Source organism: Protopterus annectens, chromosome 3.part1, assembly GCF_019279795.1.
Source record: "Protopterus annectens isolate FY-2018-M chromosome 3.part1, PAN1.0, whole genome shotgun sequence".
In the NCBI taxonomy this organism is placed as follows: Eukaryota; Metazoa; Chordata; order Ceratodontiformes; family Protopteridae; genus Protopterus; species Protopterus annectens.
The window spans coordinates 902,074,291-902,146,379 of record NC_056732.1 but is presented as its reverse complement, the minus strand read 5'-3'; positions in this window follow the sequence as shown (position 1 = coordinate 902,146,379).

Here is a 72,089-nt window from a genome sequence, read left to right as displayed (position 1 = left end):
CACAGCAACCTCCAAGCAGGATATTGATGATACACACACTTGCCAGTGCTGAGATTCAAACCCCTGCGTAGCTATGTATTGCTACTACAGTGCACTGCATTTATCACACGCGCTACGGAGCTTAGAGGATGGAGGTTGTCCCAAGGTTCTTCTAAGGTGAGGATCAATAATCAAAGTCCCCCTGCACGAGAGCAATTGCAAGGCTCACAATACTAGATTCATACAAAAAAACAAGAGCAAGCAAGAGTGACTAAAATAATTGTATTCAAAGATACATACAGCAAAAAAACAAACCGGTTTCGGCTGGAACAACAACACAGCCTTCCTCAGTGTATAGATTCAATTCAAAAAAACATGCTGTTTAAATAATAAAGAAACATTACCCATTGGTTGAATACTCATAAATATTCATTTAGTCCAGGGGGAAACAAACCCCCAAGCTTTATAATCCACTTTTTCTCTTTGCTATTCAATATATTATGCCACCCAGTTTTATTTGTACGGTTTCCATATACTATATCAATAATGGTGAACATAAATTGAGCAGTTGGATGCATCAACTGATGTTTATATAAGGCATTTGTTAGTTTTTTGTGTTTAATGTTACTCATATGTTCAGAAATACGTGATCTGATGGGATGAGACGTCTGCCCTACATAGAATGCTCCACAGTTGCATGTAGCCAGGTAGACAACCCAATCGTTACTACAATTGGCAAAAAAGCTTATGTCAAAAGCCCGGGAGCAATTTCTACTAGAAAAAACTTTGGATGTGCTAATGTATTTGCAATTAGAACAATGACCACATGGAAAGCATCCCTGTAATGTCTTCCCTGATATGGTCGTCTGTTTTGATACAAAACTTTTATTGTCACTATGTTTATAGTGATTGAAATAAGATTTGAGATTTTTTCCATTTCTGTATGAAAGAGTGCATCTGTCTGGAATAATGTTAGCAACCATTTGGTCAGATTGTAAAATATTCCAGTGTCTACGGACACTATCGAAAAGACAATTAGTATTCCGAGCATAAGTGGTAGTAAATCTTAATGTTTGCGATGTTGTACCTGTATGATCCCTATATTGAAGTAGATCAGATCTCTGCATGCTATTCACCTGATGTTTGGCAACCGATATGTTGCCAACTTTATATCCCCTTTGTTTGAACCTGTTTGTTAAGTCACATTTCTGGATGTCCTTGTACATAAGCTCCCTGACGGCACCTTGGAAACAGAGATGTATAGAAAGTTCCCACAATACAACTCCCTACTACATGCTTCCAGCTACCATCCTCCACACATAACTAGGAACATTCACAAATCTCAGTTTATTAGAGCCAAGCGTATTTGTTCGAAACAGTCTACATTTTGTCTCAATCAATGTGACTTAACAAACAGGTTCAAACAAAGGGGCTATAAAGTTGGCAACATATCGGTGTACTGTATGTATGTCTGGGCCCACATTCATGGCATGTCCATCTTTCAGATGGTGACAGATATTGACATCTGCACAATGAATATGGATGACTGCTGAATTGGGTCTTGCTGGGATGCATTGTGGTTGGCACTACAGTTATCAGAACATGGCTCAGTCATCGACAGTACTGGCCATAGGCCACCAGAACACAACCCTCCATACCTACATGCTGACCACTTCCACACAATATACAACACACAGTGGCCTAAAACACAGAGCCCTGAATATTGTACACATGCAACAATTTATCCTGTAAATTGGGCCAGCTCAGGTAGTCTGTGCTCTACTGTTATTAAACCCACATGTACATGTCACTGCATTTCTACACAGGGTTGTGGGGGAGGGGCACACCTGACAACTGTAAACATTTGCTTTGACTGTACTGATATTTCAAGTACTCTTTTGGCTTCCATTTTGTTTTGTATTCTGAACTATCATGCAGACTAGAAGCATATCAGTAGAGTACAGATCTTAGGTTCTATTGACCTACATTTCAGTTTCAGATATCTTATCCTTCAGAACTAACATACAGCTGCCTGACCTGTTGTAGTCTGTCTGTGTAGGTCTGGAGAGGGGCTGTTCTCCATTGCCATCGATTGGAAGCCTTAGCACAGACTTTCTTTATTATCAGCTACATCTGTCCTGCTGGCTGAGGCTGTTGCTGGGTATGTGAGCCTCACAGACATCCATGTGTGTGTCCTATGGACACACATTTGGGCCAACTCATGTACTGCAGTGGGATTTGTCACCTTGTCTAGTACTGCCTACTTTGCTGACACCAGTATTTGTTATAGATTTCATGCTGCCCATATAAGTGCCCAGTATCTGCTGATATCCCATTCAGCCACCCGATTCCCTTGCATGCTTTCATCCATACCACAGATACAACTAGCAGAACATACTACTCCATTCAGCAATTCATAGGAAGAGTGACTTACCTTGTGGCTGTGCCAGTACTGAGGATGATGCTGAAGGGCTGACTATGTTGGATGCACATAGTACACTCCCTATACATGGTAAAGCACAGGTAGTGTCATGTTTGGCATCCCTTTTACTCTATGTGCGAGCCAGAGGGAGGTGTCATTCCCTGGGTTCCTATCATGTCAATGTATATGCTATGTGTTGCCTCTTTGCCAAAGCCTGGGCATACTGGGCCACACCTCCTTCTGTCTACATGGTCAGGCTCAGGTTGCTTCTCCTCATAGTCACTCTGTGCCTGTGCTGACCTTGGCAATGGTGGGGGGCTGTGTGGCCCTACCCTATGCTGTTCCTGCTGCAGCTGTATCTGCAGGATCATATTGTGTAGCATGGCACATACAATGAAAATGTGTGTACATGTAGCTAAAGAGTACTGCAAGGCTCCACCGGATATATCCAGGCACCAGAACTGTGACTTCAGCATCCCAAACACATGCTCTATTATGATTCTGGTTTGTGCGTGTGCCTCATTATGGAGTTCTTGTATAGCTGTGTCATATGCCAGATGTGCGAGTCATGATAGCTTCCAGGGCTGCCAGCACACAGACCCTACCCCGCTCATTGGGTGGTGCTTTGATGTGTATGTACGTTCAGTCTATAGCACCCACTACCTCAGGGTATTCTGCTATTTGGTGGAAGAGGCGCATATTGCTGGTCAACACCTCATGAGTGTTGAAGAAATATCTGTACTCACTGGCATGTGCTGACATGGCATCTAGGAACTGTTGGAGTACCCTGGATGCTATTACCTGTGAAATTCCCATGACATCCCTGGTTGGTCTTTGGAAGGTACCTATGGTTAGTATTCTTAAGCCTACACATGTCTTGGTATCCACTGGGATGGGTTCCCCGCTGTTGGTTCTCTGTGAGGCGTGGCCAGCACAGCTTAGCAATTTGCTGTAGGATGTCCCTGTCCACCCTATAGCACTCCACTATCTCCAGCTCATGTAGCCCTTGGTAGGTTACCCTGGGTCTGAACACTCTTCTCCTCCTCACTATGGGTTGGTTATCAGCATTCTCATCCTCTCCATCCTCAGCCTCTTCCACATATTGCTGTATGCACACACACACACACACACACACACACACAGTTTCACAGTTGCCATGTCTGGGATTAGAACTCCTACCTAACTAATATGTTACATGATAGCATTACGCAGTTATCACACATGTCATGGAGCTTACAGGGCTAGTCCTTGTTCAAAGGTGTATTTCAAGGTGACTGACATCAGAAGGCTTGCTAAAGTAGGGCAATGGGAGGTATAGTGACTGTGAATGGCCTCAAAATCATTAATCTCTAAACACATACACAGAGTTTTACAGTTGCCATGTCTGGGATTAGAACGCCTACCTAACTAGTATGTTACACTATAGCAAAACACAGTTATCGTATGCATCATGGAGCTTATAGGGCTGGCACTTGTCCAAAAGAGTATTTCAAGGTGACTGACATCAGCAGGCTTGCTAACATAGGGCAATGTGAGGTGTAGTGACTGAACTACCTCAAAATCATTAATCTACACACACACACACACACACACACACACACACACACACACACACACACACACATACACACACACTCAAACACACACACACACACACACACACACACACACACACACACACACACACAAACACTCAAACACACACACACACACACACACACACACACACACACACACACACACACACACACACACACACACACACACACACACACACACACAGAGTTTCACTGTTGCCATGTCTGGGATTAGAACTCATACCAAATTAATGTGTTACATTACAGCATTACACAGTTATTGCACACACCATGGAGATTATAGGACTAGCCTTTGTCCAAAGGGGTATTTCAAGGTGACTGACATCAGCAGGCTTGATAAAGTAGGGCAATGGGAGGTGTAGTGACTGTGAATGGCCTCAAAATCATTAAACTCTACACACACACACACACACACACACACACACACACACACACACACACACACACACACACTCACACACACACACACACACACACACACACACACAGTTTCACAGTTGCCATGTGCTGAGAACTGGCCAGAGGGTTATTTCAAGGTGACTGACATCAGCAGGCTTGCTAACATAGGGCACTGTGAGGTGTAGTGACTGAACTGCCTCAAAATCATTAATCTACACACACACACACACACACACACACACACACACACACACAGTTTCACAGTTGCCATGTGCTGAGAACTGGCCAGAGGGTTATTTCAAGGTGACTGACATCAGCATGACTGCTAGCATGGGCAATGGGAAGTGCAGTATGTGTGAATGGGCCATAAACCATTCCTCTGGAAACACACACACAACACTCAGTCACGCACATCTTTACATTTGACAGGACTGGGTATACAAATGCTAGATGAATACTGATTTGTAATATCATGTTACGCAGGTATCACAAGCACCACAGACACTATAGGGCTGAGGGCTACCAAAAGCAAATGTCTACAGTGATTGACATTGACACTTCATGTGATATTGGTCAATCGGATGTGTGGTGGGTGGGACAGGCATCATGATGACAATCTCTTTGTCACTGTCTGCCTCTCTCTTCCCCCACATCTGTGTGTGTGTATGTTTGACCTATTATAGAGTGTTGGCCTTGGATATGTGTGAGTATTCCTATCCAATATGTGTGCAAAGCATGAATCGTGTGCAATGTGGTGTGTGTGCACAGACATCTGCAACTGACAGGTATGTATAGTTCACTGTTGTTGTCAGACATGAGCTTCATTTCTCTAAGTGTAGAAGCATGCCCAGTATGACCTTCTGTATTGAGTGTGTGAATCCATTCTAGGTAGGTTGTACTCTAGTGCAGGATTTTGTGTTTTACACCTACAGCTAGCAACCTGTTTCTGCAGGATATCTGTAGATAGGTTGACAATATGGAGTCACAATGGGTGAAACATAGTGGGATACTGTAACTATTGTGTTGGTGCTGCTTGTGTTACATGGTTGGTGTTAGCAGAGATATTCAGATATATGTACTGTTTTGCACTGTGATGTATTATGTCATCAACTACTGACAGATATACTTACTCTCTCACAGTTATTTCCTGGGAAATGCAAGATGAATGAAGCTGTGTCCAGTATTGTGGTCTGCAGCCTATGTATTCTTGCACATTCATGCCATTCTGGAGGGGTAACTGCAGACACTTGCTGATGGGTCTGTGTAAATGGTCCAGCAACTAGGTACTGTGGTAGCTGAGGAGCCCCTGCTTGTACATCTATTGGCATAATAGAATGGCCATATCCTGCTGTGGCCATACCTCTCAGCTGTACAGATTCACCCGGGTTACCCAGTGGCAGGGCTCATATATCTGGTCATTTCCCCTTCACATTGTGGTTTACGAGCAGGTTTGTAGCCACCTATTACTGGGTTTGCAGGCAGGGGTAGTATGGGCATACATCAGAATTTCAGACTTCAGACACTCCATGGCATCCATGCTTCTACACCCCCCCCACTCTGTTATTCTATTCTCTTCCTAACATTATGCAAGCGATATCTGAAAACTATCCCTATAGTTGTCCCTTCATCCCAGGGGTATTTAGGGGTTGGTCCACAGTTCATGCAGTAGGACATGATAGGCATTCTACTGGGATTTGTTGACATGGTCTTGCATTTGTATTCTGTGGACTGTATTATGTTGTTAGTTGGGACACCATGAGATAACATACATTGGCAGTATGGGTGAGGCACAGGCCTTTGACAGATGACTGTAGGGCATTTGGAAGTGATGCAGGCCATCTGTAACAAGCCAGTGCATTCTGTCACTCCTACAGTCCCAGGCTGCAAGCCACTGGATTTCCTTGGAGTGACAGGGTAAGTGTGCAAGGTGTTAATGTCAATAGTTCCTGTCTATATTTAATCCATTGTTTTAGATGCTGGCAGGGTGCTGCTTACAGCTAGGGACACTTCAGCATGGGACACCTCTTCAGCATGCTGCATTCTGTTGGTATTCCCATACAGAAGTGGGGGTCATACTGTACTCATTCTCAACAGCAGGGATATGACCTGTGATAAACCTGTGGCTGATGGTGGGGTGAGCTGAGTCTGTGTGTGATATGGAAGCTTCTTGCAGCTGACTCACAGATATACATGGGACATTCCCCTTATGCTGCCTTGTACGGGGACATAAGCAGTCTCTCATTACTTCATAACTGTGCCTTTTGTGGTCTGCTAGTGATTGGCCAGACTACATCAGTATTCCATATTACACATACAACTAATGTGCTGCTAACCTGTATGTACAATTCCAAAGGTGTGTGCAGTTGACAGTTAAATTTTATGTACTGTGTCTGGGGTACTTCCACCTGTGTACTGTATGTATGTCTGGGCCCACATTCATGGCATGTCCATCTTTCAGATGGTGACAGATATTGACATCTGCACAATGAATATGGATGACTGCTGAATAGGGTCTTGCTGGGATGCATTGTGGTTGGCACTACAGTTATCAGAACATGGCTCAGTCATCGACAGTACTGGCCATAGGCTACCAGGACACAACCCTCCATACCTACATGCTGACCACTTCCACACAATATACAACACACAGTGGCCTAAAACACAGAGCCCTGAATATTGTACACATGCAACAATCTATCCTGTAAATTGGGCCAGCTCAGGTAGTCTGTGCTCTACTGTTATTAAACCCACATGTACATGTCTCTGCATTTCTACACAGGATTGTGGGGGAGGGGCACACCTGACAACTGTAAACATTTGCTTTGACTGTACTGATATTTCAAGTACTCTTTTGGCTTCCATTTTGTTTTGTATTCTGAACTATCATGCAGACTAGAAGCATATCAGTAGAGTACAGATCTTAGGTTCTATTGACCTACATTTCAGTTTCAGATATCTTATCCTTCAGAACTAACATACAGCTGCCTGACCTGTTGTAGTCTGTCTGTGTAGGTCTGGAGAGGGGCTATTCTCCATTGCCATCGATTGGAGGCCTTAGCACAGACTTTCTTTATTATCAGCTACATCTGTCCTGCTGGCTGAGGCTGTTGCTGGGTATGTGAGTCTCACAGACATCCATGTGTGTGTCCTATGGACACACATTTGGGCCAACTCATGTACTGCAGTGGGATTTGTCACCTTGTCTAGTACTGCCTACTTTGCTGACACCAGTATTTTTTATAGATTTCATGCTGCCCATATAAGTGTCCAGTATCTGCTGATATCCCATTCAGCCACCCGATTCCCTTGAATGCTTACATCCATACCACAGATACAACTAGCAGAACATACTACTCCATTCAGCAATTCATAGGAAGAGTGACTTACCTTGTGGCTGTGCCAGTACTGAGGATGATGCTGAAGGGCTGACTATGTTGGATGCACATAGTACACTCCCTATACATGGTAAAGCACAGGTAGTGTCATGTTTGGCATCCCTTTTACTCTATGTGCGAGCCAGAGGGAGGTGTCATTCCCTGGGTTCCTATCATGTCAATGTATATGCTATGTGTTGCCTCTTTGCCAAAGCCTGGGCATACTGGGCCACACCTCCTTCTGTCTACATGGTCAGGCTCAGGTTGCTTCTCCTCATAGTCACTCTGTGCCTGTGCTGACCTTGGCAATGGTGGGGGGCTGTGTGGCCCTACCCTATGCTGTTCCTGCTGCAGCTGTATCTGCAGGATCATATTGTGTAGCATGGCACATACAATGAAAATGTGTGTACATGTAGCTAAAGAGTACTGCAAGGCTCCACCGGATATATCCAGGCACCAGAACTGTGACTTCAGCATCCCAAACACATGCTCTATTATGATTCTGGTTTGTGCGTGTGCCTCATTATGGAGTTCTTGTTTGGGTGTGTGTGCATTTCTGATGGGGGTCATCAGCCACAGCTCCTGTGCATAACCAGCATCCCCCACTAGGTGGTCATATGGGATGTCCCCACTGGCAAATATCTGGTATAGCTGTGTCATATGCCAGATGTGTGAGTCATGATAGCTTCCAGGGCTGCCAGCACACAGACCCTACCCCGCTCATTGGGTGGTGCTTTGATGTGTATGTACGTTCAGTCTATAGCACCCACTACCTCAGGGTATTCTGCTATTTGGTGGAAGAGGCGCATATTGCTGGTCAACACCTCATGAGTGTTGAAGAAATATCTGTACTCACTGGCATGTGCTGACATGGCATCTAGGAACTGTTGGAGTACCCTGGATGCTATTACCTGTGAAATTCCCATGACATCCCCGGTTGGTCTTTGGAAGGTACCTATGGTTAGTATTCTTAAGCCTACACATGCCTTGGTATCCACTGGGATGGGTTCCCCGCTGTTGGTTCTCTGTGAGGCATGGCTGGCACAGCTTAGCAATTTGCTGTAGGATGTCCCTGTCCACCCTATAGCACTCCACTATCTCCAGCTCATGTAGCCCTTGGTAGGTTACCCTGGGTCTGAACACTCTTCTCCTCCTCACTGTGGGTTGGTTATCAGCATTCTCATCCTCTCCATCCTCAGCCTCTTCCACATATTGCTGTATGCTAGTGACAGCAGCCCCAATCATTTTGTTAGTTTTGTCAGGTAAAATTTCCCCATTTGTGTAGTGTACACTGGTGGTGTAGAGTTTCTGGGAAAAAACAGAGTAAAAAGGTGTTTGCATAGTTTATAGTAGTGTGCTGGGCTGGGCTGTTCCCTGTGTAATTGGCTGATTCTGATACAGTTCAACTGCCAGCTATGCTAGTTCTGCTTGATTACCTTCCTGCTGGTGTTTTCCCTTCCCATTGCCTTTCTGTTTAAGCCCCGAGGCATGGCATGCATATCCAGATGTGAACAGAGCTGCTATTTCCTGGGGTTTCTTTTTGTTTGTTTAAAACCTGGTGAGCGGTACGCACATCCGTTTAGGCAATGTAAACACTGCTAGGCAGTGTCAGATACACCCCCTTCCTTAGCTGTGCTTAGTTAAGGGCAAACACGGTCCACAGAGCACCAATAAGCTTACAGCATGCAAGACACTCTTCCTTATGAGGTCATCTACCTTTTATGCTTATATCATGGTATTGCTGCACCTACATGGTTGGGTGCAAGCTAACACTGAGGGGAAATCTGTGATTCAGTATCAATCCCCTCATTTGCATAAAACTGACCGCTAATGCATAGTTACAAAACTGACACTCAGTCTTTCCCCTTGGCAACCACTATTCCATAGTATTGTTGTCTTATGCATGCCATTGACTGTAATGGCCGGATGCTGATTTTGGTTTATAGGTTCATAGGTAGGTACTAGGCTATCTGCCTGAAGGTATTTATAAGCCTAGCCAGAATTGTTGGCTTTTGCCACCCCCTTAAATTAGTTCCCTGTGCTTCTGTCCAGCAGAGCCACTGAAGTGATCCCTTGGGTAAACTTTCTGTTTCCCACCCACTTGTCAAGGTTTCTCTTGAAGAGTGTTAGCAAGGAGCTCTGCCTAATGTAGATTGGAATATTGTTCCAAAGCATGGGAAGTCCCTGGGACAGGAATCTATCCCTCCAGCACATCCTATTTATTGTTGTGGTGAGGTTTACATCCCTAGAGCGTGTGGCTTGAGGGGATAAGGTTTTCTTTAGGTGGAGTATGTCCATCAATTCTGGGTTCGACATGGCCTTGTATGTCAGGCAGAGATCACCTCTAAGTAGATGGTATGCAACAAAGTACAGCTGGAGTTTCTTCAGTCGAGCTGCATAGGGCATCTGTTTGAGGCCAGTGATCCTCTTGGTGAGATACTTCTGTAGTCTTTCTAGCTGTTGCAGGTGTCTTGTAAGGTAAATCCCAGATGGGGCGTTGTACTCTATGATGGATATGATGAGTGATGAGTAAAGGGGCACAATGACCTCTTTTGATCTGGATGCGATCCCGTTTGAGATTAGGTGGGCCACATAGAAGGATTTTCTAACTACTTTGACAATGTGATTATCAAAGGAGAGATTACTATCTACTTGGGTCCCCAGTTCCCTTATTATGTCTTCCTTATTTAGGGGACTACCCCCTATGTGGTAGTTTGTGGGCACTTTGTTTTTTCCAAAGGGGATGACTATGCACTTTCTGGCATTTAGCTTGAGGCCATGATTTTGACACCAGGTATCTGTCTCAGTGAGACCCTTTTGGAGGATGTCTGTGTCAGCCGGAGAGTCAATTATAACCCCTAGTTTGCAGTTGTCTACAAACTTGGTCAGCCATAGTCCTCCTGTGCTTGCCTGTACCTCTGAGAAGTATATGCTGAACAGGAGGGGTCTTAGGACTGAGCCCTGGGGAACGCCACTTGTAACCGGTTTAGAGTCAGACTTAGCTCCTGCATCTCTCACCATGTGGGTTCTGTTCATGAGCCAGATGGCAACCCATCTTCTGATGTAGGGGTCTATGTTCAGGATGGCGAGCTTGTCTATAATACCAGAATGGGGAATGGTGTCAAAGGCCTTTGCAAGGTCTAGGTAGGCTGTGTGTACCACCTTTCCCTTGTCTATCACCTTGGTAACTGTCTCAAAGAACTCCACCAGGTTTTGGAGGCATGATCTGCCTTAACAAAGCCGAACTGGACAGGGTCCAGTGTTTGGAGGTTCCCAATGTCTCTGTTATGAGTTCCATAATGATGCGTTCCATAGCCTTGCAGACCAAGCTAGTCAGGCTTATAGGGCAATAGTTCCAGGGGACTGTTGTGGCTCCACCTTTGTGGAGCAGAATAACCGTTGCTGTGCACCACTCTATGGGTACATAGGCTGTGGAGAGGCTAAGTTTGAACAGGGTGTTTAGGTGAGGGATTAGTTTGTCTTTGAGCTCATGTAGGACGCAGCCTGGGACACCATCCAGTCCCATTGATGCTGTGATTTTGGCTTTGGAGAGGGCTGTTTTAACCTGAGTGTCTGTGATTTCAGGGGCTCTATATTCTTCTGGTATGGTTATGGGTCCTTTTGGGGTGAGAGGGGGATGAAGTTTGCACTGAACCTGTCTGCCAGGATGTTGGTGATATCAGTCGGTTCAGTATGTTTTGTGCCATTCTGCACTAACTCTGAGCAGATCTGAGCATTGCCACTTAGATTCTTGACATAGCTAAAGAATGCCTTGTAGTTATCTTTAGAGTCCTTGGCAATTTTTCTTTCGAAGCTTGCCTTGGATGATTTTATGAGGGATCGTAGTTTCTTGCTGATACTGATCAGGGATGCCTTCCCTTCTTATGATTTTACTCTTTTTCTGTACTAGTTTCCTCCTTCTATTGTATAGCTTGTTTATGGCAGGGGTCCACCAGACTGGTTTCCTTTTCTTGGAGGAATGAGTCTTGGTTTTGCTTGAGACAGCATGATCCATGCATTCTTGTAGGTGCCCGTAAATACATTAGTAAAGGATTTTGCAGCTTGGACAGCATTATCCTTTAGCATGGAGGCTTTGAAACTTTTCCACCTTGTTCTTAAGTAATGCAAAGTTTGCTTTTGAAAAGTTTTTCATGGTGGTTTCCTTGTCTGGGGGTGGGGGCAGAATGTGGGTATCCAAAGTGATTTGTTTATGGTTTGATCTAACCAAGGATTGACCTCTGGTGTGGAACACTGGTCACCCATGATGGCGATGACCAGGTCCAATATGTTGTCACCTCTGGTGGGAGTGTTGACCAGTTGATCCAGAGCATTTGAGTTTATAAATTTTAGGAAATGTTGGGCAAGGGAGTTAGTACTTGAGTAGCTCTCCCAGTTAATGTTTGGGTAATTGAAATCACCCAATATTAGGGTGTTTGGTAGGACCTTTATGTTTCCCAGTGTTTCCAGAAACACAGAATGGGGGTCCTGGGACATGGTGGGTGATCTGTAGCAGGCTACAATTTGAATTGCAGTTTTGCCCATTGTTAGTTGCACGTGGATGATCTCTGAAGCATTGTGCTGTGCCACTAACCTGGAGGTGTGGGTATCCTTGATGAATATGGATACACCCCCGCCTTTTGTATTTTGGTCCAGGTTCTGTATCCGAAATCTATGGTATGAGTTGTAGCCTGGTAGTGCTGGTGTGCTCTCTGGAGCCTTAAACCAGGTTTCGGTTACTGCACATATATTGATTTTCTCCATACTGAGGAGTGCCTCGAGTGCGTGCATTTTGAGGTTTAGACTTCTGGCATTGAGTAGCATTAGCCTCAGTTTTTTGTTACTTGTGCTATTTATGGCAGTGGGTTTGTCTTTTGAGCCTTGCCTAAAAAAGGCACTATGGGGGTGGCAAGGGCCTTGGCAAGTATTCGAAAGCCTAAGGGTGACAGATGCAAAACATCTCTAGCGAAGCAGCGTGACTTGTAGAGCTTGTCATCCCAGGCAGATAGACACTGGATCGCCTTTGAATGACACCAGAAACTTAGCCAATTGTTGAAATTGATAATTTTTTCTTTATACCATGGTATCATTCTTGGTGAGGGCAGGATGCTACTCAGGGTCAGGGTCATACCGGCCTGGGCTATGTGATCAGAGAGCTCTTCCATGTTTCTTTTCTTGTAGTCCAGGGAGGTACGGCTCAGGTCATTCACACCAACATGGGCAATGACAGAGTCATATTTGTACTTGTTCTGGAGTGACCTGAGTGCTTGTGTTATGTGGCAGATCCTGGCACCCGACAGGCAGCTAACAGTAACATTCTCCTTATTCAGCCTAGTGAGTGGGACGTTAGTGTGCCTGACTATAATGTCACCTATTACTAGTATGTTGGGTATGTTATTTTGCTTTAAGGGCTGTGATTGTGTGGCACACTGGTTTTGTGAAGTATATGTTTCATGGTTTGTGTTGGGGGGGGGTGGAGGTTGCTTGGATGTCTGCTTTGGAGGTCTCTGTTGCTTTTGCAGATTTTTATTTAGAGCCTCCAAGTATGTTTCCGAGTATTTATGTGTGTTTTTTGCCGGTGCTGGTTTAATGGGTCTATGTGAGGCTTGTGGTGTAATGCAAGTATTTCCCTTCTCCTCTTGACTGTCTGATCCAGTCTTAGGTTGAGAGAACTTAGCCTCCAGTTTGGCTGTATAATTGCATCTCTCTCATGTATTAGTGTTTGGTGGTAGGAAGAGAGGGTTGTCTGTGTACATGAGGCAGTTGTAACATTGCCTCAAAATGCCCAGATTCATCAGTTGGACTGGAGAGTACACCTGAAACTGCCCTTTGAACATGCCTGGATAGGTACAGTGAACTGTTTTACTGAATGGCTGATAAGGTTGAATAGAGAACCTTGTCCTTCTGTAGAGTATAGGGGGTCTAGTGCTAGGGTTTATCAGTGCTTGCTATGAGTTTTGAGCGAGTGCCAGGCTGAGGAAAGAATGGCTTGAGTGCTTAAGTTGAAAGTTTGTCTAGTTCCAAGGGAAAAATGAAGAGGAGACTTTGTGGAGCCGGGAATAGTTACACCATAACTAACCAGTGCTGCCCTGCACGCAAAACCGGGCAAATGCATTTTTTATAGCAGGGAAATGAAAGAGATAGAAATTTGCCCAAAATGGCCAATAAACTACTAATTTCTGGGCTGAAACCATTTCTCCAGGGACAGATAGGCTGCTCAATGCTCCCCTCTCTCACTGGTGAGCAGAGAAACTTCCTTCTATCCAAGTAAGGTATGGGCAAACACAGACATTTGTAACACAGTCCTGAATTCAGCACTAACCTGAAAACTGGACTATACTAGATTAGAAAGGTGGGAAACAAGTATTTTTTTTTTCAGAAAATAAAGCAGATACAATCAAAAGAACACTTTAAATGCACAAAAAAGGATACTTATTGTTATATATCTCAGATCAGAGTTGTAGTCAATGCCCCTTGTAATAAAGTAGGAAGAAACACAAATGCAGTAAAAGAAGATGAATAAAGTGCAGTGTTTTATATATATATGTGTAAAACAATAAAAAATGAACAAACTGATTTAAACAAGTTACCAATTAACCAGAAAAAAGCTCAAAACTGACTCCTGTTCCAGCAGTCTTCAATCAGACGAGTTCTAACTGCACACTCTTGATACCAGGGTGAAGCGGAACCTTCTACAAAAATGGATGGCCTGGATCTGTGCTCAAGTTATACAAACAAAGCTAGATTCAGCAGGCCTGAATCTGGTCTATGCTACAGCAATAAGGCACACCAATTTCAAAAAGAAACAGTTCAAATAAGTGGGCACAATAAGCCTGTGACCATAAATTCCCAGCTCAGAAGGGCAGAATCTGGCCTCTCTTCCCACAAGAGTGCAGACCATAAACCTTCTTAATGTAGAATAACTGGCCTGAAGCCCTTTAAATGCTTATTTCCAACTTTTTTTTATTTTCAGGCCGATCCCATTTGCTCACCGCTGCCCTATGCTTAAACGGCCAAAATCAGCCAAAAAAAAAAAATAAAACTTATTTTTATTATTTTGCAACTATTTCCCATGCCAATGGCCATATATTTGGCCATTGGCATGCCTACTACATTGAATACATGCTTTCTTTGGAGCTGTCATGCCTCCGTTTTGTAATATGCAGAAATGTATTAGTTTAGTAGCCAAATACATTTCTGCAGGTTACACTATTCCTGCACAGAAGCCGGCCTGCTTCCCGGATCGCTAATTCACCTCATGTGCATAGTTTTCACCTGCAAATGGGGTAATTAGTATACAGGAGCTGTATCCATGCAAGAATAGTGCAGGAACACTCGTGCATGTCCCAGGAGCTTGTTCCTGGATTGCTCGTTGGCCATATTGCGTGCAGCAGCTCTTGCACTATTTCTGCACACTGCGCAGAGCTTGCTGAATTCTGGAGACTGTTTCCAACAGGAAATCATTGTTGGTGCAATTTCTGAGTGTGTGCTAACATTGATTCACTTGATTTGGGAGATTTTTCCTTTTTTGGGGTTTCTGTGGCTGAAGTCGGCATATGTAAATTTGGGGTGTGTGGGGGCCTTCATACACATCGGGGTATGGGGGGTATGTAGCTCGCCACTTTGGGGTGCTATTATTAATCTTTCATAAGTCACTTAAATTCTCCTCTCCCTAGCAATTCATGTATCAGATCTTGGTCAATATGTGGTTGTTCTTTGAGTTTTCTATACTTGACACTGCAATTGTGAAATTTCATATTTTTTTTCTTCTGTTCCATTTCCTTATATTCTTTCTTTTGTTTCTTGACACTTTCAGTTGCTGTCTGATTCCCATTTACTTCTGGTTCGATTTCCATCCCTGTGCATTCCTCTTAATCACTTGTTAGCCCCATAGCACTACTATTCCGAAATTCTAGTAAACTAAGCAAAAATGTCATCTTCGACTGCATATCTTCATACTTTAGAGTATTCACTATGTTTGGATCTAATAAGGTCGGCAAATATTATGCAACCCCATGACTGCAGGATGATACATATAGTCCATTGCAAGGATGTCTATTCCTCTTTCAGTGTGAGGGATGTGTACTCTTGCTATGCACTTTTTAATATATCTTTTGATAAGCATGAAGCATTTTCCTTTTTTTCTTGTCCACTGATTCGTTGCTGTACGGGGGCATCCAATCACAACAAATCTTTAAGTTAGAAGAGAAGGATCAATTTTTTTTATCGTTTGGACTTTGTTCTTAGATGTCAAGCTAGTTTTCAATATTAACTGTGTTCTTCTGAAGTATTCTGTTCTAAGGTTTGTTCTCATTTGTTCATGTTTTATTGCTGACTTTTCATCTATTCCCATAAATTTATATACTCCCCACTGATCATGTTCCTTTTTATGACATTTCTGTCCCAGATGGATATATTCTCGGTCCTGTAGCTTTCCTTTGATCAGTGTTGGTTTTGAACATTTATCAAGTCGAAATATCATTCTTATATCATTTGAGAAAGTATTTATCATTTTTAGTTCTGCTTTCAGCTCCTTATCAGATGAGCTAACCATTTTAAATCATCCATAAAAAGTAGATACAATGTCTTTGAAGAAGTTTATTTTCTGGAAATTAAACTGTATTGGCTAAGTTATTAAGTAAACATCTTAATGGGTTAAAGACAAGACAAAACAATAACAATGACAAGGAATCACATGTTCATGTACCCGTGAATTACCACATAGGTGGTAATACACTAAACACCGAAAGTGTGATAAGAGACTTAGGGACACAGGTGGACAGCAGTCTCACCTTCGATAACCACATCACCACAACAGTCAGGAAATCCTTCTATGTGGCACACCTCATCACACCTCATCACTAAGGGCATTTCATCCAGAAAAAAGGAGGTCATTGTCCCACTGTACTCATCCCTCATTAGACCCATTATAAAATACAACACCCCGTTTGGTATGTACCTCTCAAGACATCTGCGACAACTGGAAAGGTCACAGAAATACCTCACTAAAAGACTCACAGGCCTAAAGCAGATGCCCTATGCTGACCATCTAAAAAACTCCAGCTATACTCTGTCGCATATCGTCTACTCAGAGGCGATCTCTGCTTAACATACAAGGCCATGTTAAACCCAGAGCTGTTGGACATGCTACACTTAAAGAAATCCCAGTCCCTTAGAACCACATGCTCCAAGGATCTAAACCTTGCCATCACAATGAACAAAACTTGCTGGAGGGATAGGTTTCTGACCCAGAGACTTCCCAGACTCTGGAATAGACTGCCCATACATGTCAAGCAGAGCACCTCTTTGGCCATCTTCAAAAGGAACCTTGACGATTGGATGGGAGATAGGAAATTCACCCCGGGGATCATGTTAGTTGCCCTGCTAGACAGGGGTCCAGGGAAGTAAATACTGTGGGAAGAAATAGCCAGGGAATTGTTATAGGCTTGTATAGGCCTTAGGGCCGATAGCCTAGTGCGAACCTATGAATACCCCCTCTGAATTGTTATCCCTGGGATAATAAATATCTCTTTCTCATGGACAGTCACTCCAATGTACTTGATCAATGCAGGGTATATAGTATACATCTGTAAGAATTAAATTATCCATGAATTTGGGATTCTGTTGATCCTTTTTTGCAACTATCCATGTCATACTTAGATACTTCCCCTTTTTGCACTTCTCTTTTATGAAATTGTTTAACGATAGATGATCCTTTATTCAATATAACTTTCTGTTATTGAATTTTTGGTCTATTGCCATGATTGAAGTTTTTCTTAGATGATTATAAACTCTCTCTGCATCAATTCCACTATATAATGTATATATTATCAAAAGCAAGTTATTGGTCTTTAGTTCTTAGGAGGGCTTTCAGGTTCATTCTTAAGGAGGGGTTTTGTTTTTCCTCTTATTAACCAGGTTGGTGTCTGTTCTTGATGTGCATATAAACATTTTTTACTCAGGGTAAAATCTTTCTGTAAATATGTTCATACCTTTAGTTAGATGTTAGGTATTGCATGTGACCCCAGGGTTTTGTAGTTAAGAGATTTTTTTAATTTTGTCTCAGTTTCTCTGACTGTTACTTCATCACATTTAATTTCCTCTACATTAATACTTCTTGTTGTTTCTTTTAATTTTTCTGCCATTTGGTATCTTTGTTATGTTCAAAAGAGTCTACATGAATACTTTTCCAAAATGTATCTATTTCTTTATTTTTTTGGTGGTGTTTGTGCTATGTTTGTTTTCTTTCCCAATCCTGTATAGAACTTCTTTGGGTCATCAATAAATTGCTTATTTTTGACTTTTCATTTACATTCATCTGCATACATTCTAGTTTTTTTTTCCTGCTTGTGTTGATAATTTTATTTTATAAATGAAAATAGTATATAATAAATTGACTAAAATACTCATTTTCTTCATTAAAAACATTTTTGGAGCCTGTTTTTTTGTTGCCTGCCTTGACTATTAGTCTTGAATGCGGTGAAAAGAAAGGGTTTTTAGTCATTCTACTTCAGTGTTTGTCTTTTTGAGCTTGAGCATTTTTCAGGATAGCAAACTTGTGTCAGTCACTTCCTGGGGATCTAATACTGCTGTTACAACAGATCTCGAACTATGTCAACGGATCACAGTCGAGCACTTTCTGTTTGATGGCTAAGCAAAGAAAAAGCTCATTAGGAAAGAATTTGGAAGGAACTTCTGTGCATTTTAACATCAATGCTTCACTAACTAACCTTTTTTACATCAGTTGAACGATATACTGAGTGGACCGAAGGAAATAGAACTTTTTCACTTGAGTCCTAGTTAAAATCCTGTGATTTGCAGTTTCATGACGTGACTGCAGAATCATCAGCACCCTTTAAAACCCAGCTTAGTTAACTTGAAAAGAAGCTGGTTTTGTACAGGAGCCTGCAGATAGACAACATATATTTGACTGACAGTATTTACTTCAGAAGGGTTTCTAAGGGTTTAAGGTTTTAGAAATTACCCCATGGGATGGTGCTGAATTCTGTCTTTCAAAATGAAATTTTAGAGCTGTTTGACAATGCAACTTGTGATTTAATAAGGCTAATTATTAAAGAGAATGAGCAGACATTAAGCAGATTTGACTTAGAAATTAAGACACTGAATGCTAATATTGAAAGAGATTTACTTTTTGATGCCTTTCATTCAGATCATGATTATAGCTTTAAGAATGATGATAAGATTACTGTGAGAAATCAAAAACAGAAACAGAAGTCCCTCAGAGACAAAATAACATACCCCTGGTAATTAGAACAGCCAGGACAAATCTCATTGAAACAGCCCCCAAACTCTATCTATCAAAATAATACTGGCAATTACAGACAGAATGATTGTGGCAGTGATAACTCCAATCAGGGTGACTCTGGTCCTTGTGCTAATGAGAATTTTTTGGACCAGGTTAGGCCACACATATCTGAAAGACTGAGGAATGAAACTTTGGGAGCGCAGACCAAGGGGGGATTTCTGAAAAAGAAATCCAAGCAGAAATGAAGGAAGGAAAAAGAATCACAGACCCACCAAGAAATGTCTTTAACTATTGTTAACAATGACTTTGACAAAAATTCATGCAATTTTAGCAGTTTCAAGACTTTTAAGCTGAGTCACTCACAGGTGGATAAACCTTATGAAACTTTGTTCAAAATAAGGTTTTTAATTTGTGCCCGAGTTTAAAACTGATGAGGTGAAAATTATGGTTCATTTAAAACTGTTCACCTGCAAATGAAATTTGAGGATGTGTTTTGGAGAAGACAAAATAGATCATGGGATAAAGGAGAATGTTTTAAAGAACAAAAGTACTTTTATTCCTCCTTCTCATCCCATGGTTTCCAGCTATGAGAATGTGTGTGGTGACCAAATTAGAAACCTCATTATTCATAGAGGCAATGGAGCCTTTTTGGATAATTTGTCAATAGGTGAATGAGTGATGCTGAGAAATATTTTGACAGATAGAAGTATCTGGGTCATGAAATCGGATAAGGGAGGGGGATTAGTACTGACGGATCAACTGGATTACTTTGCTAAAATGTTTAATATTCTTAATGATGAAGAGGTGTATACAAGGATATCTAAAAATGAAGTAAATATTGCTTACAAGAAAATTGATTAGCATCTTATTGACATGTTGGATCAAGGTTTCATTGCGAGTGAGACTTTTGATTTTGTTAAGGTTGATTATCCATTGATACCATCAATATCTGCTAGACCCAAGACCCACAAAACTACTACTAACCGCCATTGAGACCTATTATGGCATCACAGCTATCAAAAACTGAGTGTTTAGTGGCCTTTATCGACATGAAATGTAAACATTATTCCAGGCACGAACACTTATTACATGACTCTTAGCATTTCCTTGAGAAGTTAAACAACCTTCTTTTTGACAATGAAGTATTATTTGTCACTGTTGGCATTGTAAATTTATTTTCTGTTATTCCTCATGGTTTAGGCTTGACAGCATTTACCAGGGTAGCTTACGACACCCACAATTTTGGCAACAATGATAGTTATGCTACCAATGAATTTATTTTGAAAAACAAGGTTGTGTTTTTCAAGGGTGAATATTTCCACCAAAGGACTGGAGTAATTATGGATGCAAAATTTACTCCAGTTTTTGCTAACATCATTCTGGTGGCATGGGAAAGGGAAGCTGTGCTCAACTCACCTTTTTACAACTGCATCCATGCCTATTTTAGATTTCTGGATGGCATCCTTATTTTATGGCGTGTGAGTGAACCACAAATAGATGACTTTGTTACCCATTGTGGGAAATCCTCTGAATTTTTAAGGTTTATGCACAAAAAGGCCTTGGATAAGATAGAATTTTTAGATGTCATCCTTTACAAAGACACTGAAAACATGAAGCAGTGGTCCACCATCATCAGGAAAGAAACATTTTCAAGTGATTATTTATACTTTAGTAATTGTCACCCATATTTTCAGAAAAAAAGCATTGTTAAAGGTCAGTTAGTATGACTTTCAAGGCTGATTATGGATGACACTATATTTGATGGTGAGATGAAGAAGTTAATCAACATGTTCAAAGAAAAGAGGTTATCCACAAACTCTCATCAAAAATTTAAAAGAGTTGATTTTCTCAAGGAAAGAATGAAAAGTATGCACCCATTTTGGGAACTCACCCAAAAGATATATTTAACACTGACACCTCTAGAAAAACAGATATTTTAAAAACTGGAGCAATGGCATTTCCCTACAATATGGATGCTTTTAAGATCCACAGAATTTTGACCTACAAATGAACCTTGATTTTTACCGAAGAAATGAAGAGGAGGTTAGGTGAAACACCTCATTTGGTTTTTAGTAGGAATAAGAATTTGTGGAGGCTGAACCCGCAAAGAACTATAACCGTTATAGGTCTAAGATGGAAAAATGTGGGAGATGTAAAACTTGCAGATTTATTAATGATGGACCTTATATCTGCGTAAATAGTTACCACAGAACTATTAGCTGTCATGGACATGTCATTTGTGACACTCAGGGGTAGTGTATTTAGCCATGTGTGTCTCCTGTACATCATTTTATGTATTTAAGACTAAGAGAAAATTAAAAGACAGACCCCCTGGATTCAGCAAACTCTGCACAGAGTGCCTGAATAGTGCAAGAGCTGCAGTATGCAATATGGCCAATGAGTGATCCAGGAATGAGCCCCTGAAACATGCATGAGTATGCCTACATTATTCCCACATGGACACAGGTCTATATTAGACTCTCAAAAGGACTAAACAGCGAACGCTCATATGAGCAAAAATGGTGGACATCGAAGTGGATCTTTTGGGATTGTGGTACAGTGGATATTGGTATATTTAGCCTTTCCTCACTGTGGTGCAATCTAGGAGTAGGAATATATAGTTAGCTGGGGGTCTGGGGGTTGCAGCCCCCCACAATAAGGAGTTTGATGTTTTCTGTTTTCACTCATATGAGCATTTGCAGTTTAGTCCTTTCAAGATTCTAATATAGACCCCATGGACACCACTGCTATATGCTAATTACCTCATTTGCTGGTGAAAACTATGCACATAAGGTGAATTAGTGATCCAGGAAGTGGAAGGCATCTGTGCAGGGATAGTGCAACCTGCAGAAATGTATTCAGTTACTTACCAAATACATTTCTGCAAATTACAAAATGGAGGCATGACAGCACGAAAGAAAGCATGTATTCAATATAGCAGGCATGCCAATGACCAAATATATGGCCATTGGCATGAAAAATTATTGCAGTTTTATAAAAAACAAATTTATTATTTTTTTTGGCCGAGCTCGGCTGTTTAAGCATGGGGCAGCAGTGCATAAATGGGATTGACCCGAAAATAAGAAAAAAGGGGGGAAATAAGCTTTTATACCCAAATCAGTATTTTGCCATAATAGTCAACGGCATACATTAGACAACAATACCAGGGAATAGTGTTTGCTAAGGGGGAAGGCACAGTGTCAGTGTGGTAACTATGAACTAGCATTCTGGTTTATGCAAATGAGGGGACTGATACCGAATCACAGATTTCCTCTAAGTGTTAGCTTGCACCCAACTGTGTAGGTGAAACAACAAAATTGTATAAGTCTAAAAGGTGGATGACCTCATAAGGGGATGTGTCATGCATGCTGTAAGCTTATTGGAGCTCTGTGGCCCGTGTTTGCCCTTAACTAAGCATAGCTCAGGAAGGGGGGGGTGTCTGAGGCTGCTTGGCGGTGTTTACATTGCCTAAATGGGTCTATGTGCCATGCACTGGGTTTAAAAAAAAAAAAAAAAAAACAGAAAATAGCATCTCTACTCACATCTGAGCACTGAGTATCCACAGTGAGCCTCAGGGCTTAAACAGGAAGGCAGTGGGAAAGGAAAACAGCAGTAGGGTGGCAGTCAAGGAGAACTAGAATAGCTGGCAGGTGAAATGTATCAGAATCAGCCCAGCACATTAGTATAAACTATGCAAACACCTTTCAGTCTGTTTCTTCCCACAAACTCTACACCACTGGTGTACACAGACAGGGAAATTTTACCTGATAAAACTAACAAAATGTTAGGGGCTGCTGTCACTCTCATACATCAACATGTGCAAGAGGCTGAGGGTGGTCAGGATGTGAATACTGACAACCATCCTACAGTGAGGAGGAGGAGAAGAGTGTACAGACCCAGTGTAACCTAACAGGGGCTACATGAGCTGGAGATAGTGGAGCACTATAGGGTGGATAGGGACATTCTACAGCAAATTGTTGAGCTGTGCCGGCCCTGCCTCACACACAGAACCAACAGAGGGGAACCCATCCCAGTGGATACCGAGGTATGTGTAGGCTTAAGAATACTAGCCAGAGGTACCTTCCAAAGGGCAACTGGGGATATCGCTGGGATCTCACAGGCTTTAGCATCCAGGGTACTCCACCAGTTCCTGGATGCCATGTCAGCACATGTCGGTGAGCACATATATTTCCTCAACACCCGTGAGGCATTGACCAGCAATATGCGTGTCTTCCACCAAATAGCAGAATACCCTGAGTTAGTGGGTGCTATAGACTGCATGCACATACACATCAAAGCACCACGCTGTGAGTGGGGTAGGGTCTACATAAACCGCAAGGACTTTGCCTCCATCAACTGCCAGATTGTGTGCGACGCCCAGGGCATTATCTTGAATGTGTGTGCTGGCAGCCCTGGAAGCTATCATGATTCCCACAGCTGGCATATGACACAGGTGTACCAGCCATTTGCCAGTGGGGACATCCCATATGGACACCTAGTGGGGGATGCTGGCTATGCACAGGAGCCATGGCTGATGACACCCATCAGAAATGCACAAACACCTGAATAAGAACTACATAATGAGGCACACCTCAAACCAGAATCATAATAGAGCGTGTGTTTGGGATGCTCAAGTTACGATTCCACTGCCTGGACATATCCAGTGGAGCCTTGCAGTACTCTCTAGCTACATGTAAACAAATGCTCAGAGTATGTGCCATGCTACACAATGCAATCCTGTGGAAACAGCTGCAGCAAGAACAGCACAGGGCATGGCCAAATAGCCCCCCCACTATTGCCAAGGCCAGCACAGGCACAGAGTGACTCAGAGGAGGAACTACCTGAGCTTACCGATGTAGGCAGAAATAGGCATGCCCAGTATGCCCAGGCCTTGGCAAAGAGGCAATGCATAGCACATACACTGACATGGTAGGGACACAGGGAATGACACCTTTCTCTGACTCGCACATACAGTAAAATGGATGCCAAAAATGACACTACCTGTACTTTACCATGTATACGGAGTGTACTATGTGTATCTGACATAGTCAGCCCTTCAGCACCATCCTCAATACTGGCCCAGCTACAAGGTAAGTCACTCTTCCTATCAGTTCCTGAATGGAGTAGTATGTTCTAATAGTTGTATCTATGGTATGGATATGAGCATGCAAGCCGATCGGGTGGCTGAATGGGATGGCAGCAGATAGTGGACACCTATACGAGCAGCATGAAATCCATAACAAATACTGGTTTCAACATACTAGGCAGTACTAGTCTAGGTGACAAATCCCACTGCAGTACATCTGGTGGCCCAAATGTGTGTCCATAGGACACACACATGCATGTTAGTGAGGCTCACATACCTACCACCAGCCTCAGCCAGCAGGACAGGTGTAGATGACCATAAATAAAGACTGGGCTAAGGCCTCCAATTGATGGCAGTATTGAACAGCCTCCCTCTAGACCTACACAGACAGTCTACAACAAGTCTGGCAGTTGTATGTTAGTTCTGAAGGGTAAGAATTCTGAAACTGAAATGTAGGTTAATAAAACCTAAAATCTGTATTCTACAGATATGCCTCCAGTCTGCATGATAGGTCAGAATACAATATGAACTAGAAGCCAACAGAGTACCTGAAATACTAGTACAGTCATAGCAAGTGTTTAAAATTGTCAGGTGTGCCCCCCCTGCAATCCTATGTAGAAATGCAGTAACATGTAAGTGTGAGGAGTAATATCAGTGGAGCACAGATTGCCCGAGCTTGCCCAATCTACAGGATTGATTGTTACATGTGTACAATATGCAGAGGTCTGTGTGTTAGGTTGTGTGTTCAATATTGTCTGGAAGTGGTTAGCATGTAGGCATGGAGGGTTGTGTCTCGGTGGCCTATGGGCAGCACTTTGGTTGACAGGGCCATGTTTCGACAACTGCAGTGCCAACCACAATGCTTAACAGCAATACCCATGTCTGCAGTTGTTTATACTCACTGATACTCACTGTCCAGATGTCAATATCTATCACCGTCTTACAGATGGACATGCCATGAATGTGGGCCAATATATACACACAGCACACAGGTGAAAGTATCCTAGACAGAGTGCATAAAATGTAACTGTCATCTGCACATACCTTTGAAATTGTACATACAGGTTGTCAGCACATTAGTTGTCTGTGTAGTATGGAATACTGTTGCAGTCTGGCCAATCACTGGCAGATCACAAAAGGCACAGTTATGAAGTAATGAGAGACTGCCTATGTCCCTGCACAAGGCAGCATAAGGGGAATGTCTCAGGTATATCTGTGAGTCAGCTGCAAGTAGCTTCCATATCACATATGCACTCAGCTCACCCCATCATCAGCCCCAGGTTTATCACAGGTCATATCCTTGCTGTTGGGAAATAAGTACAGTATGACCCCACTTCAGTATGAGAATACCAACAGAATGTAGCATGCTGAAGAGGTGTCCTATGCAGGTGTGTCCCTAGCTGTAACCAGCACCCTGCCTGCATCCAGACCAATGGATCAATATGGACAGGAACTATTGCCATTAGCACCTTGCATACTTACCCTGTCACCCCAGGGGAATCCACTGGCTTGCAGCCTGGGAATATAGGAGTGACAGAATGCACTTTCCTGCTACAGATGGCCTGCATCACTACCAAATGGCCTACAGTTCTCTGTCAAAGACCTGTGCCTCACCCATAGTGCCAATGTATGGTATCTCATGGGGTCCCAACTAACAACCTAACACAGTGAACAGAACACAAATACAAGGTCATGTTGACAAATCCCAGAACCATGCCCCCATGTCCTACTGCATGAACTGTGGACCAATTCATAAATACCGCTGAGATGAAGGGCCAACTATAGGCATACTTCACAGATATCACTCGCATAATGTTAGGAAGAGGATAGAATAACAGAGTGGGGGGTGTAGAAGCATGGACATTATGGAGTGTGTGAAGTCTGAAACTCTGATGTGTGCCCATTCTACCCCTGTCTGCAAAGCCAGTAATGGATGGCTACATACCTGCTCGTAAACCACAATGTGAAGGGGAACGTACCAGATATATGAGCCCTGCTTCTGGGTTACCTGCGTGAATCTGTACACCTTAGAGGTATGGCCACAGCAGGATATGGCAATTCTGTTTAGTTGATATATGTACAAGAAGGGGATTCTCAGCCACCATAGTACCAAGGTGCTGGACCATTTAAACAGACCCATCAGCAAGTGTCTGCAGCTACCCCTCCAGAATGGCAGGCGTCTTCAAGAATGCATAGGCTGCGGACCACAATACTGGACTCAGCTTCATTCATCTTGTATTTCCCAGGAAACAACCATGAGCAAATAATCATATCTATCAAAGTTGATGACATAATACATCACAGTGTAAAACAGTACATATGTCCAAATATCTCTGCTAACACCAACCATGTAACACAAGCAGCACAGACAGCAATAGTTACAGCATCCCCCTATCTGTCACCCTTTGTGAATCCATATTGTCAACCTATCAACAGATATCCTGCAGAAACAGGATGGTAGCTGCAGGTGTAGAACACCAAACCCTGGACTGGAGTACAACCATACCTGGAGTGGATTCACACACTCAATACAGAAGGTCATACCGGGCATGCAGCTACACTTAAAGAAATGAAACCCATGTCTGACAACACAGTGAACTATAGACATCTGTCATTCACAGATGTCTGTGCACACACACCAAATTGTACACCATTTTTGCTTCACACACACATTGGATAGGAATACTCACACATATCTAAGGCCAACACACTATAATATGTCAAACATACACTCACAGAGATGTGGGGTAGAGAAAGACAGTGAAAGAGAGAATGCCATTATGAGGCCTGTACCACCCACTACACATCCATTTGGCTGATATCACATGATGTTCTGATGTCAATCACTGCAGACATTCCTGTTGGTAGCCCTCAGCCCTATGGTGTCTGTGGTGGTTGTGATAACTGTGTAACATGATAGTACAAATTAGTATTCATGTAGCATTTGTATACTCAGTCCTGTCAAATGTAAAGTTGTGTGTGACTGTGTGTATGTGTGTGTGTTTTTTCAGAAGAATGATTTATGGCCCAGTCACACACACTGCTTTTCCCATTGTCCATGTTAGCACTTCTGATGATGTCAGTCACCTTGAAATAAACCATCGGCCACATTTTAGCCCCACAAGCTCTGCGGCACATGTGATAACTGCGTAATACTATAGAGTAACATGCTAGTTAGGTAGGAGTTCTAATCCCAGACATGGTAAATGTGGCCCTATTTGTGTGAGAGAGTGTGTGTGTTTTTGATAATACCTTACTTTATGGACATTCACACTTACTATTCTCCCCTTACCTCTCTTTCAGCACTGCTGCTGATCTTACTCACATTCAAAGATACCTTTGGACAGCTCTTCAACATATAAGCTGTATGGCGCTTGTGATAACTGCCACTTACTATAGTGCAACATACTACTTAGGTAGTAGTTCTAATCCTAGACATGACAACTGTGAAACTGTGTGTGTCTCTGTGATAGAGTGTGTGTGTCTTTGATGATACCTGATTTTATGGACATTCACACTTACTACTCTCACCTTACCCATCCTTTAGCACTGTGGCTGATGTTGCTCACCTTCAAAGATACCTTTGGACAGCTCTCTAACATATAAGCTCCATGGTGCATGTGATAACTGCATAATATTATAGTGTTCAAAACTAGTTAAGTTGGAGTTCCAATCTTGATCTTGGTAACAGTGTGAGAGAGTGTGTCTATCCTTGTAGAGACCTGACTTTGTGGTCATTCACACTTACAACACTTCTCTTACCCCTCCTTTCCCACTGCTGCTGATGTGAGTCAGCTTCAAAGATACCTTGGCTTAGCTCCCCACCATGTAAGCTCCATGGTGTGTGCGATAAATGTGGAGCTATGTAAGAACAATAACTACATAAGTATGGGTTTGAATCTCATCCCTGGCAAGTGTTTGTATGTGCACTTATTCATGTGCATACCCTAAAGTGTTTGGCCCCATTTTACACCTAGTACATATCTCAGTGTCTGACTTTAGCAGTCCTGCAGATATCATCCACCTTAGAAGCACCTGTTGCCAACCCTAAACCATGTAAGGTCAGTGGTGCATGTGGTAAGTGCGTAGCCATAATGGTTCAAAAAGATTATTAGATAGAGGGTTGAACTTCACCCCTGGCAAATATAAATGTGTGTGTAGGATAAAATATTTTTTGAAATCTCTCATCCACTACATCAAAAAATGCCAGTATTTACACGGACTGGCGATGTTCCTCACCTTAGAAGTACCTTGGGACAACATCCATCCTACAAACTCCGTGGCAAATAAGATAAATTTAGTACACTATAGTAGCAATGCATGCCCAGATAGGAGTTTGAATCTCAATACTGGTAATTGTGTGTGTTTGTGTGTGTGTGTGTGTGTGTGTGTGTGTGTGTGTGTGTGTGTGTGTGTGTGTGTGTGTGTGTGTGTGTGTGTGATCAGTATCCTGTGTGGGGGTTGCTGTGATTGTGTAATAAGAGGATCCATTGTGGGGTGGGTTTTGCTAAATTATTATGTTAAGGTCCTAGTATATGACACAATGTCCACATTACCAGGCCAACAGATGTTAAACACTGGAGAGGTTAGTGTAGACAATCCACAGCCCTATATGTGACAGTATGGACTAGTGAACAATACAGGCAGCCCTTCTATTACACAGAGACTACTCTCCACCCAAGTATCATACACAAACACTCTTGGCTAGTCATCAACCACTATATTGGTAGTTCTCCTGCATATTGCCTCACAAATAGTACCCACAGTGTGATAGCAGTGGACTACATGCCTGTTGACCAGAACAGTGCCATTGACATCAGAAAGTCCTTTGATGTGTTACATATCCTGAGTGTGTGTTATCCAGCAAGTAAAAGGGGTTTCTGTGACTGAAGTCGTCATATGTAAGTTTGGGGTGTGTGGGGGCCTTCATACACATCAGGGTATGTGGGGTATGTAGCTCGCCATTTTGGGGTGCTATTATTAATCTTTCATAAGTCACTTAAATTCTCCTCTCCCTAGCAATTCTTGTATCAGATCTTGGTCAATATGTGGTTGTTGTATGAGTTTTCTATACTTGACACTGCAATTGTGAAATTTCATTTTTTTTTTCTTCTGTTCCATTTCCTTATATTCTTTCTTTTGTTTCTTGACACTTTCAGTTGCTGTCTGATTCCCATTTACTTCTGGTTCGATTTCCATCCCTGTGCATTCCTCTTAATCACTTGTTAGCCCCATAGCACTACTATTCCAAAATTCTAGTAAACTAAGCAAAAATGTCATCTTCGACTGCATATCTTCATACTTTAGAGTATTCACTATGTTTGAATCTAATAAGGTTTGCAAATATTATGCAACCCCATGACTGCAGGATGATACATATAGTCCATTGCAAGGATGTCTATTCCTCTTTCAGTGTGAGGGATGTGTACTCTTGCTATGCACTTTTTAATATATCTTTTGATAAGCATGAAGCATTTTTCTTTTTTTCTTTCCCACTGATTGGTTGCTGTACAGGGGCATCCAATCACAACAAATCTTTAAGTTAGAAGAGAAAGATGATTTTTTTTTATCGTTTGGACGTTGTTCTTAGATGTCAAGCTAGTTTTCAATATTAACTGTGTTCTTCTGAAGTATTCTGTTCTAAGGTTTGTTCTCATTTGTTCATGTTTTATTGCTGACTTTTCATCTATTCCCATAAACTTATATACTCCCCACTGATCTTGTTCCTTTTTATGACATTTCTGTCCCAGATGGATATATTCTCGGTCCTGCAGCTTTCCTTTGATCAGTGTTGGTTTTGAACATTTATCAAGTCGAAATATCATTCTTATATCATCTGAGAAAGTATTTATCATTTTTAGTTCTGCTTTCAGCTCCTTATCAGATGAGCTAACAATTTTAAATCATCCATAAAAAGTAGATACAATGTCTTTGAAGAGGTTTATTTTCTGGGAATTAAACTGTATTGGCTAAGTTATTAAGTAAACATCTTAATGGGTTAAAGACAAGACAAAACAATAACAATGACAAGGAATCACATGTTCATGTACCTGTGAATTACCACATAGGTGGTAATACACTAAACACCGAAAGTGTGATAAGAGACTTAGGGACACAGGTGGACAGTAGTCTCACCTTCGATAACCACATCACCACAACAGTCAGGAAATCCTTCTATGTGGCACACCTCATCACACCTCATCACTAAGGGCATTTCATCCAGAAAAAAGGAGGTCATTGTCCCACTGTACTCATCCCTCATTAGACCCATTATAGAATACAACACCCCGTTTGGTATGTACCTCTCAAGACATCTACAATAATTGGAAAGGCCACAGAAATACCTCACTAAAAGAGTCACAGGCCTAAAGCAGATGCCCTATGCTGACCATCTAAAAATCTCCAGCTATACTCTTCCGCATATCGTCTACTCAGAGGCGATCTCTGCTTAACATATAAGGCCATGTTAAACCCAGAGCTGTTGGACATGCTACACTTTAAGAAATCCCAGTCCCTTAGAACCACATGCTCCAAGGATCTAAACCTTGCCATCACAATGAACAAAACTTGCTGGAGGGATAGGTTTCTGACCCAGAGACTTCCCAGACTCTGGAATAGACTGCCCATACATGTCAAGCAGAGCACCTCTTTGGCCATCTTCAAAAGGAACCTTGACGATTGGATGGGAGATAGGAAATTCACCCCGGGGATCATGTTAGTTGCCCTGCTAGACAGGGGTCCAGGGAAGTAAATACTGTGGGAAGAAATAGCCAAGGAATTGTTATAGGCTTGTATAGGCCTTAGGGCCGATAGCCTAGTGCCAACCTATGAACCTATGAATACCCCCTCTGAATTGTTATCCCTGGGATAATAAATATCTCTTTCTCATGGACAGTCACTGCAATGTACTTGATCAATGCAGGGTATATAGTATACATCTGTAAGAAATAAATTATCCATGAATTTGGGATTCTGTTGATCCTTTTTTGCAACTATCCATGTCATACTTAGAGACTTCCCCTTTTTGCACTTCTCTTTTATGAAATTGTTTAACGATAGATGATCCTTTATTCAATATAACTTTCTGTTATTGAATTTTTGGTCTATTGCCATGACTGAATTTTTTCTTAGATGACTATAAACTCTCTCTGCATCAATTCCACTATATAATGTATATATTAACAAAAGCAAGTTATTGGTCTCTAGTTCTTAGGAGGGCTTGCAGGTTCATTCTTAAGGAGGGGTTTTGTTTTTCTTCTTATTAACCAGGTTGGTGTCTGTTCTTGATGTGCATATAAACATTTTTTACTCAGGGTAAAATCTTTCTGTAAATATGTTCATACCTTTAGTTAGATGTCAGGTATTGCGTGTGACCCCAGGGTTTTGTAGTTAAGAGATTTTTTTTAATTTTGTCTCAGTTTCTCTGACTGTTACTTCATCACATTTAATTTCCTCTACATTAATATTTCTTATTGTTTATTTTAATTTTTCTACCATTTGGTATCTTTGTTATGTTCAAAAGTGTCTACATGAATACTTTTCCAAAATGTATCTATTTCTTTATTTTTTTGGTGGTGTTTGTGCTATGTTTGTTTTCTTTCCCAATCCTGCATAGAACTTCTTTGGGTCATCAATAAATTGCTTATTTTTGACTTTTCATTTATATTCATCTGCATACATTCTAGTTTTTTTTTTCCTGCTTGTGTTGATAATTTTATTTTATAAATGAAAATAGTATATAATAAATTGACTAAAATATTCATTTTCTTCATTAAAACCATTTTTGGAGCCTGTTTTTTTTGTTGCCTGCCTTGACTATTAGTCTTGTTAGAGGTGAAAAGAAGGTGTTTTTAGTCATTCTACTTCAGTGTTTGTCTTTTTGGGCTTGAGCATTTTTCAGGATAGCAAACTTGTGTCAGTCACTTCCTGGGGATCTAATACTGCTGTTACAACAGATCTCGAACTATGTCAACGGATCACAGTCGAACACTTTCTGTTTGATGGCTAAGCAAAGAAAAAGCTCATTACGAAAGAATTTGGAAGGAACTTCTGTGCATTTTAACATCAATGCTTCACTAACTAGCCTTTTTACATCAGTTGAACAATATACTGAGTGGACCAAAGGAAATAGAACTTTTTCAGTTGAGTCCTAGTTAAAATCCTGTGATTTGCAGTTTCATGACGTGACTGCAGAATCATCAGCACCCTTTAAAACCCAGCTTAGTTAACTTGAAAAGAAGCTGGTTTTGTACAGGAGCCTGCAGATAGACAACATATATTTGACTGACAGTATTTACTTCAGAAGGGTTTCTAAGGGTTTAAGGTTTTAGAAATTACCCCATGGGATGGTGCTGAATTCTGTCTTTCAAAATGAAATTTTAGAGCTGTTTGACAATGCAACTTGTGATTTAATAAGGCTAATTATTAAAGAGAATGAGCAGACATTAAGCAGATTTGACTTAGAAATTAAGACACTGAATGCTAATATTGAAAGAGATTTACTTTTTGATGCCTTTCATTCAGATCATGATTATAGCTTTAAGAATGATGATAAGATTACTGTGAGAAATCAAAAACAGAAACAGAAGTCCCTCAGAGACAAAATAACATACCCCTGGTAATTAGAACAGCCAGGACAAATCTCATTGAAACAGCCCCCAAACTCTATCTATCAAAATAATACTGGCAATTACAGACAGAATGATTGTGGCAGTGATAACTCCAATCAGGGTGACTCTGGTCCTTGTGCTAATAAGAATTTTTTGGACCAGGTTAGGCCACACATATCTGAAAGACTGAGGAATGAAACTTTGGGAGCGCAGACCAAGGGGGGATTTCTGAAAAAGAAATCCAAGCAGAAATGAAGGAAGGAAAAAGAATCACAGACCCACCAAGAAATGTCTTTAACTATTGTTAACAATGACTTTGACAAAAATTCATGCAATTTTAGTAGTTTCAAGATTTCTAACGTGAGGCACTTACAGGTGGATATAATCTCATGAAACTTTGTTCAAAAAGGTTTTAAGTTTGTGCCTGAGTTTAAAACTAATGAGGTGAAAATGATGGTTAATTTAAAACTGTTCACCTGCAAATTAAATTTGAGGGTGTATTTTGGAGAAGACCAAATGTGTCATGGAATAAAAGAGAATGCTTTAAAGAAGAAAAGTACATTTATTCTTCCTTCCCATCCTATGGTTTCCACCTATGAGAATGTGTGTGGTGACCAAATTAGAAACCTTATTATTCACAGAGGCAATGGAGCCTTTTTGGATAATTTGTCAATAGGTGAATGAGTGATGCCGAGAAATATTTTGACAGATAGAAGTATCTGGGTCATAAAATCGGATAAGGGAGGGGGATTAGTACTGACGGATCAAGTGGAGTACTTTGCTAAAATGTTTAATATTCTTAATGATGAAGAGGTGTATACAAGGATATCTAAAATGAAGTAAATATTGCTTATAAGAAAATTCATTAGCAGCTTATTGACATGTTGGATCAAGGTTTCATTGTGAGTGAGACTTTTGATTTTGTTAAGGTTGATTATCCATTGATACCATCAATATCTGCTAGACCCAAGACCCACAAAACTACTACTAACCCCCATTGAGACCTATTATGGCATCACAGCTATCAAAAACTGAGGGTTTAGTGGCCTTTATCGACATGAAATGTAAACATTATTCCAGGCACGAACACTTATTACATGACTCTTAGCATTTCCTTGAGAAGTTAAACAACCTTCTTTTTGACAATGAAGTATTATTTGTCACTGTTGTCATTGTAAATTTATTTTCTGTTATTCCTCATGGTTTAGGCTTGACAGCATTTACCAGGGTAGTTTATGACACCCACAATTTTGGCAACAATGATAGTTATGCTACCAATTAATTTATTTTGAAAAACAAGGTTGTGTCTTTCAAGGGTGAATATTTCCACCAAAGGACCGGAGTAATAATGGATGCAAAATTTACTCCAGTTTTTGCTAACATCATTCTGGTGGCATGGGAAAGGGAAGCTGTGCTCAACTCACCTTTTTACAACTGCATCCATGCCTATTTTAGATTTCTGGATGGCATCCTTATTTTATGGCGTGTGAGTGAACCACAACTAGATGACTTTGTTACCCATTGTGGGAAATCCTCTGAATTTTTAAGGTTTATGCACAAAAAGGCCTTCGATAAGATAGAATTTTTAGATGTCATCCTTTACAAAGACACTGAAAACATGAAGCAGTGGTCCACCATCATCAGGAAAGAAACATTTTCAAGTGATTATTTATACTTTAGTAATTGTCACCCATATTTTCAGAAAAAAAGCATTGTTAAAGGTCAGTTAGTATGACTTTCAAGGCTGATTATGGAAGACAGTATATTTGATGGTGAGATGAAGAAGTTAATTAACATGTTCAAAGAAAAGAGGTTATCCACAAACTCTCATCAAAAATTTAAAAGAGTTGATTTTTTCAAGGAAGGAATGAAAAGTATGCACCCATTTTGGGAACTCACCCAAAAGATATATTTAACACTGACACCTCTAGAAAAACAGATATTTTAAAAACTGGAGCAATGGCATTTCCCTACAATATGGATGCTTTTAAGATCCACAGAATTTTGACCTACAAATGAACCTTGAATTTTACTCAAGAAATGAAGAGGAGGTTATGTGAAACACCTCATTTGGGTTTTAGTAGGAATAAGAATTTGTGGAGGCTGAACCCGCAAAGAACTATAACCGTTATAGGTCTAAGATGGAAAAATGTGGGAGATGTAAAACCTGCAGATTTATTAATGATGGACCTTATATCTGTGTAAACAGTTACCACAGAACTATTATCTGTCATGGACATGTCATTTGTGATACTCAGGGGTAGTGTATTTAGCCATGTGTGTCTCCTGTACATCATTTTATGTATTTAAGACTAAGAGAAAATTAAAAGACAGACCCCCTGGATTCAGCAAACTCTGCACAGAGTGCCTGAATAGTGCAAGAGCTGCTGCATGCAATATGGCCAATGAGTGATCCAGGAATGAGCCCCTGAGACATGCATGAGTATGCCTACATTATTCCCACATGGACACAGGTCTATATTAGACTCTCAAAAGGACTAAACAGCGAACGCTCATATGAGCAAAAATGGCGGACATTGAAGTGGATCTTTTGGGATCGTGGTACAGTGGATACTGGTATATTTACCCTTTCCTCACTGTGGTGCAATCTAGGAGTAGGAATATATAGTTATCTGGGGGTCAGGGGGTTGCAACCCCCCACAATAAGGAGTTTGATGTTTTCTGTTTTCACTCATATGAGCATTTGCAGTTTAGTCCTTTCAAGATTCTAATATAGACCCCAAGCACACCACTGCTATATGCTAATTACATCATTTGCTGGTGAAAACTATGCAAATAAGGTGAATTAGTGATCCAGGAAGTGGCAGGCGTCTGTGCAGGGATAGTGCAACCTGCAGAAATGTATTCAGTTACTTACCAAATACATTTCTACAAATTACAAAATGGAGGCATGACAGCTCGAAAGAAAGCATGTATTCAATATAGTAGGCTTGCCAATGGCCAAATATATGGCCATTGGCATGAAAAATTATTGCAATTTTATAAAAAACAAATTTATTATTTTTTTGACTGAGCTCAGCTGTTTAAGCATGGGGCAGCAGTGCATAAATGGGATTGACCCGAAAATAAGAAAAAAAGGGGGAAATAAGCTTTTATACCCAAATCAGCATTTTTCCATAATAGTCAACGGCATACATAAGACAACAATAGCAGGGAATAGTAGTTGCTAACGGGGAAGGCTCAGTGTCAGTGTGGTAACTATGAACTAGCATTCTGGTTTATGCAAATGAGGGGACTGATACTGAATCACAGATTTCCTCTAAGTGTTAGCTTGCACCCAACTGTGTAGGTGAAACAACAAAATTGTATAAGTCTAAAAGGTGGATGACTTCATAAGAGGATGTGTCATGCATGCTGCAAGCTTATTGGAGCTCTGTGGCCTGTGTTTGCCCTTACCTAAGCATAGCTCAGGAAGGGGTGGGGGTGTCTGAGGCTGCCTGGCAGTGTTTACATTGCCTAAACGGGTCTATGTGCCATGCACCGGGTTTAAAAAAAAAAAAACAGAAAATAGCAGCTCTACTCACATCTGAGCACTGAGTTTCCACAGTGAGCCTCAGGGCTTAAACAGGAAGGCAGTGGGAAAGGAAAACAGCAGTAGGAAGGCAGTCAAGGAGAACTAGAATAGCTGGCAGGTGAAATGTATCAGAATCAGCCCAGCACATTAGTATAAACTATGCAAACACCTTTCAGTCTGTTTCTTCCCACAAACTCTACACCACTGTTGTACACAGACAGGGAAATTTTACCTGATAAAACTCACAAAATGTTAGGGGCTGCTGTCACTCTCATACATCAACATGTGCAAGAGGCTGAGGGTGGTCAGGATGTGAATACTGACAACCATCCTACAGTGAGGAGGAGGAGAAGAGTGTACAGACCCAGTGTAACCTAACAGGGGCTACATGAGCTGGAGATAGTGGAGCACTATAGGGTGGATAGGGACATTCTACAGCAAATTGTTGAGTTGTGCCGGCCCTGCCTCACACACAGAACCAACAGAGGGGAACCCATCCCAGTGGATACTGAGGTATGTGTAGGCTTAAGAATACTAGCCAGAGGTACCTTCCAAAGGGCAACTGGGGATATCACTGGGATCTCACAGGCTTTAGCATCCAGGGTACTCCACCAGTTCCTGGATGCCATGTCAGCACATGTCGGTGAGCACATATATTTCCTCAACACCCGTGAGGCATTGACCAGCAATATGCGTGTCTTCCACCAAATAGCAGAATACCCTGAGTTAGTGGGTGCTATAGACTGCATGCACATACACATCAAAGCACCATGCTGTGAGTGGGGTAGGGTCTACATAAACCGCAAGGACTTTGCCTCCATCAACTGCCAGGTTGTGTGCGATGCCCAGAGCATTATCTTGAATGTGTGTGCTGGTAGCCCTGGAAGTTATCATGATTCCCACAGCTGGCATATGACACAGGTGTACCAGCCATTTGCCAGTGGGGACATCCCATATGGACACCTAGTGGGGGATGCTGGCTATGCACTGGAGCCATGGCTGATGACACCCATCAGAAATGCACAAACACCTGAATAAGAACTACATAATGAGGCACACCACAAACCAGAATCATAATAGAGCGTGTGTTTGGGATGCTCAAGTTACGATTCCACTGCCTGAACATATCCAGTGGAGCCTTGCAGTACTCTCTAGCTACATGTAAACAAATGCTCAGAGTATGTGCCATGCTACACAATGCAATCCTGTGGAAACAGCTGCAGCAAGAACAGCACAGGGCATGGCCAAATAGCCCCCCCACCATTGCCAAGGCCAGCACAGGCACAGAGTGACTAAGAGGAGGAACTACCTGAGCTTGCCCATGTAGGCAGAAGTAAGCATGCCCAGTATGCCCAGGCATTGGCAAAGAGGCAACGCATAGCACATACACTGACATGGTAGGGACACAGGGAATGACACCTTTCTCTGACTCGCACATACAGTTAAATGGATGCCAAAAATGACACTACCTGTACTTTACCATGTATACGGAGTGTACTATGTGTATCTGACATAGTCAGCCCTTCAGCACCATCCTCAGTACTGGCCCAGCTACAAGGTAAGTCATTCTTCCTATCAGTTCCTGAATGGAGTAGTATGTTCTAATAGTTGTATCTATGATATGGATATGAGCATGCAAGCCGATCGGGTGGCTGAATGGGATGGCAGCAGATATTGGACACCTATACGGGCAGCATGAAATCCATAACAAATACTGGTTTCAGCATACTAGGCAGTACTAGTCTAGGTGACAAATCCCACTGCAGTACATCTGGTGGCCCAAATGTGTGTCCATAGGACACACACATGCATGTTAGTGAGGCTCACATACCTACCACCAGCCTCAGCCAGCAGGACAGGTGTAGATGACCATAAATAAAGACTGGGCTAAGGCCTCCAATTGATGGCAGTATTGAACAGCCTCCCTCTAGACCTACACAGACAGTCTACAACAAGTCTGACAGTTGTATGTTAGTTCTGAAGGGTAAGAAGTCTGAAACTGAAATGTAGGTTAATAAAACCTAAAATCTGTATTCTACTGATATGCCTCCAGTCTGCATGATAGGTCAGAATACAATATGAACTAGAAGCCAACAGAGTCCCTGAAATACCAGTACAGTCATAGCAAGTGTTTAAAATTGTCAGGTGTGCCCACCCTGCAATCCTATCTCGAAATGCAGTAACATTTAAGTGTGAGGAGTAATATTAGTGGAGCACAGATTGCCCGAGCTGGCCCAATCTACAGGATTGATTGTTACATGTGTACAATATGCAGAGGTCTGTGTGTTAGGTTGTTGTGTGTTCAATATTGTCTGGAAGTGGTTAGCATGTAGGCATGGAGGGTTGTGTCTCGGTGGCCTATGGGCAGCACTTTGGTTGACAGGGCCATGTTCCGACAACTGCAGTGCCAACCACAATGCTTCTCAGCAATACCCATGTCAGCATTTGTTTATACTCACTGATACTCACTGTCCAGATGTCAATATCTATCACCGTCTTACAGATGGACATGCCATGAATGTGGGACAATATATACACACAGCACACAGGTGAAAGTACCCTAGACAGAGTGCATAAAATGTAACTGTCATCTGCACATACCTTTGGAATTGTACATACAGGTTATCAGCACATTAGTTGTCTGTGTAGTATGGAATACTGTTGCAGTCTGGCCAATCACTGGCAGATCACAAAAGGCACAGTTATGAAGTAATGAGAGACTGCCTATGTCCCTGCACAAGGCAGCATAAGGGGAATGTCTCAGGTATCTCTGTGAGTCAGCTGCAAGTAGCTTCCATATCACATATGCACTCAGCTCACCCCATCGTCAGCCCCAGGTTTATCACAGGTCATATCCTTGCTGTTGGGAAATTAGTACAGTATGACCCCACTTCAGTATGAGAATACCCACAGAATGCAGCATGCTGAAGAGGTGTCCTATGCAGGTGTGTCCCTAGCTGTAACCAGCACCCTGCCTGCATCCAGACCAATGGATCAATATGGACAGGAACTATTGCCATTAGCACCTTGCACACTTACCCTGTCACCTCAGGGGAATCCACTGGCTTTCAGCCTGGGAATATAGGAGTGACAGAATGCACTTTTCTGCTACAGATGGCCTGCATCACTACCAAATGGCCTACAGTTCTCTGTCAAAGACCTGTGCCTCACCCGTAGTGCCAATGGATGGTATCTCATGGGGTCCCAACTAACAACCTAACACAGTGAACAGAACACAAATGCAAGGTCATGTTGACAAATCCCAGTACCATGCCCCCATGCCCTACTGCATGAACTGTGGACCAATCCATAAATACCGCTGAGATGAAGGGCCAACTATAGGCATACTTCACAGATATCACTCGCATAATGTTAGGAAGAAGATAGAATAACAGAGTGGGGGGTGTAGAAGCATGGACATTATGGGGTGTGTGAAGTCTGAAACTCTGATGTGTGCCCATTCTACCCCTGTCTGCAAAGCCAGTAATGGGTGGCTACATACCTGCTCGTAAACCACAATGTGAAGGGGAACTTACCAGATATATGAGCCCTGCTTCTGGGTTATCTGCGTGAATCTGTACACCTTAGAGGTATGGCCACAGCAGGATATGGCCATTCTGTTTAGTTGATATATGTACAAGAAGGGGATTCTCAGCCATCATAGTACCAAGGTGCTGGACCATTTACACAGACCCATCAGCAAGTGTCTGCAGCTACCCCTCCAGAATGGCAGGCATCTTCAAGAATGCGTAGGCTGCGGACCACAATACTGGACTCAGCTTCATTCATCTTGTATTTCCCAGGAAACAACCATGAGCAAATAATCATATCTATCAAAGTTAATGACATAATACATCACAGTGTAAAACAGTACATATGTCTAAATATCTCTGCTAACACCAACCATGTAACACAAGCAGCACAGACAGCAATAGTTACAGCATCCCGCTATCTGTCACCCATTGTGAATCCATATTGTCAACCTATCAACAGATATCCTGCAGAAACAGGATGGTAGCTGCAGGTGTAGAACACCAAACCCTGGACTGGAGTACAACCCTACCTGGAGTGGATTCACACACTCAATACAGAAGGTCATACTGGGCATGCAGCTACACTTAAAGAAATGAAACCCATCTCTGACAACACAGTGAACTATAGACATCTGTCATTCACAGATGTCTGTGTGCACACACCAAATTGTACACCATTTGTGCTTCACACACACATTGGATAGGAATACTCACACATATCTAAGGCCAACACACTATAATATGTCAAACATACACTCACAGAGATGTGGGGTAGAGAAAGACAGTGAAAGAGAGAATGCCATTATGAGGCCTGTACCACCCACTACACATCCAATTGGCTGATATCACATGATGTGCTGATGCCAATCACTGCAGACATTCCTGTTGGTAGCCCTCAGCCCTATAGTGTCTGTGGTGGTTGTGATAACTGTGTAACATGATAGTACAAATTAGTATTCATGTAGCATTTGTATACTCAGTCCTGTCAAATGTAAAGTTGTGTGTGACTGTGTGTATGTGTGTGTTTTTTCAGAAGAATGATTTATGGCCCAGTTACACACACTGCTTTTCCCATTGTCCATGTTAGCACTTCTGCTGATGTCAGTCACCTTGAAATAAACCATCGGCTACATTTTAGCCCCATAAGCTCTGCGGCACACGTGATAACTGCGTAATACTGTAGAGTAACATGCTAGTTAAGTAGGAGTTCTAATCCCAGACATGGTAAATGTGGCCCTATTTGTGTGAGAGAGTGTGTGTGTTTTTGATAATACCTTACTTTATGGACATTCACACTTACTATTCTCCCCTTACCTCTCTTTTAGCACTGCTGCTGATCTTACTCACATTCAAAGATACCTTTGGACAGCTCTTTAACATATAAGCTGTATGGCACTTGTGATAACTGCTTCTTACTATAGTGCAGCATACTACTTAGGTAGTAGTTCTAATCCCAGACATGACAACTGTGAAACTGTGTGTGTCTCTGTGATAGAGTGTGTGTGTCTTTGATGATACCTGATTTTATGGACATTCACACTTACTACTCTCACCTTACTCATCCTTTAGCACTGCGGCTGATGTTGCTCACCTTCAAAGATACCTTTGGACAGCTCTCTAACATATAAGCTCCATGGTGCATGTGATAACTGCATAATATTATAGTGTCAAAAACTAGTTAAGTTGGAGTTCCAATCTTGATCTTGGTAACAGTGTGAGAGAATGTGTCTATCCTTGTAGAGACCTGACTTTGTGGTCATTCACACTTACAACACTTCTCTTACCCCTCCTTTCCCACTGCTGCTGATGTGAGTCAGCTTCAAAGATACTTTGGCTTAGCTCCCCACCATGTAAGCTCCATGGTGTGTGCGATAAATGTGGAGCTATGTAAGAACAATAACTACATAAGTATGGGTTTGAATCTCATCCCTGGCAAGTGTTTGTATGTGCATACCCTAAAGAGTTTGGCCCCATTTTACACCTAGTACACATCTCAGTGTCTGACTTTAGCAGTCCTGCAGATATCATCCACCTTAGAAGCACCTGTTGCCAACCCTAAACCATGTAAGGTCAGTGGTGCATGTGGTAAGTGCGTAGCCATAATGGTTCAAAAAGATTATTAGATAGAGGGTTGAACTTCACCCCTGGCAAATATAAATGTGTGTGTAGGATAAAATATTTTTTGAAATCTCTCATTCACTACATCACAAAATGCCAGTATTTACAAGGACTGGTGATGTTCCTCACCTTAGAAGTACCTTGGGACAACATCCATCCTACAAACTCCGTGGCAAATAAGATAAATGTAGTACACTATAGTAGCAATGCATACCTAGATAGGAGTTTGAATCTCAATACTGGTAATTGTGTGTGTGTGTGTGTGTGTGTGTGTGTGTGTGTGTGTGTGTGTGTGTGTGTGTGTGTGTGTGTGTGTGTGTGTGATCAGTATCCTGTGTGGAGGTTGCTGTGATTGTGTAATAAGAGGATCCATTGTGGGGTGGGTTTTGCTAAATTATTATGTTAAGGTCCTAGTATATGTCACAATGTCCACATTACAAGGCCAACAGATGTTAAACACTAGAGAGGTTAGTGTAGACAATCCACAGCCCTATATGTGACAGTATGGACTAGTGAACAATACAGACAGCCCTTCTATTACACAGAGACTACTCTCCACCCAAGTATCATACACAAACACACTTGGCTAGTCATCAACCACTATATTGGTAGTTCTCCTGCATATTGCCTCACAAATAGTACCCACAGTGTGATAGCAGTGGACTACATGCCTGTTGACCACAACAGTGCCACTGACATCAGAAAGTCCTTTGATGTGTTACATATCCTGAGTGTGTGTTATCCAGCAAGTAAAAGGACATGGCACCCTGTTCCATCCCCTCAGTAGCTGAATAAATGTGTACAGTGGCCCTTTTGCCATGCTCCCCACTGGACGCCTGCAACAACTGTAGATTCTGCAAACATACCCCACAAAGGGAATACCATGTCTTATACACATGCCCTGTATGGACAGATGCCACTAACTCCACAGTATACCCGTATCATACTGTCAATGTAGGTGCAATCACAACCTTAGTTACATAGCCAGGTCTCACCAAATGAGGTCAGGAATGCTACATCAGAAGATACCAATCTGTCCACACGACAAGCCCCAGAGACCTCAAGTACATTTCCACACATCAAAGAACATGCATGTGGGACATGTGCACAACCCAGACACTGCCCATGTTATGGAATATAGACCACATACATAGGAAGCAGTGCGCATCACTGGCCACCCACAATAGAAACCCGGATAAGTGGATGGTGAATACAATACCCACCCCTGGGAACCACTCCAGGGACTACACCCCTGATCCACACTGGGGACTGTTGTCATGTGGCCTGATGACAAGGTATTCCCTTGGCCTAGCCTTGTAGAGCCTTCAGGCCCACTCACCTACTACACACCTATGAAGCTATGAACCTATGTATCTCAGTACTGGCAAGTGGGTGTGTGTGTGTGTGTGTGTGTGTGTGTGTGTGTGTGTGTGTGTGTGTGTGTGTGTGTGTGTGGAGATGAATGATTTTGAGGCCATTCACACTCACTACACCTCCCATTGCCCTACTTTAGCATGCCTTCTGATGTCAGTCACCTTGAAATAACCCTTTTGCCAAGTCTCAGCCCTATAAGCTCCATGGTGCTCGTGATAACTGCATAATACTGTAATGTAGCAAACTAGTTGGGTAGAAATTCTAATCCTGGTCCTGGCTCCAGTGATAATGTGTGTGTTTGTGTGAGAGAGTGTGCTTGATTTTGTGGACATTCACACTTACTACATTTCCCTTACCCCTCCTTTAGCACTGCTGATGTCACTCACCTTCAAAGATATCTTTGGAGAGTTCTCCAACATATAAGGTCCATGGCACTTGCAATAACTGCGTAATACCTTAGTTTAGCAAACTAGTTAGACAGGAGCTCTGGTCCTGGTCCTAGCAATTGTGATAATGTCTGTGTTTGTGTGGGAGAGTATATGAGTATTTGTTGACACCAGATGTTGTGGGCATTCACACTTACTGCACTTCTCTTACCCCTGCTTTAGCACTGCTGCTGATGTCACTCACCTTCAAAAATACCTTAGGATAGCGCTCCAACAGGTAAGCTCCATGGCACATGTGATAAATGCTTAACACTGTAATAGCAATACATAGCCAGGTAGGGGTTTGTAACTTAGTCCTGGCAGGGGCGTGTGTTTATGTCTGTGTCATCAGTATCCTGTTGGGATGATTGTGTAATAACAGGATCCATTGCAGTGTGGGTTTTGATACATTATTATATTGAAGACCTATATGTCCCAATGTCCTCATTACAAGGCCAACAGTTGTCAAACACTGTAGAGGTTGTAGACAATCCAAAGCCATAAATGTCTACTCCCATGTGCAATGAGTATGTGACAGTATGGATTAGTGAACAATACAGGCAACCATTATAATACCCAGAGACCACTCACCACCCACGGATCATACACAAATATGCTTGGCTCTTTCTTTCTTCCTTTCTTACTTTCTCTCTGTCTCTCTCCCTCTCTGGTATATGTGGAAAACTACATCTGTTCTGTATAGGCAGCAGCTTGACTTTTGTAGGTAATGCTCATGATCATCTGATGGCCTGTGCATGAATTGGAGTCCCCCATTTGCTATTTGCATGTGGAACAGCTGTGGTATCATTCCTATAGCCAATTTCATGAAAACACATTCCTATAACTAAGGACTTCATGTGGGTGTTGGCCCTTTTCTTTCACTGTTAGCAGGATTTTATGTGGGTGTCTGACAAACAGCGTCACAGAGGGTAGTTGGAAATACCTCTTAACAACAAACACTGTGGAGTCAGGTCAACAAACTGGAGGGGGATGTTCCAGACATCGTGACAAAATGCAAGTATTGCTGTTCTACATTTGAAGTAATGTTGGTTTAGCAGGGTTTGTGTGGATATTGCTGTTCTGCATGATTTAAAGTTTGGCATGACAGTGTTATGTGGTTGGGAAAACTCTCACCTGTAGGGTTATCTGCAGACTGGCCAGAGTTTGGAGTCTTAGATGTGGTGTGTTACTCACATATTTTCTGTCTTTATAAATGCAGTAGAATACTCTGATGATTGCAGTCAGTAAATGGTAACAGCCATGTGTGTTACTGACTTCATATCCCTCAGAAGAGATAATGTAACAACAAACCCTGTTAGACCAGCAATTTTCTCAGTTTATCACAGCAATATGGCAATATTTGCCCTGTGTTTCTGCCTCTGTCGCCCACGTCTGTCACCCTTTGTCCATATGTCATGCAGTACGAGGTGGATATGTACAGTATATCATTATTTACTGACATCATTTTTGATATCAAGCCAGTGATATATCAGACTGCCAGACATGTTATGTATAGGAGGCCTTATATTTGAGGACAAAACCTGGATATTCTGTTGTAGTCTGTACAGAAATGAGATCTGTGTACTTATGGTGATTGTTGACAGTGTCAGTAGTGTGCAACAGTGTATTGTGAATATGTTATTTGGTCTGTGTACAGACTGGGGTAGATGTCAGTGCTCTTAGTCCTGTTCTATCTGACATTGCATGCTGCTCCAGTTTCTGGTACTCTATCAGTTTATGTGTTTGTAGGGCCAGACTGCGATATGTCTCATACCATACTCAGGCATCACACTCCACTGTGAATTGGGCCAGTATATGTAGGGTTAGTATGTGAGTGGCAAATATGATGATGGGTTTTGTTCATACAGTCCATATACTGTACTATTAATTAGGCTTACCATAATGTGACTGTGACTGTGTTATGATTGGTTGGGGTTGGCTGCACTTTCACACTGGTGTCTGTTACTCCGTGCTGTTACATGCCTGTAGTGCCTGCTATATTTGTATTTACATGTGTATTCCCCCATAGGAAAATTGGGTTAGTTTGGCAGTCTGCCTGTAGTTTAGACAGTGCTTGGTGACATGCCTAGCAGCTCAGTGTATTTACCTTAGTGTGATGTTATGTCCAGATATTTGTAAGATGTACTGTTGCCTGGCCACCATACGTGTTGTGTATTTCTGACAAAGCAGTGGGATGCTGTGAAGATGGATGTCTCTAACTAGTGGGAAGTATGTTGGCTTGGGACCTCTGCTCCACCAGTTAATATGTTTAAGGACAGACAGGAGGGTGTGAATGCATCAACTGTGTGAGCTTATCTTCTCCAGTATTTGTGATATATCCCCATTTTCATGGCTTTAAACATCCCCTTTATTATGCTTGGTCCACACTTCTTGCACTAAGGAGTTCTGTGTATACCTCTCAACTGACCAGATTGTTTCAAACTGCTCACATGTATTGCTCATATTTCTGCTGTATACCACAGGATCATTACTGTGATTTGTGTGGTACTTCACTATGATGACTTTATGATGTCTACCAGTAACTGATGGTGTACATGTCAGTTTCAGAAGAGCCTTCCTTCACATGTCTGTTGACACAACCCCTGTTTCTATAGCAACATTCTACATTTATAACTGCAATACTTACATTATGTTCACTTGCACTAAGAGATTGAGAGTTATGGTGCTGAGGTATGACTCCACTACATGTTATGGGCACATGTTACATATATACATATACATATATATATATATATATATATATATATATATATATATATATATATATATATATATATATATATATATATATATATATATATATATATATATATATATATATATATATATATATATATATATATATATATATCATGTTATGGGCATATGTTACACATATATATATATATATATGTGTGTGTGTGTGTGTGTGTGTGTGTGTGTATCCCACCATATTATTTATCTGTGTATACTTAGATATAAAAACATGACTGATTCAACACTATTTTCACTAACAAGTAGTAAACAATTGTAGTATTCAAAGCAGTGGCTCACTGCTATTTAGTATGAGTACTAAATGATATTTTTGAAAAAGCAATAGGCATTTCTACATCTTAGATGACTTGGTTAAGTGCTGTGACTATAGTCTAGAGGGTCCTGGTTTCAAGACACTGGCAAGGGCTGTTTATTTTGTTGTTAGGCAAAACAAGAACTGTTGGGTACAGAGTGGTTAAGGCAGTTTTGAGGAGTCTTAACTGGGTGTGCGCGGGGTTTGTGCGAAGCTAAGCACTGCGGTTAAATGAATATGCACTTACACCATGTAGGCTTCGCTTACCAGTGCGCAAATCTGCTTAGCATTTACATTTAAGCAATGCTTACATCTGCTAAGCATAGCGTAGCCCTGGTAACCAGTGATCACATTCCAGTCTGATAAAATAGCAGGGTAATGACATATTTAAGAAGGGTATTTCATTCCATGTACATAACATGCTTCTATGTGCTGTCATTACAGGTGCAAGGGGTGTAAGTATACTGTATGGGATACCTGAGTATACATGGGTAGTAGCACAATCTTTTCTCTTTATACGTGTTTCATACTGGGGTAGTATCCCAGGTTATATCCAGTCACATGTATTGTATCATTATGTTACTACTTTTAACAGTGCTTTTCCAAGTAAGAGTAGATTGCAGATTGTAGTACTGGAGCCATACACCCCTACATGCAAAGCTGGACTCTGATTACTGACTATCATGTTCCTGCTATTTGAGCTGTATGTTTTTAAGTATCTCATATTGGATATTGATCTGATATGTTGATATTAACTGTAGACTACTATGTTTTTAGGACATGTCATTGAGGACTGCTGTCATGTAGTAATGGCATACCTATCAGTTTCAGGCATCTGTCTGTCAAAACATTCATCCTAATGCATAACCTGTTGGCTAGCTAATTTCTGTCTGTCCTCTGTACAGATGTGCGGATGTCAGGTATTCATCTTGGCTGCTTACAGGCAATCTCTGATTGACACTGACATGTCTGCCCAGCTGTGTTATGAATGCCACAGCTAGGGAACCCCACTCTGTATGCACCACATGCCATGGATACCTCAACCACACAACCACATTCAACAGAACATGCTTGGTACAGGTCCCTAACCCAGACACTGGTCATTGTATGCAATATATGTTGTATACATGTCATTTGGAGCACCTCACTGGCCCTCTTCAAGAGAAAATCAGATGATTGTATGTAGAATTTAACTGTCACCCTGGGGATCACTCAAATGACATTAGTTGATTGATGGCCTGCTGAAAAATGTCAGATGGCATGATTCCAGTGTACTCACATGCCCTACTCTTCTCATCTCTCCACGGACATTAACCTAGTACACACCTAGGAACACCTGCACCTATGGACCTCAGTACTGACAAATGCGTTTGTGTGCATTACTGAGTACAAGTTTTTGTATGTTTGTAAACTTGTAGTTGAAAATACTCTGAGGGTCTTCTCACCCATTACACCCCCCCATTGCTATACTTAGAAAGAGCAGCTGCTGCAATTAACATTAAATGCACCTTGTTGCACTCTTCACCCTATGGGCTACCTGGAGCTTACAGTACCAGCATAATTGTGTTCTACAAATGGGTAGATAGGCGTGGGCTACCTTCTGAGTACTGGCAAATGTGATTGTGTGTGTGTGTGTGTGTGTGTGTGTGTGTGTGTGTGTGTGTGTGTGTGTGTGTGTGTGTGTATGTCTATGTGTGGTGTATGTGTGTGCAATTGTGTGTGAGTGTGCATATTTGTAGGGTACATCATTCTGAGGCCACATTCTCCAAATACACTAAACTTTGCCATACATTATAAGGGGTGGTGATGTTGATGACATTAGCACACCCATGACAAAACCCTCACCCTACTATCCCTGTGGCATGTGCATTAAATGCATATCCCTGTAGTAGCACTAATTAGATATACAAGGGTTTGTATTGCAGTCCTGGTCAATGTGTGATTGTGGGTATGTCAGAGCATTATCATGGGTTTCAGTGAGTACAATATCCAATGTGGGGTGGGGGTGCTAGGTATATTGTCTTTACACCATGGTATCCTCAGTACATGTAGCCAAGATCATCTGACCAAAAATTCAATTAAAATAAGACATACAAATATTTAATACATATAAGGCTTCTCATGTACATGTATTATTTCATAATTTGGCAACATGTGTATCTAATAATGTGGTTTATTTGGCAACATGCGTTGCCTGTTCTTGTTTTTATGTTGGGAAAACAACACGCAAGTTGAAGGACCGCATTATAGAACACAAGTCAGAGATCAGAAGAGGAAGTGAAAACAATGCCCTTGGTAAACATATTAGAGAATTAGGTGAGGACCATAGGTTCAAATTCAGAGTTGTAGATATTGTGTATAAACCTTCCAGAGGTGGGGATATAAGTAATCTGTTAGATACAAGAGAATATGAATGGATTATACGTCTCACAGCTGATGTATATCCAGGTTTGAATACAGCCGTTTCTCTAAAACCTATATTGGTTAAAATACAACAAACCAAATTAAAATGATGTTCATAACTATATATGTACATGAGAAGCCTTATATGTATTAAATATTTGTATGTCTTATTTTAATTGAATTTTTGGTCAGATGATCTTGGCTGCGGGTCATGTGATGTCTTTTTGGGTGTATTTAAATGAATGTTTTAATGAACCTTATGTTAATCATTGAGAAAGGGTGTTTCCCGAAAGCTCTGTGTTTTATAAAGGTGTGTTTTATTCAACTGTCGTCCGTTTTTTTGAGTATTGAGTTCTGAACAGCTGTTGATTTACTTTATCCTCAGTACATGTCCCAAGGTCCACTGTATGAAGACCACTGTCACCATCAACCATACAGGTAACTGATGACACTATCCAGCCTAGTGATGCTGTGTGCAAAAACTCTGTAACAGTATGGACTCACTGACAAAGTAGTTAGCATTGCTAAACCCAGGTCTGTCAAATATGTCTATGACTGTATGCGTTTGTCCATGTGTATATGATATATATTTATCAATGATTATCACAAATCTATCCCATTTGCAAACATCATCCAATATGCAGATGATTCAACCATCATCTGCTCTGCCACCTCCCCCTCTCTGCTCCAAAAACTTACTCAGGAAGCTTTCTCAATTACTGAACATTGGATGAAATCAAATCACTTAGCACTCAATGCCTCCAAAACAAAACTTATGGTATTCACCCCCTCAAAATCCACTTCCTTCAACATGAACTCCTTCTCAATTACCAGCCAAAATAACTCACCCCTTGAACTAGTGTCCGAAACTAAGCTACTTGGTGTACAGATTGACAATCGGCTTACTTACAACTCCCATCTTCAACTAAATATTAAAAACCCATCAAAACTAGGTATGTTATACCGTCAGAACCAATACCTTACAAGCTCTTCCAAAATCACACTCTCTTTTCTCATCCCTCCCTTCTCTATGGGGCTCCATTATTGAATCTTCAGACTTCTCTAAAAAACAGCTTTCCTCCTGCTATAACAAAATTGCCAATAGCCATAGGTCCACTACTCATCACTGTTCCTCTCCATAAACTAAACTGGCTCGAATTACCTAATCAACTCATATATATACAGCTGACTTCGCTCACAAGCTCATCCTTAGCCCCTCTCTCTGTCCCTCCCTGTCTTCCGCCTTCAAAATGCACCTACCTAACAGAGTCTTAAGGTCTAACAATCAAAACCTACTACAAGTACATAAACCATCTCATCCCCCAGGTAAACACCTATTATCTTTTAATCTTGCTCGTCTCTGGAACTCACTTCCACCATCCATTCGTACCACCTCTAACCAGTACATGTTCAAAAAATATCTTCATATATATCTAAGATCCCAATGGGATTGTTCTTGCTCCCTCCCCTCATAATTCTATGTTATCCCATTTCTTCTTCCCATATATAATACATAACTCTTCCTATCTAAGCTTATGTTCCCTCACAATACCTACCCTGCAATGCAAGTCTATGTCTTCTTCTGAACAACTTCTTTGAATGCATAAAACATTACTCTTTTAACTTATTTACCTGACAATTAATCCACATCAGATTATATTGTTTTGAATGCTTCTTGAATTTTTGAGCCTAAATGTGTTAAATGTTTTATCTTTTACTCTGTATAAGTATTATTGTAATTTTTGCATGTACCTGTCTTTGTCTGTATTGGAGCTTTTCTCCCCAAGACTCCATTGAAAACGGGTTCTTTTGGCCCAATGGACTATCCTGGTAAACCAACTGCAAATAAATAAATAAATAAATATCATAATATGTATTGTTCATTAACACCCAGTACATCCGCCATTACCATACTTTCCAAGGCCTGTTCTTCATGTTACAGGAAGCTTGGGACACACCACACCCTACAAGCTCTGTGGTGTGTGCAATTAAGGTCAAACACATTAGTAGCAATAAGTACCTAGGTAGGGGTTCTATTCTCAGTGTTGCCAAGTAAATGTGTGTGTATGTAAAGGGATTTTCTTCAGTTTGCAGAAAATATATTTCCCAGGAGATCATTTGTCCGAGAACTAACTGGCAAAAGGTAACATTTCAAAGCAATCATCTTGTCAAAATTCATTCCATCAAAACTAGTAGTGGATGTGTAAATGCCCTCTTCCCCACTGTACAGCTGTACAGCGATACTGAAGTTGGTATATATAGTTGAGTGTGGTAGTTGTGGGCACAGCCAACCACATGGGGTTATTGTTTTGCGTATCCCCCCACTTAGTGTGCTGTTATACTGTACAGTTTATGTTAAGAAGTTAAGTAGTTGTTAATCACACTATGTCTGGTTCTATGCCACCCCACACCTTCCAAAGTGGGGGGCTGTGCCCCCCACACCAGAACACCTATGTTTACCAACTCCAGGATTGCACTACATTGGGGAAGAGGACATATACCCTGCCAATACCATTTTCAATGACATTAAACTGTTGGAATGATTATTTACTGAAGTGATGTTTTGGCAATTTGGTCTTGGTGGAATTACATAGGCCAAAATGAGTTCTCTACAAAATGAAGTGCATCCATGTGAACAGTACTCTCTGTGTATTGCATCAACACAAAAGCCTCTGTGTGTTATTCACAAATTTTTGGTGTGTGCCACCCAGTACACTTACCATTGTCCACTGTAGAAGAGATGCTTTCATCAGCCACCATGCACTCACCTGTATACACCCCTCAGACCTATCAGCCATGTGGCACATGCAGTAACTGTTATACAGACCTATTACTTGTTTTCAGCTGTACCCAGGATATGACACAGTCAATGTGTCACCACAGTGCCACACCCCTTTTAGGAAAGGACAGCTGACCAACATCCTGCTGACACATAGACACCTAGAACATAAACAGATTACATTATGGAGACCACAATCAGTCAGTGTTAATAACAGCTATAATGCATCATGGCTGGACAGTTACACACCCTAATGTGTAAGCATTAAACATTCCAGCTGACAACACGTTAAACAATATTACATTTCTAAACCTTAGTACATTCCCCCTGTGCATCAGAACCATATTAGCATGTCCCTGCATCTATGGTATGGATAACAGGGATGTGGCACAGGTATCATCATATGCACAGAGTGTGGTGTGAGTTTGATAGAGGCCTAGGCTGGGCCATTTGGTTGACATCATGTGTGTGGGTTAGGGGGTTCTTTATTAAATGGCCTGTGCAGACATGGTGTGTTTAGGTATGGAGGTGTCCTAGCTGTGTTGGTGATGTGTGTGTGTGTGTATGTATGCACACAAGTTCTGCCATGTGGCTTCCCTATACAGGTGTATGTTGGACAGCTGCAGACCATACATGGCAGAGTGTACAGTTTACCGTGTCCAGCCATGCACACAGGAACTGTGCCTACCAGGGGTTGCACGAGCACCACCAGGCAGAAGCCCAGATACGGTACTCTCCCCTGACATTGACAATTGTCCGCTGAATCCCCATCTCTGTTGGGACCGGCCAGGACCACATGCATGTGGCCTGCTGCATTGTGGTATGGACAGCAACCCCCTGCAGTGCTGGTGCTGGTACTGCCACTACTGGAGCAGCCATGAGATGTTGCGCATCCACATAGACCTCCACCTTTTGGTATTGCTGACCTACATCCACATGGCTGACAGCCTACTCCTACCACAAGCTCTACCACAGGCACCACATGGTTGAGGATTCCCACTATCTCACCCAACCGTCTATCCATGTCCTCTGCTCTAAAACAGTGGAAACCTGCAAGATCACAGATGTAGTCACGTACAGCAGGAAGAGTAGCCCTCTGCAGCCTCAGACTATTTCTGGTGTAACATTCCATATGTGCCTGTGCCTCCATGATGGCCTGAAACATGTGTCTGGTGACACCTGCTATGCCAATTTGGCCAGGGTCATGATGGTCAGCAGCCATCCTATGAGCACCCTTGTACATCTGCCTGTGTGTGGGACCTTGCCGGTCATCCAGCTATGGCTGCTGTGCACAGACACACTTGCCATAGTCACCATACTTTCCTGTCCCATGCCACCACCTGACAACTGTCCCTCATCTATGGCTACTGGTGATGGGGTATGTATGGGCATTGTGACTGTGTGTGGGGATGGGGTGGATAAAAGTGGGATTCAACCAATGGCACAGATTCAGCCCCTGACAATCCTGCCTATGCCTCACTATGCCTATCATCATTGTCAGAGTCTGTATGGACACTAACATCAGTTTGCCAGCAGGAAGGACCCTGATCCACCTTGCCACATGTGAGGGGCAGGCAAGAAATGCAAATTAAATCAAACATTATGGTTTACTTCTACACAAACACACACACACACACACACACACACACACACACACACACACACACACACACACACACACACACACACACACACACACACACTCACACACACTTACAGGTGAGGTGGTACAAAGATATTACACAGACCTCTCATTACCCAATAGTCAACATGCATGACATATGCCAATCAACAGCATGCACTGCAGCCATGCTCAGTCCTTTTTGCCAACATTATGCATCTCTGTGATGCATGAGTTGTGTTAGTAGGTGATACCACTTCGCCTGGAACACACTGCACCCATTTACACAGTATTGCTGTGCACCTGTACAGCACACTGGCATGTACTGTGCACCATGCCTCACAAGTATACACACCATTGCTGAATGTGTAGATGTGTGGCAGTTATGTTTGCTCTGTTGCTCACAGCCCCTATGTTTTTGTCTGACACATACATGACTGATGTCAATAATTAATGCCTGACCTTTGATTTGCAGATCTCATCATCAGCAGTGCATGTATGTGCAATAAAATCTGGTTACATTGACAACCTTCAAAGCTTAACATGGATATGAGGAGTGTACACACCCTTGTTGACATGCCAGCCTCTTCTATGATATGCAATAAGGCCACAATACTGTATTTGTTAATATTACACACACCTGATATGTGACATATGACCTGTGCAATCCAATGCAGTATTAAACAAATTTGTTAGTCATGCAAATGCTGAATGAGATGCATACAATATGTGGGTTGCATAAGTGTGCACACCCTTAACACAATGTTTTTTTGAAGCACCTGTTAAGTGAACTGTAGCAGTCACTATTCCTGGAAGGGCTATACTAGCATGGCCCATCTTTACTTTCCATCACTCTGCCCTACAAATGTCCCCCAACTCTGCCAGATTGCAAGGTCAGCTTATGTGCACAGTCCTTGGAGGTCACACAGTGGCTTCACTATTGCTGTATAGACTGGGTTATGTCTGGCAAAATTCATAACCTTGATTGTGTTCAGATACAGCCATTCTTAGTGAGCTTTGGATGCATGCTTCAGCTCACTTTTGTGTTTCAAGTTGACACCCCTCCCCATCCTCAGCCTTATTGTAGATGCTTGACAAATATGGGCCACACATGTGTCATTTTGCAGTGTTCCAAATTCCAAACATTATGTCTACCGACCTAGTTCCAGCTAATGAACAGCAAACTTAAAGGTGTACACTGACACCAGCAATCTAAAAATTGGGGATGGTGGCCCTGAGGTGTAGTGAGGTGCTGCTTGTGCACCACACATTTCTTTCTGAATACTGTCTGTAGGTTTGAGCCATGGTCTCATGACACCTTTACACATTGCAACACATGCCTTTGGGAAACTTGATGTTATGCTTATGCTACCTGTACAGAGCCCTGGATGATGTTTCATGTGGGACAACTCTTCTGTCTGATTACCCTAACCCATAGGCCACACTTATGCAGAATCCAGGTGATTGTCAACACAGGCACTGCACAGAGAGTACTTGTTAGACATTCCTGCAAGTCCGTGCTGCTGCATGTTTCTGAGCAGCCTTCATGACCAGCTTGCAACATGTTTTATCATCTGTTTTGGATGGGCATCTGTTTATTTTCTACATCAATGTTGCCCCATACTTCATACACACACACATGACTGTCGGCACTGTTTGCCATGTTATACGCAATGGTGAAGTAAGGCTACTTTTCCCAATCCTGAGTGCTACCTTTTGGATATGGGATCCATTTCATGGTTTGTAAGATGTCTGCAAGCCATGGCTGCCTCTGTTGCAAGTGAGTGGGCAAATGTCATGGACATCCTTCTTGGACAGCAGACCATTACTTGGTGTGATATTGAGGCCCTGTACTTGATGGCAGGTGTGTACTCAAGACGAGTGAATGCTGTTAGTACATCACAAGCTGCTTCCACAATATGTTATTTGGAGTGTGCGCACACATATGCTTCCAGTGTTTGGTAAGTTTTGTAGTTCCCATATTTGTTGTCCTAGCATAGGATTCCATATTACATATTCATTGCTCATGTTAAGATCACATTACAGGTTGTAAGAGGTGTGGAATGTGGTATTGTGGTTTGCTGCTGTTTATATCAGGAACAGTTGCCATTGTAATAGTGGTGTATAGACTGTTGTAGCCACTGTATAAGGGTAATGTTTCAGACATGTCCCTACTGTTGGCCATTTGTCCCACCATTATGTATATCTCTGTCCACACATCTTGCACTGACATGTTGTTAGGTATACTGCAGGAATCTTACATACCCTTCAGATATGCCACCATGGTCACCACTGTGATGCAGTGCAGTTAACACCAATAAAAATTGAACATGTACAGCATGCATTATGGGTAGGTGTGCTAAATATGGGCATTGCAAATAGCATGGCCATAACATGGGCGGTGTATTGGCAAACCTGAACAAAACAACTCCATACTCACCAGCTACAGGCTGCTGCCCCAGTTGTATACCAGAGGGACCTAAATAGTTGTGTGAGAGAAGTAATGTCAGTAGCCACACTTATAGCATTGGTGCAGGGTGGAAGTAGCATTTCAGCACATTGACAGTACAAATCCACAATACTAGAGATTATGCACATCTGTTCATTACTACACTGCAGCAACAGACTATCTTATCTGACATGCATGTAGATACTTTACAGATAAAAATGGATAAGCAACAGTGGTCTAGTAATGTGCCATGGGGCCTTACCTGCATGCTCCTCATACATTGTGGGGATGGCACCCACCTCCAAAATACTGTCTTCAGCCTGATGGCTTCTCTGGTGGGCGGGTGCCCCAAGGCTGGTGAGGAGCTCCTCAGCATGTGTCAGTGGTGGCTGGATGGCATGACCCCCAACTGTGCCTGGCTGGTCCCTCCTAACTGCAGTAGCACGCTGATGGGTGTGGTAGATTAGATCAGTGCAATGATGCCGCACCTGCTCATAATTTCAGTTGTGCAGGCTGACATTGTTTACCCTGCGGATGAGCTCGTTCCACAGGGTGGTCCTTTCCTGCAGATCCTGGGCCCTGCGGCTGAATAGTATGCCATGATGCTGGATGAGGAATTGGATGATTGTGTCATTCTCAAGGTTTGTGAATACTGGCAAACGTTCCTGGGGCATTTTACCTGGAAGACATAAACAGGAAAAAAGGTCACAAGACCTCATACTGTTGTCCACGTTTACATCAACAGTGGATATTACTTGCAAATAATCCAGATTATACCATAACACTGTAAACCATTATGGCTTTGACATCTTGCATTACACACCTGACCCTGACCTGTCCAGTTAACCCAATGTTGGACACTTAATGGCATAATCCACTATTCTTCATTCATTTCTGTGTAGAGGGATGACAGTGGCCATATTCCATGTGGATGGTGTGTGGATGGTAGCAAGTCTCTGTTTGACTGTAGTGTGCGATGGAGCTGTGAGGACATGCCTGAGTTCACGTAGGAGGCAGACTGTGATGTCTTCATACTCCATGGAGACTTGCTGTTGTTGCCATCGGTCTGAATTATGTACATGCTTACCATTGATGCAGGCAGGAGTGTGGTTGATGTGCATATTCCCCTGTACTAATGTTGTGGACAGGGTGCCACTGTGCCCACCTATCCTGTCTGATGCAGGTTGCCTCTATCCATGGCATTTTTGTATGAGGTGTGCTTTACCCCCAGTACAGGTTGTCTTGTGTTACTGCCTCTGAGACTGCGTACATATGTGGTGACATGGTTGCAGTTGGCCTTGGTGGTTTGGATATGTCTGACTTCTAGTCATAGTCTGCCTTACAGGAAGTCACGTGTGAACCTACATGCTTGCTCAGATAGATATGCATTTGCTTCCAAGTTGTGGTCTGCACCTATGTATCCCTGTACAGCCACTATAGCAACCTATTATGTGCTTTGTGTCTTGCTGCTGTCCAACAAGTGGGATTACTCTATCGTTATTGGAGGCTGGTTGTACAGGTCAGGTACTGCTGATTCCATATAGCTACAGTGGATATAAAGTGTACACACCCCTGTTACAATGCATGGTAGTTGTGCAATTGGAACATGACCCCACAAAAGCAGATGTCAACACAATCCCCACCTATGATGTGTCCTATAGCCTGCTCAGTTTGTAACCTGTCCTGTGAAAACATATAGGAATTAATACTCAGTACAGTAAGCCAGTTGAATGTGTGTACACACCCTTACACTATGTTGTGTAAACACCTGCTGAGATGATTACAGCATCCATTTGTCTTGGTTTGTACTCTGACGTCATATCACATCTTCACTTGGCAATGGTTGATCACCTTCCATGGAACAGTTTTGTTTCTTTTTCAATAGAATTGTACAGGTTATGGGTCACATTTGAGGTGAGAAACATTTTGACATAACTTTCTGTTGTCTCATTGGCATACAGCACACAGACCTGGCATTCCAACAGGGGTGTGTACACTTTGATATCCAGTGTAAATGGGTGTTGATATAGCTGTTATTGGTAGGCATGGACAGTGGGTCATAACACAGTTGTACACTTCTCTGATTACTACCTGATAAACATTCCTACTGTAATACCCATATCAGTGTCATGGCAATGCAACAATCAGTTGAGTACACATTTTATTTTGTTGTCTGTAGTGACAGTGATATTACACACATGTACAACATGCACATCCCATTTTCCAGACTGCTTGTGACTCATGTTATTACTTCTGAGCCTTTCAGCTGAACATACACATACATACACATGCTCAGGGGATACCTGGTATGCATTTGTGTTCTATGTCAGTATGGCAAACTGTATTTACAGTATTGCAGCTAAATCATATGTCTCAACCTGTTATACCAGGACTTCTAGGCATTGGTCCACATCAATGGGTGACAAAACAGGGAAATCAGTTTTGATAAAGTATTAATATAGCTGCCATAACACAAGTATTTGTGTAAGTGACTACAGATATCTGTCACAACTGTGAACATTGTCCAGCAGAACACTGTACAGTTGAATGTTATTAATTCAATATATCACATGCAGTTTAACACACACATCTGCAACAGTGCTTTACTATGCTCATGCCCTATATAGGTATCCTAGATTTACAATACAAACATGTATAATACTCATATTCACAGGTAATATATGGATATGGGCAACATTCCATTAACTGGCCTAGCAATGGCACAGATAGGACTGTTTGACAGACCATCTAGTGGTTGCCATATGTGAGCTGTCCTTTGCTCAGCTGTGCTATCCTATCCACCTCTTAGAACATTACATGTGGACAAAACCTAACATTAGGAGGATATATAGTGACAGATCATAGATATGCCTATTACAAACATATGAAGTTTGCAGCATGATACATTTTACATTACCATGACTGTTCTGAAGGTGGTGGGGTCTGAAACTCATGTGTCTGTCATTACTTCATTACTTTCATCTCCAGCTATTTGCCTGACTAATATAGATGTTTGGAGGAACAGAACAAACACTATGACAGCTAAATCTTGACATGCTGTGAAGGTCTGTCTGCACAGTTGACAGGTATGGCCCACTGCAGACAGAGCCAGATGCTATGTCTATAGCATTTGTTCAGTAGGACATCATTACAGCAAGTATTGATGGCACATATACATCTTTCATAATCATCTATCCCATTATTACAGACCCAAGTACTACATTCAATTACATGCTTACATGTTTCACATACCTGGTTTATTTTTAGGCTCCTTCTGTGTACAAGTTGTCTTCTTGTTTCTTATTTTTTTAGGTGCTGTTTATGTTGTTTCTCTTTTTTGTCTCTCTCTCTCTCTCTCTCTCTCTCTCTCTCTCTCTCCCTATCTCTCTCTCTCCCCACTACTGGGATCAAGCTGGTTTGAATATGTTGAAGCATGGCTTTTGTAGGTGATGCTCATGTTCAGGTGATGGCCTCTGCACCAGTTGCTGTTCACTTGCTAATTGCATGCAGGCAGCTGTGTAGTTCTTCTAATAGCCAATGTCATAGCAACCCACTACTATAAATAACTACATAATGTGGGTGTTGTCCCTTTGCCTTTCCTGTATGGAAGACATCCTTCATGTGTGGGGGCAGCAGTGTTGCAGAGAGCAGGTAGGAGTATCTCTTACAACAAGACTTGTGGACAGAGGCCAACTACATGTTTGTATAAGGATCCAGACCTAGGGACAGCGTGTGAGTATTGCTGTTATATGCATTGAATACAGCTAGTTGTACAGAGTTTGTGTGTACATGCTAGTTTTGCATGGAATGCAGTCTGCCTTCATAGCTCTCAACTGTGGGGCTATCCATATGACAGCCAGAGGATTGGCCGTTATGTTTTGTCTGTTCCCCACACAGGTCTTGTCCTTGACAAATCAATGGCATTCTCTCTGTTAATTGCTATCAGTACATGGCAAAATCCATTTGTGTTTCTGACTTCATATTCCTCTGTAAGAGTATGTTGCAACCAATCCTGTAACACTAGCAACTTTCATAGTGTATAACAGCAATATTTCAAATATGGCCCTTTGTTTCAGCCTCTGTCCTCCACTTATATAACAGGCTTTGTCCAGATGTCATCCAGTAAGAGGTTGATAGGTATGGTCTATCATTATTTAGTGTTGACATTCCTGCTATCATTTCAGTGATGTTGTGGACTCCAACACAAGTTGTGGGGTAGGGTCCATATATATATATATATGAGGACTACAGCTGGACAACATGTGTGACCCTGTACAGTCAAGCAGTCAGTGTATAGAGAACACTGTTATATGCCCTTGTAAGACATTTTATGGGGGAGGGGTGTTAAATGTTTTTAACCTAGGCTGCTACAACATGTGAGGAATATCAGTAATAAGAAACATAAAGGTATATGGCTGTACATTTACATACATTTCACCATGGGGCCCGTGGTGGGCTAGAGCTTACTGTTTGGCATACAGTTCTGTTTGTCAGTGTGATAGTACCATTTTAAGTTAAGCATTGTTATGTAATGGACACATTTACATTGTAACAATTAATACTTTCTCCCTAGGGGGTTGACTACAGAGTGTAATTGGAAGCTGTTGAACTACATCTGTAATTAAGTGTTGATTGATTATTGTCTTCAAGGCAAGTGTGTTTTTACTGTTGTACTAGTTGAAGGCTTTAGCCTAGACTGCAAAGTATGTTATTTCTTGTAGATTACTATATCATATGTTTTCTTTGAGAGTTGCATTAATCAGCTATGTATTTAAAACACCTAAATGCTATAAGAAATGGCATAAGCAACTGAAATAGTACACAAATAAATATGTATGTGTATGCAAAATGTGTGGTGTCATGTCCTTTGCATTGTGTGTGGGTATATGCTTTCATGCAATAATTCTTATTGGTAGGAACGTTTCAGATTCTGGCCACTTGAAAAGGTGGGAACTGTATGAATAATGGCTGTTTGATATTCTGTGCACCCTCTATATATACTCTCTTTATATATATCTATAAGTATTTAAGTATATATATATATATATATATATATATATATATATATATATATATATACATATATATATAATGTGTGTGTGTGTGTGTGTGTGTGTGTATGTATCATTAGAATGTTTAGTGCTTCCACATTGTACATTCCCTGTGGTAGACTGACTGTTCTGCATGATATGTTAGAGAAATCATCCCAACATCTGACAGCTCAGATGGCTTAGTGGTAAATTGTTGTGGCTATGGTATGCAGGGTCTTGGATTCAAGATTTACAAAGGCTTGTTATTTTGTTGCAAGGCAGAACAGTTCGGCTGTGGAAGAAGGGATAAGGGTAATATTATATATATATATATATATATATATATATATATATATATATATATATATATATATATATATATATATATATATATATATATATAAATGCATTTTCCCTACTGTTGAATGACTGTGCTGAATGATATGTTTAAGAAAACAGCAGACATGCATGCAGCTTAGATGGCTTAGTGGTAAATTGCTGTGGCTATGGTGTGCAGGGTCCTGGGTTCAAGTCTTGCAAGGGTTGATTACTTTGGTACTGGCCAGACCAAGAGCTGTTGGATACAGAGCGACTAAGACACTTTTAAGCAGTTGTAAGCAGGTTTGTTTGGCGGTAAGCAATGCTAATTTCTGGTTCAAAATGTTTGTAGACAATTAGCCTTAAAAGTGTTTAATCTGTGTAAACATTGCTTAGTGCCTCACAAACAGGCTTAATCCCACTTGCTGCTGCTTAAAAGAGGTTGCTTCCACTTACTCCCATGCTAATTTCTTTAAAAAAAAAAGAAGAAAGGGGTGATAGGAAAGTGGTGAAAGATGGGGCACACAGAGGGAAAGACAATAGGGAAAGTAGCTAGGAATGTGCAGAAAGGGTGTAAGGAAGGTCCATAGCTGTACATTTCTTCTACAGCAACAGCTGTGCATATATACTGAATTTGGAGGTAGATTTGGACACTCAAACCCCTGAGAGAGGGTTGAGGATGACAATAATGTGTTGTGAAGCCAATTAGACTATATTACATGTGTCCGGTGGACATGTGTGCGAAATGGACAGCTATGTATGGGCGAAATGTTTTTTGGGGAACAGATTGCCTTTTTTTTTAAGGTGAGAGAGGAATGCTGTGGAAGGATAGTAGGTATATTTGGGGAGGTAGGTTGGGTAGGAAGACCACCAAGACAGACAAGACAGCACACAGGGGTGGAATACGACACATGTGGGGGTAAACACCATGGACAGGGAGGGATGTTTGGAAATCGGAAGCCCATGAGCCCTCGAATGGAAACAGTGGGACTGAGGTCTCCACCCCATGGGCAGTCACCACTGCACCTTCACGGCCATAAAGGTAGCTGTGCTGGGGCTAAGCAGGAGGGGCAGGTTGACCATCTAATTGTACCATGCAGCCCTCAAGCTGGTGTAGCAGGTCTCCAAACTCCTTTTGGAGCTTGCTACACACCAACCCTGGACCTGGCTTCGGGTGACAGTATCCTGTCCTCGCCTGTTCCCAGGGGGGAGATGAGCTTCATCCCCTGAGGTGGTTCCACCTGAAGGTGGTGCAGAACCAGTGGAGGAGGAGGTCCCAGGGTGGGTCCCAGACATGCTGGGGCCTGGTGCCATGGCCAGATGAGGTGAGAGAGGTGGGTCTGCTGGGAAAGGCCTTCCAAAATGTGCTATAGTGTTACAGTTTTAGAACATAAGTGGGTTAGTAATAGTCAACACAATCCAGGGTTAGTTATAACAGCATGCACAGATATCCCCATTAACCCAAAGCAACAGATTTGGAACAGTTGCATAGCAAACAGAACACATGCATATATGGAACCATAATGGCCATTACAACGGCATGCATGTTACACTGATAGCAACAGGCCACCAATGATAGTATTTCAACATGGAACATTAATAGAAACACATTTCAATATTTGTTGAACATCAGGACATATGTCCCAACAGTAGGTTCATAGGTTCATAGGTTGGTACTAGGCTATCAGCCCTAGGACCTATACAAGCCTAACAATTTCCTGGATATTTCTTCCCACAGTATTTACTTCATTGGACCCCTGTCTAACAGGGTGACTGATGTGATCCCCACGGTGAATTTCCTATCACCCATCCAATTGTCAAGGTTCCTTTTGAAGAGGGCCAAGGAGGCGCACTGCTTGACATGTATGGGCAGTTTATTCCAGAGTATGGGGAGTCTCTGGGTCAGGAACCTATCCCTCCAGCATGTTTAGTTCATTGTGATGACAAGGTCTAGATCCCTGGAGCGTGTGCCTCTGAGGGATTGGGATTTCTTTAAGTGGAGCATGTCCAACAGCTCAGGGCTTGACATGACCTTGTATGTTAAGCAGAGATCACCACTGAGTAGATGATATACCACAGAGTTTAGCTGGAGTTTTTTTTTAGATGGTAAGCATAGGGCATTAGGCCTGTGATTCTTTTAGTGAGGTATTTCTGCGGCCTTTCCAGCTGTTGCAGATGTCTTATGAGGTACATACCAATCAGGGTGTTGTACTCTATAATGGGTGTAATGAGGGATGAGTACAGTGGGACAATGACCTCCTTTTATCTGGATGAAAACCCCTTAGTAATGAGGTGTGCCACATAGAAGGATTTCCTGACTGTTGTGGTGATGTGGTTATTGAAGGTGAGACCACTATACACTTGTGTGCTTAAGTCACTCATCACAATTTTGGTGTTTAGTGTACTGCCACCTATGTGGTAATTCATGGGTGCATGGTTTTTCCCATAGGGGATAACTATACATTTAGATAATCAACAGATGAATAAAGAAGTCTGAATATAAGGCCAATTCCAAGGTAGTATAGTAGAATTTATTAAAAAGAAAAAAACTTGTGCACATCAAAATATTCTCTCTAGTGCCTCGGCAACACTTGCCTTTAACAGAGTAAATCATAATTAATCAAAGTAACTAACTTATATAGTACCACACATACATTCATCCAATTAATCAATTAAATAAATTAATTAAATACCACATTGTATAATAAAAGCCTAAAATACTTTACTAAACAAAACTTTTCCATACACATTCTTGATTCAGTCCTATAGGGCTCATTGTATTAAATTTTAAAATAATAAAAGCCGCCTTTTTTCTTAATATATATTTTATTTGTTGTTCATTCATAAATATATTACTTTTAATATTATCTAACACTGTCACTTGTAGCCCCTCAGGGTTCCCATTATGATATTCATTAAAATGTTTTGCTATAGGACTAGTCTGCTTATTATTTTTGATATCCCTAACATGCTCCTTTACTCTACAAGAAAACTGTCTCTTAGTTTCTCCTACATAAAATTTACTACACGGACATTTTAGTCCATATATAATCTTCTCCATTCTACAATTAAAGATCCCTTTAGTCTGAAAATTAATACGATTAATATTAGTAAATTCTCTGCTTATATATTTACGTATACTACATTTTCCACAGGCAAATGTACCCTGTTCCTCGATTAACTTTGCAATAGTTATATTTGGCATCTTAAATTTACTGTGAACAATAAAGTCCTTTATGCTTCTCCCTCTTCTATAGGAGAAACATAATTTTTTGCCTTCCAAAAAATCAACTTCCCTTTTAACTATTCTCCATCTATATTTAACTTGTTGCACAACTTTATCAGACAAAACAGGATAAGTGGAAGTAAAGTACATACATTCCCTATCCTTATTTCTATTTTTATTTTCACCATTATAATAGACAATTCTACTGTTATTTAATGCTTTATTTAAACTATGTTTCAAATCAACTTCAGAATAATCTTTCAAATAAAATTTATTATAACTTTCATATAATTCCCTTTGTCTGATGTCTGAATCATTACATAACCTTTTAATTCTAACAAATTCAGTATAAGGTATAGATTTTATAGTATAGGGGGAATGTAACTATCACCATGTAAAATAAAATTTGCATCTTTAAATTTTCTATGTTTCATCTTTCTCAGATGGTATACAAGCTATTAAATATATTTAGGTGAAAATCCATTAACAGAATAAATAATTGATTTAATTTTGGTTTGCTTAAAGAATAATATATTCAAATTTAATGGAAATCTGTAAAGGCAAATTCAAGGAACAGCTATGGGGGCACCTTTTGCACCTAGTTATGCTAATATATTTATGGGACATTTTGAGAATGTATATACATATATATATATATATATATATATATATATATATATATATATATATATATATATATATATATATATATACTAATCAGTTTTTCATTAAATATGTTTATAAATATTTTCGTTACATTGATGATTTGATTTTTATTTGTAAGGGAGGACAAGAAAATATTAATGAATTTATAGATGTTATACAACAAAATAATGTAGGTGTGAAATTTGATGGCTTGCAATGGGGTACAGAGGTACATTATTTTGATGTAGTTTTGAAGGGACGAGTTGGTAGTTATATTAATACTAGCATACATAGAAAATTTAAAGATGCAAATTTTATTTTACATGGTGATAGTTACCATTCCCCCTATACTATAATATCTATACCTTATACTGAATTTGTTAGAACTAAAAGGTTATGTAATGATTCAGACATCAGACAAAGGGAATTATATGAAAGTTATAATAAATTTTATTTGAGAGGTTATTCTGAAGTTGATTTGAAACATAGTTTAAATAAAGCATTAAATAATAGTAGAATTGTCTATTATAATGGTGAAAATAAAAATAGAAATAAGGATAGGGAATGTATGTACTTTACTTCCACTTATTCTGTTTTGTCTGATAAAGTTGTACAACAAGTTAAATATAGTTGGAGAATAGTTAAAAGGGAAGTTGATTTTTTGGAAGGCAAAAAATTATGTTTCTCCTATAGAAGAGGGAGAAGCATAAAGGACTTTATTGTTCACAGTAAATTTAAGATGCCAAATATAACTATTGCAAAGTTAATCGAGGAACAGGGTACATTTGCCTGTGGAAATGTAGTATATGTAAATATATAAGCAGAGAATTTACTAATATTAATGGTATTAATTTTAAGACTACAGGGATCTTTAATTGTAGATCAGAGAAGGTTATATTTGGACTAAAATGTCCGTGCAATAAATTTTATGTAGGAGAAACTAAGAGACAGTTTTCTTGTAGAGTAAAGGAGCATGTTAGGGATATCAAAAAGAATAAGCAGACTAGTCCTATAGCAATACATTTTAATGAATATCATAATGGGAACCCTGAGGGGCTACAAGTGACAGTGTTAGATAATACTAAAAGTAATATATTTATGAATGAACAACAAATAAAATATATATTAAGAAAAAAGGCGGCTTTTATTATTTTAAAATTTAATACAATGAGCCCTATAGGACTGAATCAAGAATGTGTATGGAAAAGTTTTGTTTAGTAAAGTATTTTAGGCTTTTATTATGAAATGTGGTATTTAATTAATTTATTTATTTGATTAATTGGATGAATGTATGTGTGGTTCTATATAAGTAAGTTACTTTGATTAATTATGGTTTACTCTGTTAAAGGCAAGTGTTGCCAAGGCACTAGAGAGAATATTTTGATGTGCACAAGTTTTTCTTTTTAATAAATTCTACTATACTACTTTGGATTTGGCCTTATATATGTGATAACTATGCATTTCTTGGCATTAAGCTTGAGCCCATGACTTTGGCACCAAGCATCTGTTTCTGTAAAGCCCTTTTGTAGAATATCCACATAATTTGGGGATTCAATAATGGCTCTCAGTTTGTAGTCATCTGCGGACTTTGACAGCCAGAGTCCCTTAGTGTTGGCCTGTACTTCAGAGAAGTACATGCCAAACAAGAGCAGTCCCAGGACTGAACCCTGAGGTACTCCACTTGTCACTTGTCTGGAGCTGGATTTGGAGTCTGCTACTTTTACAGTCTGGGTTCTGTCAGTAAGCCAGTTGGCAACCCATCAAGTGACGTAGGGATTTATGCCCAGCTTAGTAAGTTTATCTATGATTCCAGAGTGGGGGATGGTATCAAAGGCCTTGGCAAGGTCCAGATTGGATGTGTGGACCGCCTTACCCTCGTTCACAGCTCTGGAGACTGATTTAAAGAAGTCAATCAGGTTCAGGAGGCAAAATTGGCCCTTCAAGAACCCAAACTAGGTGGGGTCCAGTGTTTGAAGGTTGCCAATGTCTTTGTTTGTAAGTTCCACGATAATGCGTTCCATGCCCTTGCAGATCAGGCTCGTCAGACTGATGGGGCGGTAGTTCCCAGAATCCAAGATGGATCCCCCCTTGTAGATTGGGATAACTGTAGCTGTGCGCCATTCAGTGGGCACGAAGCCTGAGGTGAGGCTATGATTAAACATGACACTTAGGTGAGGTGCCAGTTCATTTTGTAATTCATGTAGTACACAGCCTAGGATGTCATCTGGTCCCATGGATGCTGTATTCTTAGCTTTGGAGAGTGCTGTTTCTACCTGTGTGGCCGTGATTACCAGAATTTGACAATCTTTTGGTATTGAGATGGGCCCTTTAGGGGGTGAGGGGGTGGTGAAGTTGGCACCCAATCAATCTGCCAGGATATTGACAATATCCTTGGGATCAGTATATTTAATTCCATTCTGCTGTAGCTCAGGGCATATCTGAGCATTGCCATTTAGATTCTTGACATAACTATAGAGTGCCTTGTGGTTGTCTTTGGAATCTTTGGCAATTTTATTTTCGTAACCAGCTTTGGAGGATGTTATGAGGGATCTCAGCTTTTTCTGAGGCTAGTAAGGGAGTTTTTTGCATCCTGGGATTTTCCACTTTTCTGCAACAGTTTCTTTCTTCTGTTGTATAGTTTGTTTATGGAAGGGGACCACCAGATTTGGCTTATTTTTTGTAGGAGAGCATCTTGGTTCTATTTGGGATGGCATGATTCATGCACGAGTGGATGTGCTTGTGCAGTGCCTTAGTGTAGGATTCAGCAGTCGAACTTTCAGCTCCTATCTTCATGGGTGTCATGAAATTTGTCACTTTAGACTTGAGCAGCATCAAGTTGACTTTGGAGAAGTTTTTTATGGAGGTTTCCTTACTGGGGGGTGGGGGTGGGATGTGGATGTCAGTGGTGATTTGCTTATGGTCAGAACCGACCAATGAGGGGGTGACTACTGGTGTGGAGCATCTATCTCCCATGTTGGTAATGACCAGGTCTAGGATATTGGAGCCTCTGGTTGGACAATGGATTAGTTGATGCAGGACATTGTAATTTATGTATTTCAAGAACCGTTGAGAAAAGGTGTTGATACCCGAGTAGTTTTCACAGTTAATGGCAGGGTAGTTGAAATCACCCAGTATTAGGGTGTTTGGTTGTATCTTAATATTTTCCAATATGCTTAGAAAGGTGTGGTGAGAATCTTGGTGCATGGTGGGGGATATGTAGCAAGCTACAATTTGGATTGCAGTCTTATCTAGTGTTAGTTGCACCTGGAGAATTTCAGATGCATTGCGTTGGGCAACTAGCCTGGAGGTGTGAATATCCTTGGTGAATATAGACACTCCTCCACTTTTAGTGTTTCGGTCTTGGATTGGTGGATGAAAAGTGTGGTAAGAGTTGTAGCCTGGTATTGCAGGGGTACTCTCTGGAACCTTGAACCAGGTCTCAGTTACAGCACAGATATCGATGTTCTCCATTTTTAGGAGTGCCTCGAGAGAGTGCATTTTGAGGTTTAGACTTCTAGCACTGAGTAGCATTAACTTCAGATTTTGCATGCTTGTATCTGTTACGGTGGTGGTTTTGTCCTTTGAACCTTGCCTAAAAAGGCACTATAGGGGTGGCAAGAGCTTTAGCCAGTAGCCTGAATCCCGGGGTGACAGGTGCAGATCATCTCTGGCAAAGCATCATGGTTTGTCGATCATGTCATTCCCAGGCAGACAGATACTGGATCCCCTTTGAATGACACCAGAAGTTTAGCCAATTGTTGAAGTCAGTCATTTTGTCCTTATACTGTGGTATCATTCTGGGCAAAGATAGGATGCTACTCAAGGCTAGGGTCATATCTGCCTGGGCCACATGATCCGAGAGCTCTTCCATGTCACTTTTCATGTAGTCCAGGGAGGTATGTCTCAAGTCGTTCACCCCAACATGGACAAAGACAGTGTTGCATTTGTACTTGTGGAGTGACTTGAGTGCATGCATTATGTGGCAGATCCTGGCACCCGACAGGCAGCTGACTGTAATTTTCTCCTTGTTCAGTCTGGTGAGTGGGACATCAGTGTGCCTAACTATAGAGTCATCTATGACTAAAGTGTTGGGTACGTTGTCTTGCCTTAGGGGCTGTTGTTGGGTAGCACACTGGTGTGAGCTATGTGTCACTTTGGATGTGACTGGTGTTTGTTTGCATTTCAGCTTCAGAGGTCCTTGTTGCTTGGGCAGGTTAATGTTAAGGGCCTCCAAATATGTGGGTTTAGTGTTGCTATGTCTGGGTGTTGCTGGTGTGGCTTTGAAGGGCTATGTGTTGCTTGAGGTGTAGTGCAGGTGTTACCCTTCTCCTCTTGCCTGCCTAGCACAATCTTGGCTGGAGAGAGCTTTGCTTCCAGTTTGGCTATGTAAGTGCATCTCTCGCAGGTTGTAGTGTTGGGTGATAGGAGGAGAGGGTTGTCTGTGTACATGAGGCAGTTGCTGCATTGCTCCAGTATGCCCAGACTCACCAGGTGGACAGGAGAAATCACCGGAAGCTGTCCCTTGGACATGCCTGTTTAGGTGCTTTTTTGTAAAGTACAAGAGCTGTTTTCCCTTACCTTTGCAAGGTACTTTGCAATTTTAGGCTGTTTAGTGCCTATGATTAATTTCTCCTTATTAACAAGGAGAGTTGAGTGCTTGTATTAGTTTAAGGCTTCCTAGTGCTTTGCAGCAGGTTCTAGAGCAAGTGGTAGTCACAGGGGTTCAGATTTTAGTGCTACTACTGAGAAACCAGCTAGTTCTAAAGGAAAATTTGAAGAGCAGACTTTCTGGCAGCTGGAATAGTTTAACCATAGCCCTGTGGTGCTGCATGATGCGAAAAATGCACTAACACGTGCATTTTTAAGCCAGCAAGTTGAAAAGGATAGAAATCAGCCCAGAATGGCTAAAATTATAGAAATCAGCCCAAAATGGCTAATATTACAATTTCAGGGTTGGAAACCACTCCTCTAGTGTTAGACAGGCAGTACAATGTTCACCACTCCCACTGGTAAGCAGTAGGACCTCTCTCTACCACAGCAAGGTCTGGATAGCTCTGAACCCAGAAAATAAAGTCCTGAAACTAGCAAAGCCTGGAATCTGGACTATACTAGCTAGGAAAGGCAGGAGACGAGCAAATAAGATAGCATTTTTTTTTTGGTTTGGTGTAAACCATACCCATTGATTTGTGTGTTTAGATTATTGTTGCAGATATGGTGGGGGGGTGTCAATAAACAACTTGTATATCCTTGCAGTACTCACAACTTTAATGCTCATTGCTCTAATCATTACTCTACAGGTATTATTACAATACCCTATGGCCTTAGTTTGGGCAGTGATATGTTTGTACACAGTGTATACTTCCACTATCTTATAGCTACATTCCACTTCTCTTACGTGGTAGAGCTGTGGGGTAATGTTTGTTAACACTACCTGACTGTTTCTACACATATTCTCAGATTCCTAGTAAAAATTATGCACCTACGTCTCAACCTCTTAAGGCAAAAGATCTGTACAAAGCTTGACAAAATAGGGGACATTTTAAATATTGCTCTTATAAACTTAGAAAGTTGCTAGAGTAACAGGATTTATTTTAATATACATTTTCTGAATGATTTGAAGTGTGAAACTCAAATGTATGTCATTAGTTAGTGACTAGAATCCTGAGATCATCCCAGTGATTTGCCAGGAAAAAAAGAGGAACATGCCAAAAATATATGCCAAAATTCTGGACAGTCTGTGGAAATCTGTACAGCTGAGAGGTAATATGCATACAGCTTACTACCTCTCACTGGATTCAAACCATGGCTGTGTCTGCTAAAAATACAACATTTTGTGTTTGATGTTTTTTATCTAAGTCTCTCTTCGTTGTACAGTCTGACCTTGTAAATTACAACATTTTTATACAGACATTACTAGACATATTTTTTATGTAGAACAGTGTGAGAAACAGTGGTTGACACAACAGTACTATTCGGATATCAGATCTTGGTGAATGCAACATGTCAGGCCATACAACACCAGAGTAAACACAACCAGTCTAGGATTTAGAACTTTTTTGCCTGGCAGTTACACTTTTATTTAAATATGACCTGTATGGGACTATTACTGTCACAGTGTCTGATTTATTCAGTACAAACCATACACATTTTTTATACTGCCAGGTGACATTTTACTCCTTTATATTTATTTGGTATGACTACTACAAGCAGGATTGTTACTCACCAGCCTCACAACACAGCATTTGCAACCTGCTGGCATGGGCTTCTTGGTTCACAGCCCGCTCAGCTGCAGCTTTAATGAAAATAGAGAAATATTTATGCATACCTATCCATCACATACACAGGCTGGAATTTGGTAAACAGTTATTGCTATGAATACTTACACACTGCTGGGACATCTCCCCTCTCTCTTGCTTCTTGGACCCACTGTGCCAAGACCTCCCTCTTCCTTTGCTTCAGGTCGGCATAGTGGTGCCGGACCTGCTCACTAGTCCAAGGGATACCAGTGGTACTGGTAAGATCACTGGCGAGACGTTCCCAGGATTTTGCTTTATATTGGGAGCCCTGGTACTGGTCCTGCAGCAGTCTCATGTTGTGTTTTTTTACCAGGAGTCCTACCGTGACCTTGGACTACTGTATGCCCCAGCACTCCACCCAAAAGTGCATGCCCTCTCCAACACCTGCCATACTGCCTACAGTGGACAGCTATAACCAGTTATGAGCTGTATTCCCACCTGTGGGGTTTAAATACAGCCAATTTCTCACCCTTTGCCATGATTGGACGGTTCTGAAAATGCTGAGATAAGCTAAGCTATGGGCAAACCTGCTTAGCTAAG